This window comes from Prunus dulcis, chromosome 1 (genome assembly GCF_902201215.1).
Source record: "Prunus dulcis chromosome 1, ALMONDv2, whole genome shotgun sequence".
Taxonomy (NCBI): Eukaryota; Viridiplantae; Streptophyta; class Magnoliopsida; order Rosales; family Rosaceae; genus Prunus; species Prunus dulcis.
In genome coordinates, this window is record NC_047650.1 from 30,062,217 (window position 1) to 30,115,010 (window position 52,794).

Below are 52,794 nucleotides of genomic sequence, written 5' to 3' on the forward strand. Positions count from 1 at the left end.
TAAGACAAGGGCCGTTACTACTTACGTGAATAATGGCAGCCATTGCAAAAGGCTTGTTGTGTTTCCATTCATTGCAAAATGCTATTTGTGTTTCACATGAATAATGGACAATGTACACTGTGGTGTTTGGATCCCGTGATTAAAATAAAATAAAATAATTTAAAGGCAAATTATTCATTCAATTATTTATTTTATTTTTGCCGACAATGCAAATTTATTCTTCAAAATGACTTTTTTTAAAGGCTCTAAATGATTTTTTTCATCTAATAATCTCTTTTTTATTGAAAGATATGCTGCTGAGTTCTTTGTTTTTTTGATCTAAAACTATAGATAGTTGTTGAACCAAAAAAAAAAAGGAAACAACTAAATATCCGAAACGCAAGATTTACAATCAAAGTCAAACACTGTCGTTTAGATTTACAGAAAAAATGTGCGAGGTAACACATAAATGCACCTACAATCATGTTACAGGCCCAAAGCTATAACTGTCCAGAGATGACAGATCCGAAACCTACTTGCTAGAATGATAGCACTAAAAAGACTTGTCTGCCCTAGGCTAAAATAGGCACATAATTTACATAAAACCGAAGAAACCTAAGAGACTACACAAACAAGCCTAAAACTCCACTCTCCACAAGAAACTACCAGTGGGGCAATAAACTACCCTCTGGAAAATGGTGTGGGAGGGTTATCTTATGCCTGGTGATGCATTCTTCAATTTCGGTACTTTAAATCTGGATGAGAACAACTTTGGAGTCTCCGAAATCGTTATAACATCGTCTATTTTTCTCTTTGAGATGCTGCTCCCCTGCTCAACCAGAAACAAAAATATGATCCAATCAGCTTATAGACTCACAAGCACACAAAGATAAACAAGTATCTTTTGATTTTCTAATTATCCTGTGTGCATCTTAGCAAAATCAGAGCATGAACATGTCAGCAAATCCATCCGGTTAAAATTAATAGTACCTTTCTGGTGTCCTTTATGGGATCAGGAAGTTGTGCAGCAGATGAATCTTTCTTCACAGTTACATTGGTTCTATCCTTAGCACTATTGTTGCCTCTCAAGCTATAAGTTCTAGTTCCTGCCGTGCAATGGTTCAAGAGAGGAGTAGAGGAAGCACTTGTGGACTTTCTTAACAAATCCAATTCCGTTGAAAGTTTGGAAATTTCTTCCTTCAACTTATTTGAATCAGACTCCATCTTAGCAATTTTACTTATTAATATTGCAATCTTGCCATCCTTTTCCTTATTTGAGGATTGTAAGTGCTCCATATGAGCAAGAAAATTTTGTATCTTTGCCTCCGCCTGCTCAACTTCAGAATGCTTGCTCCTTAGTTTAGTGGTGTAATTTTCTTCCATAATCTTATACTGATTCCACACAAACTTCTTCTCTGCCAATAGTGCGGATACCTCCGAGCTCTTTTCTGAAGTGAGCTTATCGTACTGCTGATTTAACCTCCTGAGGTCATCTTCCAATTGTTTAGAACGCTGTTTCTCTTGCTTGCTTTTTTTGGGGGACTTTGTGTTGCTAATTCTTTTATCCCCATCTTCGCCTCCTCCCTATAAACAATTGGGAGCTTAGAACAACATCCAAACAGAAAATCACACAAAATTACAACAGGAAGCTGTGTATATACCTTTAAATCAGAGAATTTATTGTATAAGTCAAACCATCCTTTGAAACCTTCTAACTCACTGTCCGTGTATTCTGTAGATTAATAAAAGGTTAATAATAAGATTTACATTAAAAGGAGGAATTCATATCCACATACACCTGACCTAGTTAAAATCTACCACCTATGGCTGAAAATATGAGACAGCATTGCTAATTTAGTAGACTGCGTTATTTCCACGCAAAAACCACTGAAACCCAACATATCTGGGGTACTTTAACAGGCCTTGAAACCGAAAAGATTCATAGGGTGAAGGAAGATTAACTGAAATTATTAGGAAATCATACAAAAATGGAATTCTTGTTCTTTCAAAACGGAATTGTAAGGAAAGCATATAAAATCACAACAACAACAACAAAATGCTGATAAAGTGAGACCCTTTTTAGATATTAAAAAAAAAAAATACTCACCTAATTTGAGTTTGGTGAGATAACCCTCTCGTTGCTTCAATCCCAGGACCAACTCAAACTTGGCCGCCTGAAGGGAGCCCGCCAACTCTTGAAATTCCAAATCCCCCTTCATCTACACCAAAAATTACAAGAAAATCACAACAAATTGGAGCAAAACTCAAAACAACTTTTTCCAAAACCCTAATTCGAATTCATGGATAATTTGAAAAGAAAAAAAATTTGAGGAAGTTACCAGGGAGATTTGATCTTCCAAGAGACGAATATCATAGGTCCATCGCTCGTTTTGCGTTCGGACGCGATCTTCAAGGAGTTGTCGGTCTTTGGCCAGTGTCTCGAGCTGTGATTGTTGATCCCGTATCATCTGCACCAAACCGTTGAATGTGTTCTGCCAGTTTTGACGTTGAGAGGAGGCTCTCGAGCGCTCCTTAACAGCCATTTGTGAAAAAGAAATCACAGAAGAAGAAGAACAAGATTGAATCTTTCTTTCGGAGCAAAGTTTTGGAGAAGAAGACCGTTGAAGAGAGTAGTAGACTAGTAGAGTTACAAAGAGGGCTTTCAAGTATCAACGGTCGAATATCACTTCTCGTATCGTATTTTGAAAGCGAAGCGGTATATGAATTGGGAATGCAAAATGGGTTAGCCTAGATTGGGTTGGGTTCCTTTTAAAAGACCTGGGCCTTTAACGGTCAGATCATAATGGGCCCACCGTGGGCCTAAAATTCCTCACAGTCAATAAGGGTGTCTCTTAGAGCACTTCCACCTATTTGCTATAATAGTAAAGGGCAAGGGGAGTCAATGGCTGTTACTATTCATATAAATAGTGCCAGTCTTTACAAAGGCAAAGTGTGTTTCCACCCATTACTATGGCAAATGGCAATTACTATTCATTTTAAATTATTTTTATTTTTTTATAAATAAACGATTAATTTTGATAGGATTTTAGGGTGTTGGTGTGGGAAGTAAAGAATATGGCTAGGTATTTATATATAAATTTTTTTTTGAATTTTTTGGTTTTTTTTTTTTGAATTTTTATTATTATTTTAATTGGTTGTTGATGTCATTATGATGTCAGCATTACGTGACTTGCCCAGACAGCAGCATAGGCTAGATTTGCCTGTGGGCTTGCCGAGTTGGTGGGCCCCACACCTTGCCCAGGCTTGCCCTCGTTGGAGCCGTCACGTGGGCCCAGGCTCTCTCCTGCTCGGACTTCCCCTTGCCGCTAGAAGTGCTCTTATACGTACGTGCCCCTCTCTTTCTTGCCTTTTGTTTTTGTTTTTTGTGTTAATTCGTTTATTATTTTGTTTGTATATAATTTGTTCTTTTTTTATTTTCCAGGATGAATCACTTTGACATGTTCTCAAACTTGTTCAACCCTCCGGTTTTTGCAATTATTATATAAAATAAAACGGCTTGCTTTTGATTATTCTTACAATATAGTCTTTAACTCACACAGCACAGCAAAGCAAGTTGCTACATATTTGAATTAGAAAAGGAAGTCCATATAACTATTTATTTTCAGGCAACCATGCCATTTTCTCGTTGAAAATTGATGAGGTTCCATTAGTTAATATTATAAAAGGTGATGCGTGCGGGCCAAGACGAGCAATAGGGCAAAATTGTGACCATCTATATCTATTGTTATTGAAAGACTAGTCGATTCTTATCCATAGCGACATTAGAAACCATAATTTCTAATCATACATAAACAAAAGGAGCTTTTTATAATGTTATTACAAGACGCTTGCATTTCCAATTAATTTTGGAATAGAACCATTTTTACTTACAAATAGGAATTCATAATATCGTAAAGGTTCTTTAAGATTTATGATCTCTCAAAAATGACTTTAAATTATCCCAAAATGTTCTTTTTTCTTAGGCTACATTGATAAGCAAGGTTAACTCTCCAAAATTAACAAGAGATCACGATTTGTTTTAATTTAAAGCAAAAGAACACGCTCATGACAGATATCTTCAATTTTGTAATGTGTTCCTGGAAAATGTTTGCTTAAGCCTTAACCTTCCTTTTGGTATTATTACGTACGTCAATCAAAAGAGCCCCATAAAAAAAACTAAAAAGAAAATGAAGAAAAAACCTTTTGGAGTAGAGAAAAAGGAAAAACATTACATGCATAAAATCCATTGGTAGTACATAAAAACAAACAAAAGACAAAAAATGAGGGGAACATCCCAAGCCGCCAACGGATTTCCCGAGATCACCAACTTCCGTCCATATTTACTTCGCTGCTGCCAACTTATTATTCTTCCCCGAATTCCAGTTCACACCACCATATAAAATGCCATATTCCAGGCAGCAGGAGCACCCCATCTTCTTCCCACCGCCTGTTTCTCATCTTTCATGTCACCTCCTCCATATCTTTGCTAAGCTTTGAGGTCCCTGCAAGCCTCTTCCGGCTACGTTCTTTTGGTAAGCATACGTTATACTCAACGACTTTAAGAAAGAAAGAAGAAGAAAAAATACACATATGGGTTATATTTTCCCTAACTTTATGCTATAACTGTACTTTTTTTGTATTGCAAGCAAATGGTCTGCGATGTATAATATAAATTTGTTGTCAACTTGACCCTTCTTTAAAAACATTTATGGACCTCATATGTGATGAACTTACTGGTTAGTTTGATGGTTGATGAAAGTTTATTATAATTTTCTGTTGATCAATTTATGCAGAAGCTTGAACCTATATAACTTGTAACTCAAATTGGTGTTTCAGGATTGAGAATCTGAAGAGATGTCTCCGGTTCATGGGGATCATACTGGTCAAAATGGGAATGTAAGAAGTCTTGAGACGACGGTGGGCACCCTATTTGAAATCGGCGAAGACTCTGATGTGATGAGGTTACTTGACAGACCAAGGCAAGTGAACGTGGAAAGGAAGAGATCCTTTGATGAAAGGTCAATCAGCGAATTGTCCAACATAGGGTCTCCTTGTAGAAGGTCCTGTTTTCTGGGGAGCCCTAGACCAAGCAGCTACTATGAATCGCATCCCATGGTTGCCGATGCATGGGAAACCTTGAGGCGCTCTGTCGTTCACTTCCGCGGCCAGCCTGTTGGAACACTTGCCGCCGTCGATCATTCTGTCGAAGAACTTAACTATGATCAGGTAATTAATTAATTAAATCCCACATATCTCTTTCTTTCAATATAGAGATTTAAATTGACTTGTTAGTCTAAGTGGCATGACAGGTCTTTGTTAGGGATTTTGTGCCTAGTGCATTGGCCTTTTTGATGAATCGGGAGGATGAAATAGTGAAAAACTTTCTGTTGAAAACACTTCGCCTCCAATCATGGGAGAAAATAGTGGATCAGTTCAAGCTTGGAGAAGGGGTGATGCCAGCAAGTTTCAAAGTGCTCCATGACCCTGTAAGAAATTTCGAAACCATAACTGCGGATTTTGGTGAGAGTGCAATAGGGAGAGTAGCTCCAGTTGATTCTGGGTTTTGGTGGATCATCTTGCTTCGTGCTTACACAAAGTCTACAGGGGACACTTCACTCTCTGAAATGCCCGAATGCCAAAATGGCATTCGCCTTATCCTCAGCCTGTGTCTCTCAGAGGGCTTTGATACTTTCCCAACTCTGCTCTGTGCTGATGGATGCTGCATGATTGACCGGAGAATGGTTGGTTCACTTGCGCATTATCCAAACACCTTTCGTACATTAATGACTCATCTCATCCTTTAACTAATTACCACACAACTACAATTTACAGGGTGTATATGGGTACCCAATTGAAATACAAGCACTGTTCTTCATGGCTTTAAGATGTGCTCTGCTTCTGCTTAAGCAAGACAACGTTGGGAAGGAGTTCGTGGAGCGCATAACTGATCGCCTCCACGCTCTAAGTTATCACATGCGGAGCTATTTTTGGCTGGACCTGAAGCAGCTCAACGATATCTACCGCTACAAAACAGAGGAGTATTCTCACACTGCAGTGAACAAGTTCAACGTGATGCCCGATTCGCTTCCAGATTGGGTTTTCGATTTCATGCCGAGCCGCGGTGGCTACTTCATTGGGAACGTGAGCCCAGCAAGAATGGACTTTCGCTGGTTCTGCTTGGGCAACTGTGTGGCAATTTTATCGTCTTTGGCGACCCCAGAGCAAGCATCAGCGATCATGGATCTTATCGAGTCACGCTGGGAAGAGCTGGTTGGAGAAATGCCATTGAAAATTTGCTACCCAGCCATAGAAAGTCACGAATGGAAAATCGTCACTGGGTGCGACCCAAAGAATATCAGGTGGAGCTACCACAACGGGGGCTCTTGGCCAGGTGACCTCATGTTTAACTCTGCAAAAAAAAAAAAAAACATCTTGTTTAATTACTAATTAATTAGTTAATATGAATGATAAAATGAATTGGTTTTTGTGATGGGCGGGGGGGGTGTGGGGCGCAGTGCTTCTGTGGCTGTTGACGGCGGCGTGCATAAAGACGGGGCGACCCCAAATTGCTCGACGTGCGATTGAGCTTGCGGAAAGTCGGTTGTCGAAAGACAGCTGGCCAGAGTATTATGACGGGAAGCTGGGAAGGTACATGGGAAAGCAGGCACGTAAGTTTCAGACATGGTCCATTGCTGGGTACTTGGTGGCTAAGATGATGCTGGAAGACCCGTCTCATTTGGGCATGATTTCTCTGGAGGAAGACAAGCAAATGAAACCCCTTGTTAAAAGATCTGCTTCATGGTCGTCTTAATTCAATGCAGATGGCCTTCTCATTTTCTTGCTATGCATAATGCATCAATTGTTTGTTACAATATTTTAAGCCAACACTTCGGCATACTATTTTTGGAGAGACAGTGGAACTTTAATTAAGCATTTACAGAGCTTTGTACTCCTCTGTTTTTGCATATTCTCTTCTAAATTTTACCAATTAAACTTTTCGGAAAAGCAAGTCTCTTTGGCGTGTCATTCTGTTTGTTCAAACGTGATTTAACTTGCGAAATGTGCTTCATTTCTCCAATTTATGAAAATGGAAAATCGGTCAATTGATTCTGAAGATATCATCTACCATAGAAAATACGAGTGTATATTCTGTTAAGGTTGTTAGCAAATGGATACAATAGTTAGCAGTCTCATTTAGATTGGCTTATCTGGCTGTGTATAAAGGAAACGTCTCCAGTTCAGAAACAAAAATGCACTTTGGATGATACAATGTGCTCTCCTCCGTTCCTTTCATCGTGTTTTCTGCTTCTTCTTTTTTGTGTGTTTGGAAGAACTGCAAATGTTTGGAGTTCTTGATTTCCCTTACCCTTGCACTTTCTGCAAACCTGCACATATACAATTTTTAGTTTCTCATTCGGAATTTAAACTTCAACCTTCCTTTGAAAGCCAGAGTGCAGAAACCACCCGGTAACATGTTTGTCCAAAGTTTTAAAAGCTAAGAGCTCTATGTTAATGTATAAGCTTGTGCCCCTATCCCTGAGAAGGCATACTGTTTGTATTGTGTGGCTGGCTCAACCTTTAGATCTGCATTTGGGAAATAAAAAATCATCAGAAATGTCAAATTGTAACATTGTAGACTTAGATACCTTTAAATACATAATTGGCAGGCCGTATGTGTCCTCGAAGCACTTTACAGGAGCAAGATATCACAACTTCTACATACCGGATGGGTCACATTTTCGTTACCTGTCTTTGGAAGACCTTGCAATGTACGAAGGAGAGGAGGTTCTGGGGTTGATCAGCGATTGGCGCATAGCACGTGCAGCACGTGTCAAGATCACCATAGCAGATCCCTGAAGTGCAGTTTGGTCTTGGGACACTACACACAATGGGGAGGCTTTTCTAGAAAATGTTCGTTAATATAAACTTGTGAACGATATTGATATATTTTGATGTACGTGATGTATGTGTAGGCATATATTTTCCTGCGGCGAATCTGTACATGTATCATGTATGCTCTCAATCTGACTGTTGCCTTCTTTGTTGTGATTGTAGGCTTCCTGAGATTATATCTCGTGTTAGCCGTGAGTAGAAAAAGACTGGTTTATCACATTGGTTTTGTGAGAATCTGGATCGGACCAAAAGGTTCAGAACATACATTAATCATTAACGTCTATGAACAACGTTGGCTTCCGGTCTCAAGAGGCCTTGTTGCCTTGTTGCCGGCATCCTCTATTTGTAAGCAAATTTACAAGATTAGTAAAACCCTTGTTTTCAAGCAAAGAAAAAGGTAAAACCATTATTTTCTGCTTTTAAAAAAATTGGAGAATTCAAGACTTTGGAGCCCAATGGGTATCCTATTGAGCTCAGAACCCACCCAAAAAACAAAAAAAAGGACAGATAATCTTCTAAAAATATATTGATATGTTTTAACGTTGTATTGTGATTAATATCGAGTGTCAGAAAGAAAAAAGGACTGGTTTGGTTAGGGGTGGGTACGGTCCGAATTGGATCGGTTTCACCTCAAAATCACAGCCAAACCAATTACAATATGACTGTTTAGTTCGGTTTAGTTTGGATAAAAATTATAAAGGAAATCAAACCAAATCAAACCAATTTAAGACAATTTGATTCGATTTGGTTTTTCCAGTTTGGGTCTCAGCCCAATTCTCTTTCTTTTTGCATTTTTTCAACATTGTTAGCCCAACTATAACTAACAAATTCATAACTTGCTTCATACATAATTCATTTTCTGGAGTGTGAAACCATCCTAAAGCTCAAAATGTCATAAAACTTTATATTTCACTAACTAATATAGCTCAATTCAAATAGTCTTATATAGTTATTAACTAATTAGAGTATTGCACATGTAAAATAAAATATAAATAAATAAATATACACATAAATGGTCCTGTTTGGTTTAGACCAGTTTACAAAAGCTCAAAACCAAACCAAACCAAACCATACACAATTCGGTTCGATTTTTAAACCATTTGACTTCTTCTTAGTTAAAACCAAACCAAACCGATAATTTGATTTGATTCAACCGGTTTCGTTAGTTCGGCCAGATTGATGCCCACCCTAGGTTTGGTTTATCATCTTTCAAATTTATTTATTTGTCTCTATTTTTCATCTTTCAATTTTTGTAAGCAAATTTAGAAGCTCAAATAAAAGTTACCATTATTTTTAGGCAAAGAAAAAGGTAAACTCACAATCCTGTTTTTCGTTTTACCTTTTATATATATTCTCTCACCTTCTTTTATCTCTGTCATTTCTCATCTCCATCCTTCCCACCCAGCTAATCGTTAAAAATAAACGTTTTCCTTCATTTATTATCTTCAACTACAGATCATAGGTCCTCTCATGTCGTTTCATGGCCGAGAAGGAAGCCCAGAACGTTGTCTTACTGCTGGGGCACAAATTCATCTCGTCGAGTAAAATTCGGTATGCCTAAATCGTGTCGTTTTGGTTTCTGAAACGCGAGTTTACGCGTCGTTCCTTAAGGATACTCCAATGACAACGAGGTGGAAAGAGGAAAAGGCCGAAAGTCCCCAAACTCTGAAGTCAAATGCATTCTCATTTCAAAGTCCCAAGCAAAACAAAATGAGCCCTCTCCCAGTTCAGGAGGATGTTGCCCTCCAAATTGCTTCGTTCCTGCAGGTGAGCTGAAGGTGCTTAATCATTTCATATTATTTCCGATCATTATTTCTTCAACCTACGAATATTGATTTTATGTATTTATTCAATTTCAATTTTGGAAACGAAGGTGCCGGACCTTTGTTCGTTGGCCAGTTGTTCCCGGTTATGGAGGGAGCTGTGTGGGTCGGATTGCATATGGGAGTCTCTGGTACGAGACAGATGGCCCTCTCTTGAATTGTCCGATGGGTCTTCTTCTTCCTCTGCAATAAAAAAACCCATGTCCATGGTATTCTCCCTCTGTTTACACTTTTTTTTTTTTCCCTTTAGCTTTTGATAACTCAGTTCTTGTTCACCGTTTACTTTCCTATTTCTAATATGTTCAATTGTTATACCAGAATTTTGTTTAATTTCTCAATCAATCAAACAGATTATTTAATTACTTAAAATTTTGATCTCGTGGTGCCATTCCTAATGATATATCCAATGATTTCGTAGAAAGGAAGACGATAGGTTTTCAATTTTCCATCATGTTTGTTTGTAGTTTTATGAGTATCAACTAACAACATGTTTGCTTAGTTATTGGTTAGTCAATTTATGTTGTTATATTCTTATGTGGAAATTAATAATGGGATAGGGATGGAGGTGCTTTTACATGGAGTTGCACAATGAGAAGGCGGCTCGTGCTACCTCGGTGGTTCAGTTTGTGGAAACATGCTCATCATCTGCATCCCTTGAGGTTGGGGAGTATCAGAAGGCAATGCAAGATTTGCACGCACTGCAATTTGGATATCAGGATGTACAAATGTTTCTTTTCAAACCAGAGCTTACTGTGCTGGTTAACCTACTTGGTTTGCACTACTGCATTAATTGGCTTGGAGTGCCGGTATATACTTTTATCACACTGTCTACTGATCAACTTTCTGTAGGAATCTATGTTTCAAAGTTGTTTATTTTTCTGCGAATTGCATCAATACTCTGTTGTTGGCCATATATTGAGTACTCTGTTATAACCTTAGAGGAATTGCACCGTCTTCTCTCACTCTTTTAGCCAACAATTTAGACCATCTGTTTGTTCAAACATGGCTAAACTTACAAAATGTGCTATAGCATGTGCTACATTTGAAAAGGGTTATATTGTTCTAATCTGAAGAACAAAGGCTAGTATAATCAAATACCAGTCTGAATGTCATTTAGACTGTAAAGGTTGTTAAGGAAAAAGAAAAAGAAAAAAGAAATATGACAGTTAGCGGTTACAAACTCAGCTATCTTAGCTTGTGTGGCTGTGTATAAATTATAAGGGAACCTTTTGAGGTCAGTTCAAAATTACTTCTAATGATACAATTCGTTCTGTAATTCTCTCTCTCTTTTCCTTTCAACGAGTTTTCTGTGTATTTCCATGTTTGGCTGAACTGCAGTGGCATTGAGTTACTGATTTCCCTTAGCCGAATTATACAATCGCATACCCTGAACGTATTGAGATATTTATGGTTCTTTAGTTTCTGTCAAAGAAAACACAGAGAATTTAATCTTTAAACCTTCCATTGAAAGCCATAGAACAGAGAACATTTGGAAGCTAGAAATTCTGTGTTTGTTTTGTTTTTCATCTACAATAGTGCGGCTATGGTACTGGTGAGGGATGATATATATATATGCATTCCATTGCTGGCATAACGTTTAGGTAGCCGTATGGCAAATAAATAAGAATCCCATATCTGCTAATAATTTGATTTTAGATACTTATAGTAGTTAAAATACAAAATTGGCAGGCCAACTGTGTCCTGAAAGCACTCGAGAGTAGGAAGATATCTGAGCGGCAAGTTTGTGTTAAATGGTGGAAGCTTGGGATATGGTCCCACGGCTTCAGAATGCGTGATGAATTACTTTCTCGTCGGTTCACTCTGATAGATGTTGGTTTGGCCAAACAAGAGGAGGTTCTTGCGGTGCTTTATCGAGGTGCCATTCATGAGGTCTTACGAGTTCAGATCTGTGTTGCTGATCCCTCAAGCCCATCTTGGTCGTGCCAAAGCGCACACAGAAGGGGTTAGTGGATCGGGCTGGGAACAATGACTTGACATTTATATATTTACTTGTACATGTTGTGTGTATAAGTTAACTTTCTTAGTGTAATCGGTGTGTGTATAATATATTGTAACTTTGACATCGGCATATCTGTATATTATTCGATGTATATGCTGTGAATGTACAATTGTATGTAGAGTGAACTCTCTAGATTAAGCTGTGGATGCTTGATGTATATGAAAGTTTCTTCTTAGCTTGACTTGCCAAAAGCTATCTTCATTATTTTGTTTCCGCCTTCTGGATTTTTAATACAAACGATAGTGTAAGGAGTTGGGGGGCATTGGCACTTTCATAATCAAATGACATAACCCATGTTTGCAAGTGGTTTTAATAAGTTATCAGTCGGATTCTAGTTTTTATATTTATTTGTCCTTTGGGGCAACCCAAGCAGGCAGGCAGCAGAAAGCCAAGGGCACTCCGTGTTGTTTGGGGATAGAAGGGGACTCGTGAGATGCTACTTTTGCTCTCTACTTTCTGTCCCATGAAATATTACAAACCACAGGCTGCTCATGTAATTGAAAACTACAGGTGCAGACAGCAACAACATACGGTAGGAGGAGGTGGAGGGGGAAGAGGACTATCACAGAACGACGTGGACTATCACAGAACGACGTGGCATGTCTCTGTCTCTCTTAACTCTTGGGCGTCTACTGTGTACAGCTGCACCGCACTTTGCATGGACTACATCTCACTACTCCTCCTCCTTCTGATTCATACCAAAACGAAACCAATCTCCCAACCCAACCAAATATATGTCCTCACTATTTTCTTGCTTGGATTTTTCCTTTTTGTTCAAAACCAAAAAGAGAGTATATTTTGTCGACCAAATAATATCCTCACTCTCTTTTTAGTATTGGTTTTTAACAAAAAAGCCAAAAAAGGAAAAAACCAAACAAGAAAATATCTTTTCTCTGTGTGTGTGTGTGTCTCTCTCTCTCTCTCTCTCTCACGGTCCTTCCTAGTCCTCCTGGATGCGGGCAGAGAGGGACACGACTGCCTTACTTATTTTATCTTAAGCGCTGGAACTAAGTCTCTCTAAGCCCCCTTGCAATTATTTAAACCAGTAAGTGAAAAGAAGGATTTAGAGTCGCTTGCGAAATGATTGGATGACACTAAAGAATTTTCCGTCAAACCAAATCAGCTGCTCCATTATTTGCTTTCTTAGTAAAAGACTGTCATAAGTTCACTGATCAAAACCCCAAAAATGAAAGCTTGTCAATCATCGACTAAGTCCAAAACTCATCAATCAAATAATTATATTTGGCGCGTCTTCTTCCCAATTGGTTCTAATTCTAATCTTAAGCCAACGTCGACTAAAATTAGGCCAGTCGTACATAGGCTCCTAGTGCCAATCCCAATCCCATCAAATTGTCATTCATTTTGGCGTTTGTAAAGTATGAGCAGACTACAGCTGTAGCCTATGGGTTTTGAAAAGTACCCACTCTTACTTACCCTTATTATTAGTTGGCTCTCCTCTCCCGTTTCCCGCTGGTGTGTCTCATCTGATTCATTTCATAGATAGATAAGCTTCTACTTCTACCAAAAATCCCCACCGTCTTTTTCTTTCTTTTTCTCCAAGTGCACGTGCAGGCAGTAGGGTCAGCTATGCACGTGCGGGGCTTTGGTTTGCTGCTTAGCAAATACAATGCAATCACACAGTCCTCCTCTCCTAATTAACAAGTTTAGCTAGCAAGCTGCAAGGGATTTGTAGTGCAAGTTAATAACCCTACACTCTGAGGTCATGTGTTTGAATTCTTTTTCCTTACGATGGCTGGCTTGTATCAGAAAAAATAATAATTATAATTAATTAAGAAGCTAGCTAGGGTTCCCTAGAGAACCAAACCCTATTTACAATATATATATATATATATATAGGATGACGAATGATTGGGTCCAAAGCCACCGGCCGATAATCCACTACTAATTATAACCACTTGTTTAAATATAATTTAGTGGCCCTCCCTCCCCTCGTTTGGTAGTCCCACAGAGTTTTGGGTAGCATGGGGAAATCCATCCAGGATCCAGCCATATAATACTATTAAGATAGCAAACATACTAGTTTATGACAAAGAAACATGCATTTGACCCTTATCGCATAAACAGCTGATGGAATTGAAGCTTAATTAAGGTTTTTGGTCTTTTGATTTTGAAAGATGTGTCTCAGTTTTCTGGCCGACACAAAACAAAAGAAAAAGCCATCTGTTTATTTTAACTTCCACAATTAATCGCAGCCACTTGATCTGTAAAGCAAGCAATGTAGATAGCTAGCTGTCCACTCAAGATTTTTGTTTTTTTTCTCGTGTTTGAAATGAGTACTATTCTAATGGATATTCGTTTACTCAAAGACTTGGTTAATTTAGAAATGAAAGTTAGAAATGATTACTTTTGCTTGTCAATGTTCTGATAAGTATCAAACTACGTAGCAAGTTGTTTTCCAGCAGCTTGAGCAGAGTCAAATTAAACCCTACTCTATAAACCTTCTAATAGACTCACTAGCTATTATTTGGGCTTAGGTCTTGTTGCGTTGATGCTGAGCTCAGTTTGTTGGTTCTCATTTCTAGGCTGTGTATTTGTGCTCCCTTTCCTTGTGGGTTTCTAATCAACACCAGTTCCAAACAAAACAAAAAAGTAGCTTCACTCTAGCTACCTAGCTATATGGGTTTATCTAATTATGCTCCTTCGTTTCACACGACGACAAAAGAAAAGAAGAGAAGATGAAAACAAGTGAATGGGGTAGCTAAAGGCTAAAGACTAAAGACTAATAACGCCACTTGCAAAATAATCCCCACAACAAAAAAAGCAATAGAAAAAAAAAAGAAGATAAAGAAGATAGCTTTACTCATTTCAGACGATTCCTCAAGCTTTACATCTATTTTTGTTACATTGCATGCATTTGTTTATAAATTTTAATAACATATACCACATTCCACGAGAATGTCCCGTCCTGGCATGCACCTACTCTCCTTTTCTATCACTCTCACAGACCCACGGCCAGCTGGCAAACTATTGGGCTATAAATAGGAGATGCCATTCTTACGCACAACTCAAGTTAACTTACTAAATAGATATCTGTATTAATCAAGGTTTTCTGAATTAGGTTTGAGAGCAAGCAAGCAATTAAATCTCTTTAATTAGAAGCCATGGCCATCTCAGTCTCAATCTCCTCCAGGATTGTGATTCTTGTTTCAGTACTCGTCGTTTGCCTTGTTGTTTTCAATCCTGTTGACGCTGATGAGACGGTAAGGAAGATTCTTTCATTTTGATACAATTATATATTTATATATGTAGCTAAAGTTGATTTATATACTTGCAATAGCAGGCAAACAAAATTGCAGCACAGAGTTCTCTACTTGATAAATTAGGTACATATTAATTACATTATATTTGTCTGTTTTATATTATACTTGTTTGATTGACGGCAATTTTAATATGAATAATATTATGTAATATATAGACTGTGGTGGAGCGTGCGCTGCTCGATGTCGTTTGTCTTCAAGGCCTCGGCTGTGCAAGAGGGCATGCGGGACTTGCTGCCAGCGCTGCAGCTGTGTTCCTCCGGGTACTGCCGGGAATCAGGAGGTCTGCCCCTGCTACGCCGCCCTCACCACCCACGGCGGCAAACGCAAGTGTCCTTGAATTCCAACTTCAAACTTCAACCAACCTTCATCTGCCGGTGGTGTTCAGTTCAGAACTCAGATAAATAAATAAAGTTATGTTTTTAATTAAATAAAACAAAGGATGTCACTTGGTTTGTATGATTAAGGCTACACGAAAATGTACTTATTGTAATTTTGTTTATTGCGTGTTTGGTTGGGAGTGTCTTTTTTTCTTCCTCTTTTGTTTTGGTTTCAATGAAAATATTTTGTTTTCGTGTTCAATTCTAATCCATGGGCCAGTAAAAGAGAGAGAAAAGATGATATCATAATATTTTGACTCTTGTTGATTTTACCTGTCTCTGTCGTTTCTTCTCCTCTTCTTGCCTGAATAAATGGGTCATAGACTCATGGGACATTGACCAAAAAAAAAAAAACTCATGGGACACATTGATGACGTCGAAGTTCAAAGTGATTGAGACCCCACCGCCACTTACAGAAAAGCATGGGCTTTTGTTTTGCAATTATCATAGATATTGTTGAGAGGGAGAAGGCCAACATAAACATAGCCCATTTTGTTAAACAGGATGAGGCCTTTCCTAAAACTTTTAAGCGATACTGCCAATGCCAAACCCAAATCCAATTCGAATGGATCACAAATAACGCGACCGAAACGTCTGAACCGGAGGTAGATGATGCAACGCGCATAACTTTCAGGTTCAGTCACTCGTGATACAAATATACAATTAATGCTTGCATCCCAGCCAGATTACCGCTTCAGTTTATCTAGTCTGTCGGTCATGACTCATATGCATGCATGGACATTGGACAAGTGTGTTGATAAATTATTTGAGGCCAAAACAAATAGGGTTTAAGTACATTACAAAAGGGCCTTGATTTGCAAATTCGTAATTTGAGTTTTTAAATTTTTATAACATTTTGGTACGTAGTGTGTAATAAACCTCCATTCCTTGTTATAGTTTAGACCATCGCTTATTTTCAAAAGAAATAACATCAACAAACCAGCATGGCATACAAGCAAAGTGATTTGGTTCCAGGCTTCAGCCAACTAGGTCCTTGCTAGCTAAATGCTATTTAAATTTTGAGACTAACTATAAAAAAAATGTTTGAGACTATTACCAAAAGTAAGTAAATTTCCAAAATAATGTAGTTGTTCTCAGAGTCATATCCTCGTTGGAGCACTTTTGTCATTCTGGTCCGGTGTGTGTCACTCATACTCATGAGGTTTCATAATTAATGACCTCCTCATGAACTTGGCTATAAATATACCACACCTATTTTTCTCTTTAAACACCACCAACTCTCTCTCGTAGCCCCAACCCAACCCAACCCAAAGATTACTTACACTCTCCTCCTCCATGGCCAAGAAGATGATGTTGAAGGTTGTAATTCTCGTTTCTCTTCTCATTCTCCGACTCGCTGATTCTCAAGAAACGGTAAACCACTTTAATCCAATTAATTTATTTATGTATCAATTTGAAACTGCTTTTGATGACTAACAGCGTAACGTGTTTTCAGGTGACCGCACCTCCTGTTGAAAGCCCTCATCGTCCTCCAAAAATAGGTATGAGATTCAGACTAACAAAACTCAACTTATTTTTATATAAAAAAGAATTACGATACTAATATTGTATGGTGTTACATACAGAGTGTGATGGAGAATGTAATCGAAGGTGCGAATTATCGTCAAGGCCGAATTTATGCAAGAGGGCATGCGGGACGTGCTGCGAGAGATGCAATTGCGTTCCACCAGGCACTTCTGGTCACTATGAAACCTGCCCTTGTTACGCCAATATGACCACCCACAGGGGCCTACACAAATGCCCTTAATTAAATCTTAAGACACCCACAGGGGCCAGCAAGCAACACACATTTCTTGTTCTTGATATATGTTTATGTTTTGGATCATGGTGATTTATAAAATAATATAAGCTTGATTCTAGTTGGATCAACAAGAAGTAGATTTTATTTTATTTTAGTAAATTTATTTATCTGAGTTATGAAAAGTCCAGTAACAGTATTGGGCTTTCTTAATGCAAGGCCCACGGGCCCATTCCTAGGATAACAAGTTGGGCTGTGTGTTTTCAAGAAGAGATTGTAAGGCCCAATAGTCCAGTTTAGTACTGTATATTGTATTGGAACTGCAAAATCCAACATATTTACCAGTGCAAGTTAATGCGCACACGACATACATGCAAGGCATGATTGAAAACTCTGTCAGTCTGTCAACCATGAAATGACACCGTTTCACTCTGTTTTGGTAATTTCACTGGAAATAACAACGAGTCAGTCACGCAACAAACGTGAGTCTCTTCGAACTTCCAGAGAATCAAATTATTATAGGAAGGAATTAGGATCCCTCCCAATTAATCGCCGAGTTCCTACTCCCTGCTCCCTCCCTCCGTTCCCTTCCGCGTGACTCGAAAAGTAGCTTTTGTCTACAAGAGAACTTGTTGCACTTGCACATCGCAGATTTTAGTGCCACCCAGTCAGAGACTCAGAGAGAGACAGAAATTTCGTCCCAAAAAAAAAACTCCCCCAACGTCCACCACGCTCCCTTAGAGGCGTGTATACAACACCCTCCCAACACGCACGCATAGCAGCAGCTGCTTGTCTGTCTCTGCCTGTAAACATCGTTTTTCCTCCATAGCCCATTTAGGCATGGATGTATAATGCGTGTACCGGTGAAAGTAACGTAGACAATACGTACTTGTACAGTACTACAGTACATATTGTTGGGCGAGAAATAAATGAGAATTTGTGGGTGTGGGGGAGGGTAGGAATGGGGCGGTACAGAATAAAATCATGATTTACTGCAGGTTTTGAGAAAGAAAGAGAGCACAATCTTAATCCTTTCGTACGGACGGACAAGTTGTCATGTTGCCACGAGGTATTGTAATAACCGTTGGATGTTGAAGAAATCAGATTTCGGTTACTTTTGGATTCGGATTGGATTTGGAGCCCAGAGGTGAAGGAAGAAGGCCCACAAAAGTCTAGTCCAGCGACGGAAAGAGAAAGCCATCGGAGGGCCAGGCGTGGCGGAGGTTTAAGGAGGACATGACAGATCATCGTGACTCGTGAGTGAGTGAGAGCAGCTGGGGTGGGGTTTGTCTGATGTGGATGCCACGCTGGATAAACTTTGTCTCCTTCTGATGCAGCTTCGGATGGCGAGTGATCTAACGGCTGTGAGGAGGACCGCACACTCATATAGAGTGTGTATAAACCGTCGATGGTGCAGTGACGTGAGAAGGGGGGAAAAAAAAGAGTGCGACCGTGTCCGAGTCTGTGATGCATTGAATTGAAAGTCGATGTTTCGGAGAGCAACCAAAAAGCTTCGGTTTTTCCGTCTTTTGGGAGGAAGAAGAAGCATTTCTGCTTTCTAGTTTCTCCGTTTTGCTTTCTGCTTTCTGGTTTGCAGAGAGAGAGTTCTCGTATCTCTGATTAAGCTTTTATTCACTTTTCCAAATTCAAGCGTCAATTTTTATATGATTTTTCTTGAAATTTTAGTTTTTGAAAGATTATGAATGAATGGATGAGTTTGGTTCATAATTAAGCGGGAGAGTGGAGGTCTGGAAGTTCTCTGGAAGTAGAAGAGAGAGAGAGAGAGAGAGAGAAGGGGAAAGATATAATTGTTTTGGTGGATAGAAATTATTATGTGGGTTTGGGTGAAGAAGAATTGGTTTATTATACGTAGAAACGAGCATTAATTGTTTTCCTTTAAATTTCAATAAATGCGATCTACACTTGACATTATTTCACTGATGCATCACACACACTGGCGAGCCTTTTACGTTTGTGACTTGTGACTGAGACTTTCGTCTACATTTCCCATTTCCCATTTTTCATTTGCATTTCTTTTCAATTTTCTCTCTCTCTCTCTCTCTCTCTCTCTCTCACAGACTGACAGACACAGACTGAGGGAGGTCGAAGAACCTGATTCTCTGGACACGAGGGACCGAATTACTTTTTATTGCTTTCATTATTTCATCTTTATTTTGCCTTTGATCGCTTTTGCTTTTGTCTTCTTCTTCTTCTTCGTCTTCTCTCTCTGTGAGTTTCTGAATGTCCTCTGTTTTTGCTTATTCGGTCGATCTGCTACCATAGCCCGAGTAGGTAGAGAGCTCGCTCTAAACTGTCACACTCGTCTCAAGAAAAACGGAGAGATATTTGGCACGCAAGCGACTAAATTGATTTTCTCTTTCTTTGGAAAAAAAAAACCCAAACCCAACTTTTTCGGTTTTCTTTCCGGCGACCTTTTCGTTTCGCTAAATAACTACACCCCAAAAACCAAAACCAAAAAAAAAAAAAAAAGGAGAAGAAAACTCTCTCTGTCTTTCTCTCTCTCTCTACACGTTGTTCTCGTTCACTTTGTTCAGCACCTTTGCCTCATTCTCTTTCTTTCTCATTCTGTGTGATTGAAGAGAGCTTGCTAGTAGCTCAGATTGCAGAAAGAAGGATCTGTTTGGGTTCAGCTTTTGGAGGCGTTTCTTTCTTGAGCTCCATTCTGAGCCGCCCAACAAGCCCTTCCTCATTTACAAAATTCCAGATGTTAGCAACACCATCGATCATTTACAAATGGACAAGCCTCGAGACGTGAGACGTGGAGCCACTCGCTTCAAACAACCTTCTGGACACAAGCTCTTCTCTTGTAAATCTTAATCTCACGCTTCATCTTTTTCATTTTCCAATTTTGTAATCCAGAATATTTCACCGTTTTCCCATTTTTGGAATTTTCTCACCAGAGAAAACAAAAACGCTTTTGGTACTTGTCGTTATCTGTGTACTCTTGTTTGGTTTATGATAAGAGCCTTGCAGTTGCAGTTGCAGATAATGCGTGTCCTCCTTTATAATTATCACCACTATTTTTTTTGAGTAGTTGCTTAATGTGCTTCTGAATTTCAAGGTTTGGCTGGTGTTGGTGCTGGTGCTGGTGGGGACTTTGTGCAGTCGGCAAAATCGAAGAAAGAGCGGCTCAGAAAATTGAGTGCTCTTGGTACAGCGAGTTCGAGCTTCCAAGACTGCGAAATGGGTTGTGATGTGTCTGACAGAGAAGATGAGCTTCCCAGTAAGAGATTTAAGCTTCCTAAAAAGGTTGGTTACTCTTTACCCAATCTTCGACCACACCGGGTCATGTTAATTTATGTATCTTCCCTGTTTCGTTTTTCAACATTTTTTTGCTTTTGTTTTTGATATTTGTTTCTAGTTTTTTGATGACTGCAATGGCGTTGATCATGCCTCTGTTCCGCGGAAGTTGCGATCAGGTTTGTGGGTTTTGAATTATGAACGGACATCTTTGTTTTTAAATTCAATGCTCATGTCTAAATTTTCCATTTTTGGGTTACTTAATTTTTATTTACTTAATTGGAATTGGAATTTCCTTTGTTTGGTGGGTCTTCTGGGAAGTTTTCGAGTTTGTTTTACTTTGTTTTAATTCTGGATTAGAAGTGAAGCAAAACTGAAGCTTTCGCTTTTTCTTTCTTTTTCGGGACGCAAGGTTCCGTCAGTTTTTTTCCTGACTTTTAATTCAATTTAATATGATGCTGCCACTTTGAGGATGCATTGATGCCTTTTGATTTTATTTATTATATTGGCTCTGAGGTTTTTTTTTTGGGTGAAAGTTGGCTCTGAGGTTTTGCCTCCTACTGTTCTGTAGTTTACTTTTCCAAAAGAGATACTTTAATAGCTTTCAATGATTTTGACGCAATTGGATTTTGGGGAAATTTTTTTTAAAAAAAATCTTGTTATATTCTATTGTATGAATATCTCGGGCTTTTTGAAATTGTTGTTACACTTGCAGCAATGAAGAAGCGCAATCGTGAATCTGCATCTCCATCTATACCAAATTCAAAGAAGCTGAACCATGCAATGAGTGGCATCGAATCCCGAAAAAGGGACGGTGTAAATAAACCCAAACCATACTTGGTAGTCATCTCTATCTTCTATTTCAACATCTTCTTTAGGTTTGCCTTTTCTGTTCAGAACTTTGATACATATACTTGAAATTACTTATGAAGAAACAAGGAGGCTCAGATAGATCCCTGAGAGAAACTGTTTCTGGGGATATCACAAAAGATGAGGAAGAAGTTGTGGAGACATTGTATGCTTTGGCCGGACTGTTCCCTAACAATGATGCAAATGATAACAGTAAATTAGACACTGAATCTTTAGATGCAAATCCTTCAGCTTTGCCAGAGTCCAAAGAGACTCCGACCCCTGCATTTGAAGGTGATCCATTATTCTCTGCTCGCAAATCTTCTTTTTCAAAAGTCTGCCATTGTGGTAGGCAGGCTGTTAATTTATGTGCTGGTACTGGATTCTGCAGTTGGAAATGATAAGTCGGGTTCAATTTGCCCCTTGAAAGCTACCGAGGCCTCCAGTCCATCTAGTGTAGAAAGATTAGCTAAAGAAACTGATCAAGTTGATTCTTTGAACAAATCCAGTACTCAAAGTGAACCTGAATTACCAAACAGTAGGAAATTCTGTATAACCTCAGATGATTCAGTCCCTCATGATCTAAACATTTCGTCAGTCTCAGCGATAGTTGAGGAGTGCAATGAAAAGCCTACTGCCAATGTTGTCAACTTTTCTGTTCCATCTGATCTAAGCCTTGATAGTCGGTGGGTAATTCTTCAACTTAATTCCAGCTTCTGTATTATTATTTTCTATTTCAGTGTGTTGTGTGCGTGTCTGTTTCTTTTTTAACCATTATCATTTTTTTAATCTTCCAGCAAGTTAAAGCAGCCTGTGCAAAAGGAGTCCTCAATTTTTGGGAGCAAACCAGAAACTGCACTGGAGCTGGTATGCATTAACTCAGTCTTAAGTCAAATATCTATTTTGTGAGCTAGCTTTATTTTAAGATTTGGTTACTCTTCAGGGCAAAACCATGGGGAGTCAAGTTGAAGTGCATAATATGGTCCAGGAGTCCAAGAAAAATGGTATAATTCATGCTTGTTCAGAAGACTTCTTCAATATTGGTTGGAACTTCACTTTCGTTGTGAAACGCTGTGTTCTCATATAACATTGCATGTCAATTTCTTGAAGATGACATGATCTTTGGTTCTTTGATTGAAAGGTCCAGTATTGTGGCCTGGCTTGTCTTCAAATGTCTCCCATGGTGCTAGGAATGATAGTCCATCATCATCGTCGCAGTAATTATCTTATTTTCTTATAATTTTAGACTTTTCTAGATAAGCTTTTGGATATTCCTCTGTATTTTTCCCATTCCTCACTGTTTGTAGCTATTCTATAGGTCCCCTGCTGCTAAAATTCCCGCCTGGCTGGATGCCGCCTTGTCTACTTCCAGAGCCTCAGTTCAAAATGTTTCTTCTTTTGGAAAGGTGAAGAGGACTATTAATTTGCTAACGGTGTCATTCTATGATAATCAGCATTTTTAACATCTTGATATGTGCTGCCATTTTCTTCACAAATGTCTATACCATGTGAATCTTCTGATTGAGGGTATGGTGGACTATCAACTTTACAGGTTACTAATGTTCTAAATGGTAGAAGGATGTGGAAGAAGTGCGCAGCTCATGTCTACATAAGTCATTTGATTCAGGCTTTAAAAAACTCTGAGAGCGAAGATAAGTTACAGCCTAATGAAATGAGACTACATGAAGGATCCAAACAAGTGGCTCTTCTTGGAGCTAATATTTATACTAAAGTTAAAAATGGGATTGTTTCGGCTAGTAGCATAGATATTTCTAGTGCTGAAAAAAGGCCAAATGAAGCTAAGAATGGTATTCTTGAGCAGAAGAAGCTCTATCAAGACCAGCCACAGTGTGCTATGGGATCTCGGGCATACCCTTCACCAAAGCAGGTAAAGCTTAATATTGTGTTTGCTATTGGTTTATCGCTGAAAATTTTCTAACTGGTTTCTCGTTTTTTGCAGAGTTTTGATTTCCTGTCATTGTCAGCTGGAGGTGGTGGTTTGGAAACTAATGATAGCTTTAGTAGAGCTAGAAATGGAATGGAGCCATCATCACAATCCCAAGTTCCTTATATCCATTCTCTCATGCAGCATCACACGCTCATTCCTTTATCTTTGCCCCAGTCTCACTTCAGCCCTTCTTCCTGCCCTAACAATCCTTCAGCGGCCCAGCAGGTTTTTCAGCTCTCCTTCAATTGTTCTTTTTTATATTTTATATATATTTTTTCAATTATGCTGTGAAGCTTTGGTCCTTTTGATAGAAACAGGATTCAATCCAGTACATCCAACAGATCCAATACATCCAACGGTTGGTTGGGAGTGCCATTTCTGAATCGATAGAGAGCTAGGAAAGTTATTATGGGCGATTTACCAATAATATTGCAAGCTTCCTTATGTGGCTTTGGCATTCCTGACCACCTTAAACTCTAACAAAGGAGCTTTTATTATTATAATAATAATGTTGGTCGTAAACATTGAATGCTAAGTACTAAAATTATGAAATAACACTAAATTGTAGGCCCAGCTGCAGCTACCTCCATATCATGTCAACCCATTTTGTGGTCCTCAAGCAAGTCCCACAGCTTTGACAAAGCAGCAACCTCAACAGCAACATTTACAGCTTCAACAGCAGCAGCAGCAGCAGCAAAGGCTTTGGGCAGCTCAGTTGGTGGCCCAGTACAGACCAGTGGGAACTACGGCACCTGCAGTTCACTTTCCAAGCTGGCAAAATGGAAGGCAGGAGACTATGCTGATTCCATGCGGCCAAGCTGTTATGTCTCCTTCCCCCTCAACGGTTGACCTAGTTGGTCCTAAGTATGCACCACTGTCTCAACAACAGCAGCAGCAGCTAATGGCTGTTACTTCATCTTTTCCTCCTGGTAGGGTAAAACGACAAGACCACCATCTACCTTCTGTGTATGAGGAGTCTGGAGGTGGATTCCGTGCTGGAAGTGCACTGCCACTGCAGTTACTCTGCAGCGAGCGCCTTTAATAAGTTCTATTGGAAAGTAGCTGGTTCATACATTATTTCATTCTTTCCTCTGCTCAGAAATGGGACTTGCTGCTTCACTTTGTCGTCGTGACTCAATAAGAGATGAACATGGTTTAAGGTATAACTGCCATAACTTGATCAGTTGGGGCATTCGATTTGTATGAAAAATGCCCTGGAGTATTGGGCCGCAGAGGTTTTGTAGTAATCTTTTCAGACATATTTCAAGTACATTGTTCATCTTTTACAAAGAAGATAATAGAAATGTTAATTTTCAACTCTGTCTGCTTTACAAGTACTCATTCTGTATATAGGAGGAAAGCAAAAGGAAAAGAAGAAAAAAGGGTAAAGAATTAGATCCAACATTATTCAATCAAAACTCTCAAACTCTTAAGTAGGGGTTTTCCATTTTATTCAATGAAAAAGTGAGTAAACGCTGTGCCCTTTCAAGGTTCGCAGATGAAAACAGAATAAAAAATGAAGATGAGACGCTTTTCTATTTTCTCTTTTTGGTTTCTGATTGAAGCCTTTTATCTTCTTTTTCAATTTGTCTTCTCTTGTACACTGGGATGGATCTAACAAAGCACTTATCCTAATGCTAAGTTGCCTACCATTCTTCTCATCGGCAACTGAAGAAAAAAAGAAAGTGGTATATATAGTTTTCTACTTTTTTAATAAGTGGGAGTTTGAACTAAGCTTGCGTCTAGAAAATGGCTTGGACTTCTGGACCATAGTCGGCAGAGATGTACCGAATCGAAACAAAGCCGACAATCAATTATTAATTGAAAGATTTGGTGGTACGCCCAAATTCGGTACAGTTTGGTATTTGGCTACATCTGACTTAATACTGAAGATTTTGGTATTTTTGGTGCTATTTGGTCTCTTACAAGGATTTTCCATAATGGCCCACTTGCTCTGAGGTCAAGTTATCCAAAGCAAACTTTGTTTTTAATCCTCTTTCCATATTGGGCGGCAACCGAGTATAAGATCCTTGCACTGTACAATCTTCTCCAGTCCTGCTGAGTTTTTTTTAAATGACATGATATTACTCAACCGGAACAGAACAGACAACTTTGTTCATGTGCACGCCTTTCATTATATGAATGTGTATTTCAAACACAAATGGCAAAATGAGGAAAAACCGGGGGTACAAAATCTTCTAGTTCAATTAACTTTTATTACACGAGATGAATTCACACAAGGAATATGGTAGGCTACAAGAATTGACTGAAACAATCAGCAGAAACACACAACCATATTGCATCCTTGAGACTTGTCACCGCAGACGAAATCTCACTCCAGTTTTTCCAGTTCTCCCATTCTTTCTATTATCGCCTGCAAGCACAACACACAAAAAAGGTCATGAAACTAGATTTCCTCTCACCAAATGCAGACCATAAAATAAATCAATGATTACATAACATAGGACCAAACACTACAAGCACCAAAGCAAGCTAGTGACGGTGAAATGAAAAGAGTGAAGATTTGGTTTCCCAGAGTCAAATGGGGAAAGAACAAGATGAATAGACAAGGTTACCCATAGTCCATCCATATGCTACAACTTCGCCATTTATATGTGACACCATGAAAAGGCACATAGACTTTGTTTCATACAATCCAGATACATGATTAAAGATAAATCAGAAATAAGATAAAAAGTAGGACAAATTCACTTTAGGGAAAGGTCACCCAGGCAAAAATGGAAAACATAAAACCAAGGACTCTCTTGCCTGTCACATCCAAAACAACAAAGACACGCAAAAAGCAGCAACAACAGAGGAAAAGCTACAATGGAAACCATAGTTCTCACCTTCTTGCTTGTTTCTTGGAGCTCTCCAGCAAGAATGAATTCATCAAGTATCAGATAGACCTTCCATAAATGGAAATGAAAATAAGTAATCAGTAAGATAACAAACAAAAAATATATTACAACGATCATAAACAAAACACATTCTCTCCCCCCCCCCAAAAAAAAGGGAGTGGATAAGAAATTTGTTGTAAATAAAGATACACAATTATATACGCTTTTCAATTTTCTTTTTGGAGAGGCTGATCTGAAGTACTGGCATGTACCAGGCAGAATGACTTTGTTAAAGCCTAACACTAACTGACAACAAGAAATTCTAAGTATGGTATAATGTACAAGGAGAACACAGAAGAATGCTAGCATGCATTCAAAGAAATTAGATTAACATTCAAAAACCACTCTTTATCTTTTTGGTTTAGATTGGACAAAATCAACGGCTTTTAATACCATACGTCTGCTTCATTCTGCCATACATATAGACTCTCTTCTTCCACTCTTTTCACTACATGATCCCAATAAATGGCCACCACTATCGAAGGTAAGTTCAGCAAATGATTTAGTGTGGGTTGAATGCTACCCTAACCCAGTAACTAAACATGAACGCAATAATCATATAAGAGGAGTTCGGGTAGTACATTAAAGAAAAGTGAGAAATAAGCAAACGGACCTTGTGAAAGTTAAAGACCAAATCAAGCTCGCAAACGTTGCTGAAAAAATGATCCAAAATCTCCACGAATAGATGAATGCATTCTAAATATGCCAATTCATTATCTGTTATATCAACACACAGTGAGAAAAACAACCCCGCATATCTCCTGTAGATCACCTTGTGCGTACGGAACTGGAAGCAATGTTACAATAATCAGCTCACAATCAAATATTACCCATAAAAAACCAATACAACTTACAAGTTCTGTAAATTCAAGATTTTGGAGGAATAAAACCTGTAAACAAATAAATATTCAAAGCAAAAGAAAATATAACCTCAACGAAATTTGTGAACTTGGGATCTCTGTTGACCACCAAACGATGAACCTGCAGAACCATCGAATTCAAAAACCCTTGAATACTTTACGCGCAAAATAAAATAATAAAAAAATTACAAAGAAAATAGAAAGCGGAATTATGTGGATCAGACCTCATATTCGACCTTGTGCTTCTCAGAATCCTCGAGAGGAACGTAGTACTTAGCTAAACGGGTCTTTCCCTGCCGGTTCTGTAACAATATGAATCGGATCTGCCAAATGGAAGATTTAAGATCATGCTCAGATATTGAAAAAATCAAATACTAATCAACCAAAATGAAAACTGATAATTATGTGAGTACCATTGTTGAAGCAAAATTCAAAGTGAAACTAACAACAGCAGAAACCCAAAACTTCGGCACGAAAACTGAGAATTTTTTTTTTTTGGGGGGTTTTACTTTGCGATGTCGTTTCGCAGTTCCAGTGGGTCGCGGCGCGGGTAAAAAAGCCCAAGAGAAAGGCGAGAGAGGGAGAGCCAGCTAGTTTTACTAGCGTGTTATGAATGATGTAGACAAAAACGGTGTGCTTGGTGAAGGAGACTTGTCTCCGTTGACGGATTGGTCAACGGAAATATCTAACGGCTAATTTGAACTCTTCACACATGGATACGACAACAGTTGCACACGTTTAGCAATTTTGCCACATATGCAAATTTTCAGTTTTGGGCCATATCATTTCAATTTCATAATTTTAGTCATGTAGCTTAGTTTGGGTTGCAATTATCTTCTCTAATATTTTTTTTAAATAATGTGATATAAACAGTTTTATTAAATTGACAACATATTTTTAGCTTCGTTCGTTGCTAAATTAGGAGATGAAATATAAGCATAAATTGACATTCAATCAAAGATGGCTGGACTGAGTTTCCAGAATGTTGGAAACTTCTTGTTCCTGTCATGTTCATTTGAACAGCGTCTGGAAATTACGCTTCAACCAGCAAGACAGACAGCAGACGGTTCAAAACTATTGAGCTTGTGGATGGTACCAAATTAAGCATTTTAAACTTAAAAGTTTAGTGACTAGTAATATTTACTTATGAGCCACAAAGTACTTCATAATATTTCGTACAGATGAACTGAATGAACAAAATTGCACCATATAGATGGATGGTGCATTATGAACTCAAAGTTGTACAATCTACTTCCGAATTACAATTCTGAATCGAATCCAAAATTCATCACTGTCTTGTTGACTCACTTTCTTATTCGCCAAAACAATGCCAAGTTCAACCAAATTGCAAATTAATTACAACCCTTTTTAATCAGGGGCTAATTACATGGTACTACTATATTACCTTGTTGGCAGCAAGAGTGCTGTCCTGCCCTACGAACCATTCTCATTATGCATACTGGGAATTTGCAGCAGCCAAGAGAGCAGCCCCTATGCCAGACCCATCTTTTGAATGTTCTATGACCACATTCTTTGAAATCTCTGTCCCAAGAAGCTCTGTCACTGCCTCTTGCAAATATCTTCTGTATTGAGGATAGTTTTCATACAACCCTCCATCCATTGCCACCACTGTCCTCTTGCCAAAGATGAGACCTTTTGAATCCTCCTCCATCTTTTTAAGTATCCCTACTATTCCTGCACCAGCTAAGCGCCCACCTCGCTTTACGATGGTGTCACATACATGCACCACAATCTTTCTTGCACTGAGATTTGACTCAACCTGATCCCAGCATTGGGCAAATGAGAAAATATTGATTAGGAAAAGACATTGAAAACTGAAACTAGCTTTAAATTGTACACAATACTTGCTTAGGCATGCATCAAGATGGTATGTATGAACAATTTAGAACAAACATCGGAAGTTTACCCCTGATACATTGTATAGGATTGATCCAACATCTTGAAGGTCATCAGATATATCTTGCTGCATAGCACATATATCTGGGGTCCTATAAAAATCAATTCCAAACACACTTCAGCATAATTCTAATTCTGAACTCCTAGTGTTACCAGACTCAGCAAACAACGGAAGTTTATCTAACCTGAGTGCAAAAGGTGTTGATAGTTTTTCTGGGACAGATTCACCAAACAAAGCATCTGCTTCAGCCATCTTCACTAACACTCTTCGTACAATTTCACCCAGATACATTCCAGAAATTGTTTTCTCAAAGATCTGCATATGTAATATGAGGGACAAGTAATAACTATGTAGTCTTTTGTTAGTTGTTACCAGCATGCTAAAGAAAAGTGCTGATATTCAGTTACTAAAAAAAAAAATATATATATATATATATATATATATATAGTTTACCTGCTCACCAGGATTGATACTAGCAGCATCCATTTCTCTATCAAATTCAGTCAAAGGAAGACCATCTGAGAATGCTCCCCACTCAGTGTTAATAATCTGAGCCAAAGGTAATTTTGGGCAAATTGAGAAATAAAATTAAGCTATGTCCATAAAGAAGAGAGAAATGAGTTTGGGGCCTCTCTCACACACCGTTCTGCCAGAAGAAGAAACCTGACCCTGTAGTTTCGGGATAGCATCTGCCCGTTCAACATAGCAAGCATTGGTTCCAGTACCCAATATAACAGCAACCATGACATCATCATCCCAATATCTTGCTCCAGCTAATGTTCCAACCGCATCATTAACCTAGTACGCATGGATTTATGTCAGATTGGTAGCTAATTCATTAAACCTTTTGAAAAAGGATGCTAGCATCAGATGAGCATACCAGGGCAGACACCCGCATATCAAGTCCCCGCCTTTCCATAGCCTCATTCAAACAAGCAACCACATCTTTCCCTGCCTGTAAAAGTTTGAATATCTTAATATGATTATGTCTGCCAAGTTGGCAAGTTGTTACGAGTGTTAAGAAGCTATGATCAGAAAATGACAGAGGAAAAGGTTTAAAGCCATTAACATAAACCCAAAAAGCATAACCCAATCCAATGAAGAGCTCTGGAAAAATGAAAACAGAAATGCAGAAAAGGAAAGTACGAACCGTTCCAGAAACAGAAAAACCCTTTGTCCACTTAATTAGTATGCCAGAGTCAATGGAGGTCTGCTTCACAGGAAATGAAAATGTGAATCCAATCTCCCTTTTTGTACCGGTTGGAAGGTGGAATTTATTACCCTCTTTTTGTGCAAATTTTGCCAGCCCAGAAGCAATGAAATCAAACAGTTGCTGCAGTGTGAACAACCAAAACTGGTTTTAACTCATGTATGCATTATCCTGAATATAAAATGTGACAAACTAACATTTAATATTGTTGTAGCAAATTAGTTAGTGATAAAACAAGCAGACCTCTGAGGTGCCAAACATAAGCTCTTTAGGAATCGAAACTTGGTCGAATTCGGTGGCAATCACACGCTCTTGTTTGCCGCCTAGTTGTACCCTCAGTACCCTGAAGTTTGTGCCTCCAAGATCCAGTGCATAAAACAACCCCTCCTCATTCCTTCCAATTCCAAAACATATTGAAATTACATCAAACACTAAACTCATGATCATTGAGAGACAGAACAAAATACTCTGTTTCCTTGCATAGCAAAGTAAAAACCTTTCACAACTCACAATCATGACATCAAAACAAAACTAGTAGAAAATGGAATGTACTAGCCATTAATTTTAGAAAATAAATTATAAAAAATAAAAATAAAAAGCAAACAGTCAAGGTATAATTTTGACGGCGTCGTATGAAGTGTGAATAGTACCCGCTTGGGAGGCTGTCAACATAGCTGAGTATCATCTTGAGGTCACTCCCACCATCCACGGCAAGCCCGGCTCGCATGTCGGCGGCCATGGCGTCTGCCACGTGGCACAGGAGGGGCAAAGGAGTGGCAGAGTCGTTGTGTAGCTTGGTCAACAGCGGAGTGACAGAAACGGCAGCAGATCGGACGGCCATCCTAAAGCGAGGCATGGACATGGCCGTACTAGGTGATCGGCGCCTGAGGTAGAAAGGTCCAACGGCTGGGGGCGTGGCAGCAACTGACATGTTGTAGTAAGGCAAGATCTATGAAAAAGAAAGAAGAGGGAAAATAGTGAACAAGGCGCAGAGAGGGAGCATAGTGGTACTATTGTTGGTCTTTATTTCTGTCGATGGCAACCAACTGGCAAGGTTCCCAACTGTGTTTTGTTTAGGTTGTATTTTATAATAAAAAGTCGAAAATGCTCAGAAAGAAAGCAAGACGACGTGGTTTTGGGTAGCTGACATGAAAGAGAGTTAACAAGCTAACAGGAATTAAACTGTTCGTTACCTTCCCGTTGTTTTGTTATTTTTGCTATTTTATTGTTTTTTGATTGGGTACAAAGCTGAGGGTTTGGACAAAGGTTGGGATTGGGCGGACAATACGATGGGGTTTGTAGATGGGACACAACCGCGAAGATTTGTGCTTTTGGTGGTGGGGTTGTAGCTCGAACTATGTTGTTGTTTTTCCAGTCGTTTTAAAGTATATCCATAATAGTTTCCAAATAAAAACAAGTAATAATATTCATATGCTTGGAGCGCCAGCAGCAGCAGCAATCTTTGTAAAATACGATGATAAATTAAGCTGGGTTCAGGGCTGGGCTAGGTTATTAAGATGTTTTGTTGTTGTTAATGTGATAATGATTGATGAAGATGGATAATTCTTATCCTTAATCCTTTTTAATGATTCTAGTTTCAAAATTTTGAGACTTCCATCAACTTTTTAAGTCATGGCCATCCTATCCTACCATAGTTGGATTGGCATTTTCTGTATTGATTACTTTGGGAACTTGATAGAAACGGTATGCCATACATACCATAGCTCTTTCTGTCCCACAAGCCCCTTGACACATACTCATGCATGTGCTAATTGGTTTTTTTTTTTTTTTTTTCTAGAATTAAGAAAAAATAATATTGTAAGTTATGTTTCATAAAAGTATGACTTATTATCTGATTTTATTTTTAATTTTACTTTTTTTAATATGAAAAAAAATATAAATTTACCATATTATCATCATTTAATTAATAATTTCAATTCTTAATATTTAAATTAACCAATAATATTTTTTTAATATTTTAAATATTTCACTGTTCTCTACCTTTCACTTTTTATATATATATATATATATATATATATATATATATATATATACACACACAACATAGTGGTTGCTCTCTCTCTCTCTCTCTCTCTCCCTCTACATGGATAAATGTGTAGTTGGTAGGCCCACCAGTCATGTGCGTTATAGTCTGATTTTGTGAGTTTCGGCCCAGCCCAAGTTTGACGCCAGTTTGTGGGCTGGATTTGAGTCTTGGTTAGATTTGACCATAAGCAAGAGTGCAGGAGAAGACCCATAATTATGAAAAAAGGTAATTGGAATTGGTTGGTGTTGGGTATTGGCAAAGAGTCCCTCTCTTTTGCCCCAGTCCACGAGAAGAAACCAAATAAAATACAAGAGAAGCGAAGAAGTGACCAACTGCTGCCACCCACCGCCTTCCTTTCACTTTCACAATCACATCCACAGTATTAACAGAATTCTAGTGAAGTGGACGCGAAGAAACGAAGCTCCCCCCTGTCCCCCCTGCCCCATCTATAACCGCCCTCTCTCTCTCTCTCTGTCTCACTTGTAAAGAAGTGTAACCAGCCAGCCACCCCATCTCTCTCTCTCTCTCTCTCTCTCTCTCTCTCTGTGTTTTCAAGACTAAGTAAATTGGGCATTCTGGTTGGGGCCTTTGATTGATTCTAGTAGTAGCTAGCAAGCAGTATAATATTTGTGAAAGTTTTATTAAGGAAGGAAGATGGAGAATAATAATGAAACAGCAGCAGCAGCAGGAGTGCAAGTGCAAGGTGTGAGGAGGATTAAGAGGGCGGAGATTGATACAAGGCAACCATTCCGATCTGTCAAAGAAGCTGTTTCATTGTTCGGTGAAAAGTTTCTTGCAGGGGAGCTCTATGCCACCCAGCTCAAACAGGTACTCATCATCATCATATTCATAATTACCTTAATCACTACTTACTTAATTACTACTTGGGTTGGGATTAAAGGTTACATCTCTTAACTTTAATCTTCCCATCTACACAAAATGAAAATTTAGTTTGATCTTCTCATATATGCTTTGCTTGTGGCTGAGTACAAATTAAGTTGCCCCTGTTTATGTGACTGAGTACAAATTAAGTTGCCCCTGTTTATGTGACTGAGCTGTGGTTATGCTGTTAAATATTTAAAATAAAGAATGTTAAATCATCACTAGGCTTAATTCCTTAATGGTCGGCTTTATTAGGGAGGGAATCTGGAGATAATCTTCTTGGCTTTCAAATGAAGAGATGCTATAGAAAAATAAAGAAATGTTAATTTTGGCTTTGTTGGGAGGAGAGGAGAGGAGAGGAGGGGTCACAAGCAAGCAAGCAAGCATCCAGAATATAATTGTACTAAATAATTGATTTTCTTGTATTCTTGAAAGATGCAGAATGGAGCACATGAAAATGGGCATCGGCATGGCCCTGCATCCAGAATTGGAAGCGTGACAGCGGAGCTAGAGGAGACAAAACAAAGCCTCCAAAAAGCCAGAGAAGAAAGCGAGCTCATGGAAAATTGCCTTTCATCTCTAAAACAGGAGCTTGAACGGACAAAGCGAGAGCTCCATCAGTTGAAGGAAAGGGAATATGAGAAACAGTTTGTAGAAGCGGAGATCATCGAAGACGTTAGGAATATAGTTGAAGACTCAGACTCAACCAAATTTGAAATGAAAACACAAACATCTGATGATGAAGAAGGAAGCTTTGAGTTTCAAAACAAAAGATATGTGACATTTGCAAATCCACCTTCCCTTGCGCAAGTAAAGATCGCACAAGGTTTAGGTGTTGATGAAAAATTGCAAAGACACCCTTCTCTTTCTCTCAAGAAGAAGAAAAACAAGCCTTTCATTCCTCTATTAGCTGGGATGTTTTCCAAGAAGAAAGGAGGCCCACAAGTAGCCTATCCTTGATCCTTGATGACTTATCATCAGCCCTGCTGCATTTCTACATCACACATACATACATCTTCATCTTGCTTCCAATCCAATAATACTGCCGCTTGCATGCCAACTCTTTTTTTCCCCTCCCCCTTTGTGTAATTGTATTTTGTATGTCTCACTTCTATCTTATATATGTATGCAAGTCTTGCCATTGCCAGTAAATTAGTTTGCTCGGGATAATAAGAAATTGTAACACTTGAAGAAGAGAGTCTTTGAATGAAGTACCCAATAAATTAGTGTGCCTGATCTCATTAAGGCTTAAGCCGTTGTTCTTGTTTCTTTTTTTTCTTTTATTAATTTAATTGAGGGTAGATGTTTTACATTGGGCCTTAATGCAATGAGTATTGATAATAATGGGCCATTTAAATATAGTCCAACATCATTCGACAACAAATGCAACAATCCAGTAACACTAACGTTGACAACAAATATAAGGCCTCATAAAACGTAAATTGTGATAAGAGAGAGTTCTAAGTGCCAAATTTCAAGTTAATTTGCTTTTCATGAAAGCTTGTTCAAAATTCGACCCAGCTTCAGAGAAAAATAAGTAAATAAATCATTCAAACAGAAGGAATGCATGCATTCACAAATAAATAAATAGTCATATCGAAGGATGTTTCAATTTTCTCAACAATGTATATGTACATGATAAATAAGGCATAATGTAAGAGACAACAACAGCAAAACAGATAAAATAGTTTGAACAGGAGGATCGAGACCAACAGGGAATGCATAGTTGCACCAAGTACATGCTTAATGTGCTTGAAGTTGAAACCAAAACAAGATCACGAATTAATAAGAAAAAAGACAGTGAGGCAAAACATAAGTACATAAGTACATGAGCATGTGCATGCGAAAAGAAACATTTATATCAAAGTTCAAACCATAACGCTGGATTGTGGATCAAAATCCAACATGTCCTCTTGGGTAGACGACGAGGACTTATTAAAGAACTCGATGCAGTCAGCGATGGCCTCGTTATAATGCGAATGAGATGAATAATAGGAACTGCATGAAGTCTTTGGGGGCTCAAAGAACCTGTCACAGCTGGTGCTGTTCCTTTGCCTGGGGGTGCTGCTCGTGGCTCCTGAGGAAGATGAAGAAGACGCGGTAGCTGATCGAGATGGGATAGAAAATAAGAGTCTCATTATTATCTTCCGGAAGCGGTTGAAGAGTTTCATGGCAGACAAGTTCAATTTGGGAGGTTGATGATGATGAGGATCAAATTGGTGGTGGTGATGGAATTGTTGATGATCACCTACTTGTATAATAAAGGAGGAGCTGTGGTCTCTCTCTCTTGGCTGCATTGTATTCTCTGTTTTCGTCCTCTCCGGGAAATGGAATGCTATCATGGGTGTGTGTGTGTCGTCTATCTTATAAATTTAAAATAGGGGAAGGGTGTGATTTTCCAGGGCATGACTTTTATTCTATTTGGGAGACTAATTAAAACTCTCAAGGATGTTGGCATTTGTCCATGTGCTCAAATCATTTGCATGGCCTTCACTTATCCTCACCCAAAAAAAAGGCTTTCTTAGTTAGTTGAAGAACATTTTCCATATCTAACTTGTTCATGATTCTTTACAAAAGTCATTAATTGGGTTCAACACAAAGTATTAGGGTAGTAATTAAGTGAGTAATTGTGAAGTTAATTTTGGAGTTGGATTAAAGATCCAATTATATATGATGGTACGTAAGTGGATGCTTAATTGGTTTGGTTGTACTTAACTTATATCCAAAGCCTAAGATAGAGCTAGCTAATGTGAAATTATGAGAAACCCCCAAAATGATTATTTGACCCATGGGGATGGAGATTGGTCATTAGTCAGAGAAATGCCAAAAATTACCATTCATTTTTCTGGCAGCCTTAGGTACCCTGCTTGGCTGAGGAAAAGCTTAACCTAATGATTGCCCTTTGCATTAGTCAATTCAACACAACCAAAACTGAAGATGCGAATCAATAAGTTCATATCGAGGTGGTCCATACATACCCTATCATCAACTCAAGTATTTCTCTACAAATTAATATAATGTAACTCACTCTCGCCCGTTAAATTTATAACATCGCATCTCAACAGTAGCAACACAAAATGGTCCTGGAAAACTTGAAAGAAGCCAAGTCATTTGTTTATGGTAAAACAAAAATGGGTACTAGAAAAATATGATGAGCTTGTGAAGAGATTTAGACGATCTTAATTATTTATTTATATTAATATCAAAAGTGGAGGGTCAGTCAGGCATGTTCTAATGATTTTTGTAGGACATCATAATTGTGTCTTGGTACTTTCTTCCTTAAAGTAAAGAAAATGTATTAATCATGAGGTAAGCACCTGTCTCAACAACTTATTAACCAGACTACACTAGACTAGGTGAAGTCATCCCATCCCATGTTTAACAAAAATCAGTTCCAAATTCTCTGTCATAATTGTGCTCTTCATTGTTAAAGAAAACAAATTGCAAGATGGAAATGTTTTCTTCTTTTTTGGGCCCAGCCTCGTCATAAATAAGTCATTTCTTTATTGACCACCTTAATTGCTTATGATGTGATTCTCCTTTTTTTCTTCTTTATTGGATGTTCATTCATACCTTGTAACCAAATCATCATATTCTGTGATTTCTTGTTCATGAACACAACCTTTTTCTTCTTTTTTTTTCTTCTTCTTCTGGGACTCATAATAATACCTTCAACCTCTGATGGATTGATGGAATTTCTGAATCTCTATTTTATTTTTAAGGTTAATTTCAATTTAATGCTCTGAATTCTCACTCTTAAGGCATGTTTGTTTATAAACTCTTAAATTTAACAATCATGTATGTACCTTAATTTTTTAATTTTTTTGCAATATAATTATGATGTTAACGTCATTGTCAGAATTTACGTTAATTGCCTATGTGACATACATGTGTTCCGCCTATTCACCTCTTTCAATGTCAATTGAAGCGTATTTTTGGACAATTGGTGAGGGAATGGCCTTTGGGCCTGACCCAATCAAAGGATCAAAATTAATTATGCGATCCAGTCGATGTGGCACGGAAGAAGTTAAGTTAATGACTTGACAGGTTCGGCCCCAATCAATGGGCTCACATTGACAAAGGAAACCTACTTACGTCTCACGTGGACTTCATCATCAGTGAGTGGTTTTTTGGTCGTACATCGATGGACATGGAGTGTAATGGCTGGCTAGTATAAAAGACAAATAACCAGTTGGGGTGTGTGCGTGTCTAAGTGTCTTGTCTATAATTCGAAAGTTACGTTAAACTAATTATAAGTAGAAGTGCAGAGCGACCTCCACTTGTCAATGCATGCTTTGCTAGCCTAACTAGCTACTGTTTAATTTAATTTAATTTATCAATTTAGCTACCAGACAGAGAGAGCGCCCGCCCCAAGCTAGGATTCTTGTTTGTGTAATAAGCCTCAATAAGATTCTTGTTAGTAAGTTTAAGTAAGATTAGTTGCGCTGTCAAATCTAGCAGGAGCCTTAATTAGAATTTTACACTAGAGCATGGGCCAATGGCTGACCTGCACTACGCTTCTATTAGCATGTTTTTACGTGCAAGATTGTCAGTAATCTCAACGGGGATTATGTATTAAACATGATTTTTGGAAAACCTAGCTGCTTCTTCCTTTCCTTCTCTACTTATTTACACTATCTTCCATAACTAGTGCAATAATCCATCACTACGCTGAATCCCTGATGCAATAAATTAAACTGTTAGGGTTTTTTTCACAGTATTCTGACACTAGAAACAATGACGCATGTGCACGCAATTATATATCATCTGTCAACTTGGTGAGTTTTTTTTTTCTTTTTTTCGGGTTCTAAGGTCATAATGTACTCGCAGTAATTCGGAGATTATCTCACGTGGCCCCTGTTAATCTTGGCTTAGTGGGGGCACAAATCTGTGCTTATAGAGATAGATAACCGCCTAAGAATCTAACTAGTTTATTGTTTTACTTTCTAGCTGCTGAATTATTATGAAGAAAAATGACAAACAAATTGTATGAAAGAGGAAATCTCTCTACGTACGCATGCCTCTGATCTGCAGCTAGCTAGGCTAGCTTGCCTAAATATTGGTTGTGGGGCTTGTGGCACTGGCTTTGATATGCTTGAATATCACCTCTCATCAAAACATGACTTAAGGAGACCCACCATGAATGATGAAGTAAAGAGTTATAAGTTTAGACAGTGAAAGGCGTCCATTGAAGATGATGACAGATCAATGCCTACCTCTTAAAACTTGCAGTTGCTTTGTCTCTTACTCTACTTCTACTGGATACATATATATACCGTCTTCATCGGTCACATGAATGTTCATTGTTTTCATCACTGGTCTGAAAGAAGATTAAAAAGAAGAAGACAGACAGCTTCCGGACACTCATTTTTAATTAAATTATAGCTTGCCCAAATGATAAAACAGTTTAATATTAATTTAACAAAAACACTTGCAGTCGAGTAGTTGAACTAAACCCATTAAACAAACATAGAAGAAACAAAAAATAAAAAAGTAGGCCTCACTAGCATTACCATGTGAAAATGATAGAGAATATCATCTATATACACCAACACATAAATCAACCCGAAAATTAGACAAGTCAGTTAACATAATGAAGAGGAACGCCAAATAGGGTTTAAAAACGACGACGTTAATCACGACTCTAGAGCCTTGTAAATGACCACGAAGCATGGGAGGATGGCCCTCGGATTATAAACCACCAGCTCCTCGAGATTTGAATATATTCCGACGAATCCGGCTACAGAATCGTAGGAGCCAGGAGCCGACAAGGACGACAACGCATCCTCCTCCGTCGGCGCATCGTCCGCAATGCGCCTAACCCTGCCAGCAATGACACGGCACACCAACATGGCCCTACGCCCGTCCGTACAGCTCAAGGAGTCGTGGGCCCTACCGCTGCTGGCAGTGGTCCGCACTCCCTTGCCCCCTTCCCCTCCTGCTTTGCCTTGGAAGCCATGCCTGATGATCGTGCACACTCCGCAGCCAGGTACGGAGCCGCACAAGCTGGACGAGCCACGTGCGCCGAGCGTGCACGATATGCTGGCGCAGTGGAAACGCAACAGCTCGTTCCCGTCCGCTGCGCACCTGGGGTTCTTTCGTGTGGTGCCCAGCGCACGGTTCTTCACGGCATCCCGGCAGTCCTCGAACCGTTGGATCGTGCGCTGAGTGTTGTGAACCTTTAGTATCCGTTCGATCTTGCAGATGGGAATGTCTTTCTTCTGCCAGCTTGATTTGAATATTATCTCCACAATGTTTCGGCCGGAATCTTCAACTCCCAGCTCCGATACTGCGCGAATACAAAATTAAGATATTATTACTTTTTAATCCACCTTTATTTTCTTATAAATTATAATGGAATCTTTGTTTAATTAAAACTAATTTATAGAATTTGTAAAACACCCAATTAATGAAAATATAGGTAGCGTCAGGATGGTTGAGTTTTAACGTCAGAAAAGTGGGGCAGTCTTTCTTCTCGAATTAAGACAGGCCACCTTACATATCAGAGTGTCATTTATTCGGTCATGCATGGACAGCTGTAGGTTTGTACTCATCAAGTTGACTGCCTTTATGAGGTGCAATCAATCGTTGGTAAATTTACAAATCTTTCAATTGTTTTTATTTCAAAATTGTTGGAGCTAAGTATTCTGACCTATAAAAAGATTGTAAGCTATAAACTCTATTGAAAACGTTTTAGGGCTTGTTTAATAATTATTTTAATTTTAGTGTTTTTTTTTTTTTTTCCTGGTGTTAGAGTATGGAGAAAAATGAAAGTAAAAATGAGAGTGAGGATGAAATTGAGGGTTGGGATGAGATCATGAGAGGGATGAGTGACAAAAGTGAAAACAAAATCTTGAAAGTGAAAATAATTTCAAATATATTTCAGTTTTTAGTTTTTGTTTTCATTTTTGTTACACCTTCCTCTCATCCTCTCCTCTCATCTTCCCTTTCATTCTCACTTTCGTTCTCCCTCTTTTTCCTTTATACTATAGCGCAAAAAAATAAAAAATAAAAAATAAAAAATAAAAACTAAAAACTAAAAACTAAACAGCCCTTAGCTATTAACAAAAATGTCCAATAGTATAATAGAAATTTGGTAATGAAGAAACAGTAAAAGAAATATAAAGAAAATTCAGCATCATGAAATGAATAATAAAAAGATTATTATTAAGAGGTAGCATAGCATATATATTAATTAGCATGTATGGTATACAGTAGTTACCAGCATGGCGAATTGCTTGGTGATGTTCCAAACTATCCATCTTGGGGAAGATCTCTCCGCACTGAGAGCAAACACAAACACTAGACCTCGGAATTGGGTACCTGAACATTTATAAATTTACTTCTCCATATTAATTTCTAGATATATAAATTGGGTACCTGAAATGTAACGAGCATATTATATGTTGGAGATAAATTAAATTAAAAATGTATACCTGCTAGGGTCAACGATCATGTGGCACTCATAACAGCCAGAGAGTTTCCTGAATTGCATTCCTCTGGAGGAGGAGGAGGAGGCGGACGTAGTATTATAAGCAGCACCAGTCCCAGTAGCGTTGGATCTAGAGGAGGAAGACCGAGTTGATGACCGAGTCACATGTTTCCGACCCAGTAACCCAGTTTCCTGACCCAGCGAGCTACTCTCAGGCGAGTTGTCGGCTCTGTGAACGACTCTGGTGTTGCCATGAACGACATCTCTGAAGCTGCAAATGGAGCTGCAAGAAGACCCCAGTTTCGAGTACCCGGCAGCAGCTGCGCCTGCGCCACCATTGACGATGTTATGATTCTTTGAGGGGTCATGAACTCTTGACCCTTCGATCTGTTTACAGGTGAGGAGGTTCTTGATCTGGTCCCATGAGGATGAGGATGAGGATGGTGGGTTTTGTTGCTTTTTGGAGCTCGACGACTGCTTTTGCCTGCGTTTTGATGGTGGTGGTGCTTTCTTCTTGTTCTTGGGCTCCGTGGCCTCAGGTACAAAAGTAAGCAGAGCCATAAAAAAAGCAGATCACCAACAGAAACTAAAGCAGAGATATAATAGAATTGAAGAAGAAGCTCTCTGTCTCTGCTGCTCTTTTCATAAAAATAAATAAATATTTGAAGTTTGAGATGGTTTTGTTTGTGTAGTGGAGAGAGATGGATTCGAGATGTGGGTAAATAACTAATAATAAGCAAAGGCAAAGCGGGAGGTCGTCCAGTGAGGTGGGTCTACTTCATTATTTTATTGCTTTTTTGGGTAATAAATTAATGCTTTTTTATTTTGTTTTGGGTTAGCAAGCATAGCTACTGTGTTTGTCTTATGTACAAGTTTGATTTGAGTCATATATAGAAGAGGGTTGACCTTTCGATTGACTGGGTTGAATCACAGAGCAGGTACATATGGATTGAACGGTTGATTGAGTGGTGTGTGATGTGAATGGGGTGGTCCACAAGATGCAGGGGAAGGATAAAATAACACGTAACATGTTGTGTGCGAGTGCGATTTGGTTAGACTGCTTGTCGTGGCTGTGGAGATGATATGTGCTTGTATTGTATGCTGCTGCTGATGCGTGCGTTATTGGAGCTATTCTCTTGTGCTTTCTTGGGCCTTTGTTTATTCTCCTTCTTGAGTGAACAAGTTCCTTTTGCACTGAAAAGTCAGATAGTCCTGCAATTGAAAGTTGAAAGAGAAAGAAAAAAGAAGAAGAAACATGTCAAGAATTTTCTACTGCATGGGTAGAAAATCGGGGAAGCAAGCATCAAAAAGGAAAAGGGCATTGCATGAATCATGATTCATGATAGAGGGGCAGTGGAAATACTGTCCCTAAAGCTGCGGTGAATATTTCCGTTAATAAGTGTGCAAAATGATGATGGAATCGAAAAGGAAAAGTGCATAAGCCAAAGAGAGAGGCAGAGAAAGAATAGGAAGCGTCCAATTTTTATTCCACCATCAATGTTTCCCACTGTCATGCATATGTAACATGAATGAATATATGAATATGACTCATATGAAAATAACAATAATCATTGTATTATCTAAATTCTTTGATTCATTGAAACACACCAAGAAAATTGCAATGCAAAGTGGGCTGGCTGCTGTGTCTCTAGAATCATTGATATGTGTGTGCCAGCCAGCCAGCTTAGCTTACTGGCCTTAGAAAGAAAGAACCCTGTGTCACTAGACTAGTCAATATCATCAATACAAGCTGATTCATTTCATTCGTGTCGCATGCAGCTCGTCCTCTACTCCTGCCTACTTTACCAATTAAGATTCCTATCTATCTATCTATCTATCTCTTATATATATATATATATATATATATATATATATATATATATATGATGAAGATGATAAATAATGATACACATCTTTATATTATATGGATTATCAATTCTCACATGCATTGCAATTTGCATATATCTATCTACCACATGGAAAGATTGATTCATTTCTAAGTCTCATCAATCATAAGTCATATTCACATTGCAAACCCTCATTTTGTAATTCACTATATATGTCAAATAATTAATTAATTAATTAGTAGAAAATTTGGGAGTGGTTGGTTTTGGTTAAGTTGGAAGTGAGATTGGTTTTGGCCAACCAACCAACCACTGCCTTAAGATAGATAAGCAGTGGAAGGAAGCGGTGTCTCATCTCCATGTCGGTTCTCAAGTTCCAACTCACTCAGCTCAGGGCTGCATCTGCATCATCCAATTAATCCATCATGGTATGGAAATTGGAATCCAACTCTCTCTAACTCCACAAACATTAAACAATTAACACATTATTAAAAGTACCAGCATCGTTGGAGCTACCTATGAGTACGTACATTGTTCACTTCTTTCAAACTAAGAGCACATTAATATTGCGGGCGTTCAGCAGAAAAACAAAATGAAGAGATAATATTGCTAGCCTTCGCCAATAAGGTATTAGCTCAGTTGATTTAACTTTTTGGTCTCAAATTCTGTAGGCAGAAGTTTGAAACCCCCAAGCATCCAAGAATGTTCGTGTAAACCCTCTCCCCAAAACCCAAAAAAACATAATTGAGGTATTTGTTATTCAAGGACAGAAACTTGGGCATGGTTGATGAAGCCCTCTCTCCTCCTCCTCCTCCTTCATCTTCTTAGTTGTTACATATCGCATATCCAGACTACAAGAGATTAATTGGAGGACAAGACAAGAGATTCTGATTATTACAAAGAAAATGCTCATCGGGCTCATCGGCTCTGTCAACGCCTCTTTTACAAGGAGAGAGTGCGATCACGGACTCTTTTAGATGGACTCACACAACACTTCTCCGATATGAAGGAATTTTTTTGACCTGACCAGACCAGACCATTTCAAATCAAGGATTTAAAAAAATTACTGGGGGATTTTAAGAAATTAGGAGATTACTTTTATATTAAAAAAAAAAATACAAACAAAACTTAAAATGGGGAAATCAAAATACTTGGTTGGTTGGTACAAATAAAAATCTCCCAAGTCAGGACCCGGGTACAAACGAAGGACCGTAATCTAACATAACGAGTTTGCATCATCATAATTCATGTGGTAAAATATCTCAATCCAAAGGACCGTAAGTATAACCATATAATCATAATCCAATTCAATCATACACCAGACAAGACAATAAAATATCTATTATCCTCATCTTTTCAGATTTTTCGTTTGGCACTTCACCAAACAAACATGGCAGGAGAGTGGTACCTCCTCTGTGCAGTTAGAAAAGGTGGTTCATCAAATCCTGCCCATCAATCAAACCCGTCATGTGCAAATATGAAGCAAACTTCTTTTTAATTCAGAGTTAAAACACCCATGCATTTCTGGTGTGAAAACTAAAAATCATAATGGCAGAGACAAAAGTTACATAAACCCTGGAAGCACAAAAGTTAATCAAAAAGAAAGAAAAAATTGATACTATGAGAGACCATTGTACATTTAGATTCCGTCGCCCTGAGACAAATTTTAACAAAATTGGGATAAGTGCAAGCACACATAGGGCATAATGTACTCAACTAGCAACAATATGGAAGGGCCTGGAAACTCTCATTCACGGAAACTCACTGGTAAACAGACATCACCTCTTCAACTCTCATTCACGGAAACTCACTGGTAAACAAACATCACCTCTTCACAGACAAAGGACCTCCCATCATTTGTCAGCATGTCATGACTCAGCCGGGATTCCATTATTAGATCACATTGAAGCCCTCTAAATTTTGCCAAAACTGCAAAGTAGAACACCAGTAAATATCAAAGATGCCAAAACAAACATGGAATAAACATAGTAACGAATGAAGCATACCTTCGTGGTTATATCAATCATCCAAGTAATAATAGGATCCAGCAGCTTTTTGTTCCCTATCCTTCGTTGACTCCAATTTGTTGATTCTTGGGCGGTAGTTAGTGGGGTCACGTCGAAATGTGATATCAAGATGCTGCATGCAGCATTCCAAAAATCAATGAAAATTACTTGTGGAGAGAGAGCAGTTCCAATAACATGCTATTTAGGTTTCCAACAGCTTATCCCTTTTAAGACTCATTTTCAGAGTGGTGGTACAAATAACACCAGTTAGCAGCAATAAGTTGTGATTATGCACAAAGAATGACCAATTTCAAAATTATATTCCTATTATCACACACTACTCTCCCTCTTCATAGTAGGACGCCAAAATAATTGACTGAAAAGAAGAAGTTGCAACACTTACAGATAAGAATAGATTCATCCCAGTCAATAATGACTGTGGAGAATTTGCAACACAATCAATTGATGGCTTCCCCTCATAGACAATAACTCTATCTGCCAAGTAGGTAGCCATAATAAAGTCATGTTCAACCACGAATGCAGTTTTCTTAGCATGTAGGATAAACCTCTTTATGACTTTTGAAGCAACAATACGCTGCTCAGAATCAAGATAGGCACTTGGTTCATCTATAAGATAGATATCTGCAGGCTGCATTAAGAAAAATAAAATGTATCAGTTAAAGCTGATCCGCATGCACTTTCACCAGTTAGAACAACACAAAACTACAAGTAATCACCTTCCTGGCGTCAAATGATAAAAAAGAAAAACGGAAACCAAATGCAGGGACCAAAACAGATGCATGGAAAAACTCAAACATGCGGTCATGATATAGTTCGAGGACTGAAAAACTCAAACAAAATGGCAGATACTTGCTTTTAGTCGGGGACAATGGCAATCCCCCAATACTTACGTTAGAGAAAAAAGAAAAGAGAACACCCTTTAACCCATTCCCAACTTCCAAACACAGTCAATTCCAGCCTTCTCAGATGAATCCAAGGCATCAAATACAAGAGGTGGGTACCGTAAAGTGTTGAAAGGGATCCAACCCAAGAAACAAAGGGCCACTTTATTTATTCACATCAATAACCCAACATCTCCCTTCCTACTATACTTGCAAGGCTGAAAATAAGGAAAAGCCAACACTACTGATTTTTCTACAACAGGAAATCAAAAAATAATGTTTCTGGAAAATTTCAGGCTTCTGAAATTCATAACCGAGACACATGAAAAAGCTCAACCAAGCATTTACCTTCCCGAGGCATAGGCATAATGCAACCCTTTGCAGCTCTCCACCAGAGAGATTCACAACTTCTTGATCCATCAATTGTTCAATAAGAAGAGGCTTCATCACATCTGACATGAACTGGGGATGGGTATATGAATCACGAATTCTTGAATGTAACAAGTGTCTGACAGTGGATTGAAATTTTGGACTGATTTTCTGGGGTTTGTAAGAAACATTGAATTCAGGTATCTCCACATTGGAATCTTCTACAATATCAGGTTTCAATAGACCAGCCTGCAAATTGGACAAGTGTATCCTAACTCAATGTCTCAAGCTGCAAAGTGATTATGACTGAATTTTAAAAAGAAAGAAATCAAAGGAATGAATACCAGCATACGGATAAATGTTGTCTTCCCTGTTCCATTCTCACCCAGCATAACAATAATTTGAGAATCCGTAAATTCTCCCTCAACAACACGAAGCCTAAAGTTTCCCTGAGTTTTAGTCATAGATGGGTATTTATATCGTGCATATGTCTCAATTTCCTCAGCACTTTCCTGTGGAGTCTCAGCAACCTAGTAAAGGGAAAAAAAAAAAGTGAATCACAAAGTACTGATAAGTCAAAAGAGCATTTCATGGACAAAATTTATAATCTTGCCTTAAAGGTCAGAGATTCATCCCGGAACCTAAGATTTTCTGTAGGAACAAATCCGGCCAAGAAGATGTTAATTCCTTCTCTAACTGAGAAAGGAAGAGTTACAACTCCATATGCACCCGGTTTCCCGTATAAACAGCAAATGAAGTCTGATAAGTAATCCAAGACACTAAGATCATGCTCCACAACAATTACATAGCTGAAAATACAAGGATATATAACTATTAGCTAAAGATGCAAGAAGACAATCAAGAAATCCAACACAAACGTGCAAATGAAAATTTGAAGGAAGTCAAATATAAAAAAATAGACCTATTAGGCCTGAGCAAAGATCGGACAACTTGGGCTGCTTTAAGCCTCTGTTTCACATCAAGATAACTTGAAGGTTCGTCAAACATATATATCTCTGCATTCTGTATGGCAACGACAGCAATGGCAAATCTTTGAAGCTCCCCACCTGATAAATCCCCTACATTACGATCTATAACCTGGTTCAGCTCAAGATCAGCACACAGTTCTTCCTTCATATCCCTTTCATCTTTCTGGTTGAGCACCTCCCCAACATTTCCTTGAACTGCTTTTGGAATGTGATCAACATACTGGGGCTTTATAATGGCCTGTTAAATGAAAAGAGAAATACAAAAATGCAATTAACAGGAAGACAAAAATATTACATAAAACAATATAAGTGTTAGACACAACCAATGATGGCCAAAAAATTGAAATGCATGCAACATTGTTTGTCTAGACTAAACCCTTTTATACTGCATTAAGCATTTTTTTCAAGTATCATACTTCTAGGCATTTCTGTCTTAAATTCATTATCATGAGATGCAAATAATATTTCCATTCACCAAATTGTTTATGTTCAACTATATCTTGACCATCCCATTAATGGCATTAAGATCACCCACCCAGTTATCTTGACCATCCCATTAATGGCATTAAGATCACCCACCCAGTACTGGAAGCAGCCTATGAACTATCTTGAATAGCAAGCACTAGGAGATATCACCACAACTTAGATCTGTAGTACTATAAAGTAGGCCACTGAGTTCATACATAATGAAATTCAAAGTCGTAGTTCTAAAATAAATATGTTTAACTTTTTCTTTCAACAACTCGAGGTATCTGGATCTTCAACCCGATTAACCAGAGTCAGAGACAACCCAAAATGATCTTTACAGACAACTAAAACACAAACCAAATAGAAAGCCCAAAAAAAAAAAAGATAAATAAACATAACTATCTAAGAAAAACATGCATTAAATGTCCAAAACGTTTGTCTAAAAAGCTAAACTCATGTCCAATTCCGTATGAAACATCATGAGCATCAAATTGAAAGGTACCTTCAAATTGTCTTCCAGGATACGGGTAAAATAATTCTGCAACTCAGATCCTCGAAAGTAGGTCAAAATTTCCTGCCAGTCTGGAGGATTCTGCCGAAAAAAGAGAGCAACATAACATAATCAAAGAATGCACCAAAACCAACTTGAAAAAAATGATATACTTATCAGAGAAGGGGGAAGTTTTGTAAGATATATTACATTGAAACGACCTAAATTTGGTTTCAACTTTCCAGCCAAAACTTTTAGGGCAGTTGACTTCCCAATGCCATTAGTTCCAACCAAACCAAGTACTTGCCCTGGCCTTGGGACTGGTAACCTGAAATTGTAAATTTCTGTTATCCCAAACCACACAAATGCTTAAATGATCACTTCCATATAATGTGATAAGGAACTAACCTGTGTAGTTTGAAAGTGTTAGGCCCATAACGATGTGTTGTATCTTTGTCTAAATCCTTTGGCAAGTTGATAATTTGGATTGCTTCAAATGGGCATTTCTGCATCATCAGATGGTATAGAGTCCAAAGAATGCCTTTAAAACATGACTAGTGTATAGAACAAGAAAAATGACAGTAACAACACTTTCTACAGACCTTAACACAGATACCACACCCAATGCACAATTCTTCTGAGATAAAAGCAATCTTGGATGCAGGGGTAACCTCGATACATAGTTTACCTGCAGATTAATCAGGCAAGATCGTATATTTGTATAAAGGTCAACCATTTAAATCAAGTCTGAGTCAAGACAAGATAATTCAAAAAGCAGCTCAGTTATATAGAAGTAAACATAGCGCTACAATAATGCATGACAAGAACTTGTCAATACAGAAATATTATATATATATATATATATATATCTCTGTGTGTGTGTGTGTGTGTGTGTGTGTGTGTGTGGAGCTGCCTCACTATATGCAGGAGCTCATGTCTGTATTTTGAGTAACCTTTCTTAGAATCTTTGTTTGGTTTTATATACGATGTAATCCCTTTGAATAGCTAGCTTCAAGCTCAATAAATTTTCTGGGTATTTCTCCTTGCAGGAGGCATTCTATTTCCTTTATTTCCTTATATTTACTTAACATGATCATCAAGACATACTCCCATCACAAGTAGCTTCCATAATGATTTGAAAAGGAATACTACATTTGGGGATAAATAACAGTTCACATGATAAACAACCAGCTGAGGAATCCAAGTAATCAGGATTTGTGCATCACACATATGCATAATAGCAATATCATATCTCAAGCAACAAGAAAAGATATGCTTGTTTTTGTGAAAACAAAAGAACCTTTATCTCGAGCAATTCAATTAATCCTGATTTTATCTTGTTTATGAATAGAAACACACACACACACGCACACACACACACACACACACATATACATATATTATCTTGTTTATGAATAGAAACACACACACACACACACACACACACACACACACACACACACACATATACATATATTATATACAAAATACAAGAAATAATGTAAAAAAGAAAGGGAATTATAATATACCAGTCTTGACGACAGGACAGCTCTTCTTGCATTCCTGGCGGCACTTCTTAGGCTTGCATCTGTCGGAGCTCACTATTGCTATACGGGTTAACCGATCTGCCATCTCCTAATCTTCTTCTATCCACAGTAAATCGACCGATCAAATTAAGCAAAGGATCAAATGCACACTGACATTACAAGAGATAAGAGACATATGCTTCTCTTACTTTGTCTATATTAGGTAATAGTACATGTAATCAGTAAACCATCAAATTACATATAACAAGAGATTAGAGACATCTGCTCTCTTTCTTTGTCTACATATAAACCCCCAATTACAAATATGCAGACATTACTAAATTACATATAATCAGTAAATAGTAAATCATCATACCACTCATGAACACTCAATACAAACCAATTGCCAATAATAATTCCCAATTGAAAATAAACAGAAGTAGCAGCAGCGTAACCCTAATTGAATTTTTCACTCCAAATAATCACTGAACCCCAGATCGAATTTAAACCCCAATTAATCAGCTAAGCCCCAATTCAATTTTCTCAAAACCCTAATTTAAACCGAAATCCCAATTGAATTTCAAACTAAAGTCTAATTCATTTTTTAGTATAGCTAAACCCTAAATTAGGCTATGAATCCTTTGAATTTAACTTAGAATACATAAACTCCCTAATTAAAACCGAAGCCCCCAAAATAATTTTCTAAAAAACCCTAAGTTAAAATTCACAGAACAAACCCTAAAATTAGATAAAATTGGCAAGCACATACCGAATGTAGTTGGATGAAGCACTGGAAATTGACAACGCCGCAGCCCCAAGATTCGAAGGAGCTGACGCCAATGATCGGATGAGATAGAGGGAAGCGATGAGGCTGAGATTAGAGAGAGATTCGAGGACGCCGAGATTATGATATAGACTAGAAGAAGTGAGGCGGATGCGTGCGGCGGCCTGAGCGGCGATAGAGAGGAGAAATTTTGGGTGTGAGAGTAGAATAGAGAACCCTAATGAGTCTCAGAAAGCTCACTAGTTGGGTGCGGCCGGTTCTATTCCAAAAAGTATAGAACCAGTACTGATACAACGCCACGTGCAATTGAAAGTCTAAAGTTTTATTTGGTTGGCCCGGTCTTTCTTTTTTTATGGTCAATATTGGGCCGGTCTTTCAATTGAGAGTTTTATTTTGAAAGCAATTTCGCCTCCATTAACAATATTTTAGGGCCAAAGTACACCTTTTTTTTTCTTTTTTTTTTTTAAACAATTGATATTGAGTGAGGGAAACCGAACCTATAACCTTGGATGAAGGAAATAAAAATTGCATAGAATTCTTAAATGATGGAATTTATATCTCCAACATTTAAATTCTTAAAAATAAACAATTTCAGTATTTAGATTTATATATGTCAAATTTTGTAAATAACAGAAATTACAAGAAAAACATATTCATATGCTCAATAGAAATTGTGAAATGAGGCATTTTTTGGCGGAAATAACCTCAACAATTTTGATCCCCAATTTCTATGATTTTTTCCTCGCGTCATTTAATAATTTCCCTACTTAAGTTGCCAACCAATGGAAATATCAATTTTTCCTCTTCCATTCCTAACTTTTAACTAAATTGTAATAACCCAAAACAAAATATCTAAAAAGAAACAAAATATCTAAAAAGTATGATTAATATCTTCTAGCAAAAAGACGATTTTGCCCTCGCATATTTTAATAGGGAAAAAGTTAACTTTTTGATCGAGAAAGATTTTGGCAATTCCGCTTACGCCGTTGCGTAGAGCACGGCGAAACAAGTCCGTAGACACGGAGTAAACTCGAATCGGAGTTATAACGAAGAAAATACGATCAAAATAGCGCAAAGGGCAAAATGGTAATTTGAACAAAAAGTCAAATTTTTATTTCTTTTCTCTCTTCTCTCTCCTCATTTCTCTCTCCTCTCTCTCTCTCCTCTCGATTCGCTCCAGCAGCCGACCTCCAAGCACTCTCGACGTCACCCCGGCCGCCACATGTCGAGCCGATCTCCGAGACCGGTGCCAAACCGACCGCCACTCACCCGCCGTCCTTCCCCGACCCATCGCCGCCCTTGCCGTGGCCGGAGTTCGCCGGAATCCGCCATTTTCCGTCGTTTTCTAGTTCAAACTTTGAGCTCTTCGTTCTCCCACAATTCTCCACCAAATCGATCGAGTAAGGTATGGTTTCTCAGCTATTTTTCGTGTTCTAACTGATGGATGTATGGGTTTCGATCGATTTTGGCTCTAGAACACTCGATTTTCAACTTGAAAATCGGCCAAAACTTCAGCCGCCGTGATCAGCCATTTTCGGCCACTTTTTGGGATATGTCCAAGAACAAAAGTGACTCCAAATGGGGTGTTTTACCTGGGATAGGAGTTTGGAGTCTTAGTTTCGAGTTTTTCAGGTAACTCGTAATCGTTTTGGACACCCAATCTGCCCGCGCGTGTGGCGGCGCGTGGGTGAGGGTGATGAGGTAACTCTATGTAGTTTTGCGATCCTCGTGTCGTCACGAGCGCGTAGGATTTCGCGGATCTCGATTCGGAGTCCGTTTGAGCCCCGAACGGATTTTTCATATCGCGCGATCCTTGGGTGCAGTGTCGTCAAATCGTTGGATCGCACTCAATTTTGGATATGTCGGTCTACATGATTTCAGGATCGTGTAGGATTTGACGGATTGCGAATCGGAGTCCCGGCTACTCCGAAATCGCGAACCCTGGGGCTAGGGTTTGGATTTTAAGCGATAACGCGATTTTGGCTAATCCGACCGTCCGTTTCGGACCAAATTCGCAGAACATGGTTCTTTCTCCGTGAGAAACCTTTAGAGAATCCCAGATTGGCCATCGGAGATCGTGGACCCCACTGGGCCCCTGATCGGCCAGTCTGTCGGTTTATCGCTTAGTAAAACTTCGGTCTTTCAAGACCGTTCTAATTGTCTGAAAAACTAAAGTGGGCTTAGAAGTGACTTTTAAATAAGTATACGCATTTCTAGGAGCCGGGGCAGGGTGTTTAATTTAATTCTTTTATTGAGCAGTTTATTAATTTAATTTTTATGGGTAATCAGGCACCAGAGGCCCGACAGAACCACAAGAGGGACCTTCAAGAGGTCCAGCTAGCTCGGACTAGCAGTGAGTGGACTTTCTTTCATAAAGGCTTTTATATAAATAAGTTATATAGATGATTTCAATAAATAAGATTTCATAAGTGATTTTATATAAATAAGTTTTTATAAATGAGTTTATCTGAATAAATTTCAGTATCTGATCTTGAATAAGTGTTATTACATGTTTTCCGGGCATGAAATGTAGCGTAAAACATCCTTATTTTTATATTACTCAGTTGAGCAGTAGACTTGAGATTTGTGATACAGAAATGGCAGCTTACCTCAGATTTATCAGATTACATAGAGTTATCAGGTTTTTCTAAAATAGTTGTTTAGAACCACCATGTACCCGCCTTTTTATTTGGTGATTACCCTTAGACGGACCGATGTCTACGGACATCCAGTCTGTTTACAGTTCAGTCAGTGCACTTGACTTTGCCTCACGAGTTTCGGGGACGCTCGGACCGTGAGTGCCAGGATTTGCGGCTCGGCGGACTTGTGTCCCCGAGACCTGCCAGGATTGCGGATCAGGCTGACTATGGTCCCCTGTATCTTGCCAGAGCGGCTCGAGTCGACTTGGTGTCATCGAGACCTGCCGGCGGATCAGGCTGACCCTAGTCCCCTGTATTCTGCCAGTTTGCTGCTCAGA

General features: G+C 38.5%; 12 protein-coding genes and 1 long non-coding RNA gene across 18 annotated transcripts; 6 read left to right on the plus strand and 7 right to left on the minus strand.

Annotated features, from left to right (window-relative positions):
- Positions 1–368: 368 nt before the first annotated feature.
- LOC117614199 lies at positions 369–2,695 on the minus strand. The gene is made up of 5 exons (XM_034342924.1): positions 2,319–2,695; positions 2,087–2,198; positions 1,641–1,711; positions 970–1,563; positions 369–808 (listed from the first exon to the last, which is right to left on the minus strand). The coding sequence occupies exons 1-5, from the start codon at positions 2,520–2,522 to the stop codon at positions 689–691; spliced, it is 1,101 nt and encodes a 366-aa protein (XP_034198815.1). The 5' UTR covers positions 2,523–2,695; the 3' UTR covers positions 369–688.
- Positions 2,696–4,415: 1,720 nt separating this feature from the next.
- Positions 4,416–6,987, plus strand: LOC117623193 (probable alkaline/neutral invertase B). The gene is made up of 5 exons (XM_034354082.1): positions 4,416–4,511; positions 4,816–5,205; positions 5,289–5,720; positions 5,812–6,370; positions 6,495–6,987. Exons 2-5 carry the CDS (start codon positions 4,834–4,836, stop codon positions 6,788–6,790), a joined length of 1,659 nt encoding a protein of 552 aa, XP_034209973.1. The 5' UTR covers positions 4,416–4,511; positions 4,816–4,833; the 3' UTR covers positions 6,791–6,987.
- Positions 6,988–7,102: 115 nt separating this feature from the next.
- On the minus strand, positions 7,103–8,169 carry LOC117623222. The gene is made up of 2 exons (XR_004585097.1): positions 7,726–8,169; positions 7,103–7,563 (listed from the first exon to the last, which is right to left on the minus strand). It is a non-coding gene; the product is annotated as an uncharacterized LOC117623222 (long non-coding RNA).
- Positions 8,170–9,256: 1,087 nt separating this feature from the next.
- LOC117623202 lies at positions 9,257–11,922 on the plus strand. The gene is made up of 4 exons (XM_034354094.1): positions 9,257–9,639; positions 9,746–9,904; positions 10,253–10,501; positions 11,385–11,922. The coding sequence occupies exons 1-4, from the start codon at positions 9,493–9,495 to the stop codon at positions 11,661–11,663; spliced, it is 834 nt and encodes a 277-aa protein (XP_034209985.1). The 5' UTR covers positions 9,257–9,492; the 3' UTR covers positions 11,664–11,922.
- A 2,798-nt stretch (positions 11,923–14,720) lies between these two features.
- On the plus strand, positions 14,721–15,624 carry LOC117623208 (snakin-2-like). 2 transcript variants are annotated; one of them, XM_034354107.1, is made up of 3 exons: positions 14,721–14,936; positions 15,014–15,059; positions 15,152–15,624. In XM_034354107.1, the coding sequence occupies exons 1-3, from the start codon at positions 14,838–14,840 to the stop codon at positions 15,331–15,333; spliced, it is 327 nt and encodes a 108-aa protein (XP_034209998.1). In that variant the 5' UTR covers positions 14,721–14,837; the 3' UTR covers positions 15,334–15,624. The 2 variants fall into 2 exon arrangements, with proteins under 2 accessions (XP_034209998.1, XP_034210004.1); XM_034354113.1 differs by having other exon boundaries at positions 14,725–14,936; positions 15,017–15,059.
- An 870-nt stretch (positions 15,625–16,494) lies between these two features.
- Positions 16,495–17,376, plus strand: LOC117615327 (gibberellin-regulated protein 11-like). The gene is made up of 3 exons (XM_034344394.1): positions 16,495–16,747; positions 16,830–16,875; positions 16,960–17,376. The coding sequence occupies exons 1-3, from the start codon at positions 16,670–16,672 to the stop codon at positions 17,139–17,141; spliced, it is 306 nt and encodes a 101-aa protein (XP_034200285.1). The 5' UTR covers positions 16,495–16,669; the 3' UTR covers positions 17,142–17,376.
- Positions 17,377–18,174: 798 nt separating this feature from the next.
- Positions 18,175–24,510, plus strand: LOC117635236. The gene is made up of 13 exons (XM_034369591.1): positions 18,175–19,959; positions 20,215–20,402; positions 20,515–20,572; positions 21,109–21,233; positions 21,326–21,536; positions 21,634–21,928; positions 22,040–22,109; positions 22,186–22,246; positions 22,384–22,459; positions 22,561–22,648; positions 22,795–23,130; positions 23,203–23,415; positions 23,759–24,510. The coding sequence occupies exons 1-13, from the start codon at positions 19,887–19,889 to the stop codon at positions 24,230–24,232; spliced, it is 2,268 nt and encodes a 755-aa protein (XP_034225482.1). The 5' UTR covers positions 18,175–19,886; the 3' UTR covers positions 24,233–24,510.
- Positions 24,511–25,289: 779 nt separating this feature from the next.
- LOC117635929 (AP-2 complex subunit sigma) lies at positions 25,290–27,548 on the minus strand. The gene is made up of 6 exons (XM_034370324.1): positions 27,364–27,548; positions 27,175–27,273; positions 27,021–27,071; positions 26,704–26,877; positions 26,040–26,099; positions 25,290–25,564 (listed from the first exon to the last, which is right to left on the minus strand). The coding sequence occupies exons 1-6, from the start codon at positions 27,364–27,366 to the stop codon at positions 25,523–25,525; spliced, it is 429 nt and encodes a 142-aa protein (XP_034226215.1). The 5' UTR covers positions 27,367–27,548; the 3' UTR covers positions 25,290–25,522.
- Positions 27,549–28,072: 524 nt separating this feature from the next.
- On the minus strand, positions 28,073–31,429 carry LOC117615931 (hexokinase-2, chloroplastic). The gene is made up of 9 exons (XM_034345115.1): positions 30,729–31,429; positions 30,322–30,472; positions 30,019–30,201; positions 29,749–29,823; positions 29,511–29,666; positions 29,322–29,417; positions 29,053–29,183; positions 28,878–28,959; positions 28,073–28,730 (listed from the first exon to the last, which is right to left on the minus strand). The coding sequence occupies exons 1-9, from the start codon at positions 31,007–31,009 to the stop codon at positions 28,401–28,403; spliced, it is 1,485 nt and encodes a 494-aa protein (XP_034201006.1). The 5' UTR covers positions 31,010–31,429; the 3' UTR covers positions 28,073–28,400.
- Positions 31,430–32,515: 1,086 nt separating this feature from the next.
- LOC117614875 (WEB family protein At1g75720) lies at positions 32,516–34,259 on the plus strand. Of its 2 annotated transcripts, none has more exons than XM_034343798.1 (2): positions 32,516–32,953; positions 33,443–34,259. In XM_034343798.1, the coding sequence occupies exons 1-2, from the start codon at positions 32,780–32,782 to the stop codon at positions 33,965–33,967; spliced, it is 699 nt and encodes a 232-aa protein (XP_034199689.1). In that variant the 5' UTR covers positions 32,516–32,779; the 3' UTR covers positions 33,968–34,259. The 2 variants fall into 2 exon arrangements, with proteins under 2 accessions (XP_034199689.1, XP_034199690.1); XM_034343799.1 differs by having other exon boundaries at positions 33,449–34,259.
- A 503-nt stretch (positions 34,260–34,762) lies between these two features.
- On the minus strand, positions 34,763–35,375 carry LOC117621732. The gene has a single exon (XM_034352306.1). The coding sequence runs from the start codon at positions 35,347–35,349 to the stop codon at positions 34,876–34,878; it is 474 nt and encodes a 157-aa protein (XP_034208197.1). The 5' UTR covers positions 35,350–35,375; the 3' UTR covers positions 34,763–34,875.
- Positions 35,376–38,402: 3,027 nt separating this feature from the next.
- LOC117616485 lies at positions 38,403–41,162 on the minus strand. The gene is made up of 3 exons (XM_034345816.1): positions 40,444–41,162; positions 40,230–40,330; positions 38,403–39,296 (listed from the first exon to the last, which is right to left on the minus strand). The coding sequence occupies exons 1-3, from the start codon at positions 40,998–41,000 to the stop codon at positions 38,644–38,646; spliced, it is 1,311 nt and encodes a 436-aa protein (XP_034201707.1). The 5' UTR covers positions 41,001–41,162; the 3' UTR covers positions 38,403–38,643.
- Positions 41,163–43,717: 2,555 nt separating this feature from the next.
- On the minus strand, positions 43,718–50,048 carry LOC117614845 (ABC transporter E family member 2). 4 transcript variants are annotated; one of them, XR_004583928.1, is made up of 14 exons: positions 49,803–50,042; positions 49,037–49,153; positions 48,110–48,195; positions 47,916–48,013; positions 47,718–47,835; positions 47,520–47,609; positions 46,483–46,787; positions 46,174–46,369; positions 45,905–46,090; positions 45,540–45,809; positions 44,693–44,938; positions 44,290–44,422; positions 44,112–44,212; positions 43,718–43,937 (listed from the first exon to the last, which is right to left on the minus strand). XR_004583928.1 is itself a non-coding variant. In XM_034343759.1 (13 exons), exons 2-12 carry the CDS (start codon positions 49,137–49,139, stop codon positions 44,303–44,305), a joined length of 1,818 nt encoding a protein of 605 aa, XP_034199650.1. In that variant the 5' UTR covers positions 49,140–49,150; positions 49,803–50,048; the 3' UTR covers positions 43,718–44,212; positions 44,290–44,302. The 4 variants fall into 4 exon arrangements, 2 of the variants coding, with proteins under 2 accessions (XP_034199650.1, XP_034199649.1); XR_004583927.1 differs by having other exon boundaries at positions 43,718–44,065; XM_034343759.1 differs by having other exon boundaries at positions 43,718–44,212; positions 49,037–49,150; positions 49,803–50,048.
- Between the last annotated feature and the right edge of the window lie 2,746 nt (positions 50,049–52,794).

Coding starts and splice junctions, on each gene's coding strand:
- LOC117614845 (XM_034343759.1), bottom strand. CDS start 49,139: ATGGCAGATCGGTTAACCCGTATAGCAATAGTGAGCTCCGACAGATGC. Junction 47,610..47,717: donor CAAATTTAGGTCGTTTCAAT/GTAATATATCTT, acceptor TTTTTTCGGCAG/AATCCTCCAGACTGGCAGGA. Junction 44,423..44,692: donor GGATGAATCTATTCTTATCT/GTAAGTGTTGCA, acceptor TGCTGCATGCAG/CATCTTGATATCACATTTCG.
- LOC117615327 (XM_034344394.1), top strand. CDS start 16,670: ATGGCCAAGAAGATGATGTTGAAGGTTGTAATTCTCGTTTCTCTTCTC. Junction 16,748..16,829: donor TCGCTGATTCTCAAGAAACG/GTAAACCACTTT, acceptor ACGTGTTTTCAG/GTGACCGCACCTCCTGTTGA. Junction 16,876..16,959: donor TCATCGTCCTCCAAAAATAG/GTATGAGATTCA, acceptor TGTTACATACAG/AGTGTGATGGAGAATGTAAT.
- LOC117615931 (XM_034345115.1), bottom strand. CDS start 31,009: ATGTCAGTTGCTGCCACGCCCCCAGCCGTTGGACCTTTCTACCTCAGG. Junction 29,667..29,748: donor ATATGCGGGTGTCTGCCCTG/GTATGCTCATCT, acceptor CATGCGTACTAG/GTTAATGATGCGGTTGGAAC. Junction 29,418..29,510: donor TTTCTTCTTCTGGCAGAACG/GTGTGTGAGAGA, acceptor CCTTTGGCTCAG/ATTATTAACACTGAGTGGGG.
- LOC117623202 (XM_034354094.1), top strand. CDS start 9,493: ATGACAACGAGGTGGAAAGAGGAAAAGGCCGAAAGTCCCCAAACTCTG. Junction 9,905..10,252: donor TAAAAAAACCCATGTCCATG/GTATTCTCCCTC, acceptor ATAATGGGATAG/GGATGGAGGTGCTTTTACAT. Junction 10,502..11,384: donor TTAATTGGCTTGGAGTGCCG/GTATATACTTTT, acceptor CAAAATTGGCAG/GCCAACTGTGTCCTGAAAGC.
- LOC117621732 (XM_034352306.1), bottom strand. CDS start 35,349: ATGATAGCATTCCATTTCCCGGAGAGGACGAAAACAGAGAATACAATG.
- LOC117635929 (XM_034370324.1), bottom strand. Junction 26,100..26,703: donor TGGTCTTTAACTTTCACAAG/GTCCGTTTGCTT, acceptor CATTTATGGAAG/GTCTATCTGATACTTGATGA. Junction 25,565..26,039: donor TCCAAGAAACAAGCAAGAAG/GTGAGAACTATG, acceptor TTGTGCTTGCAG/GCGATAATAGAAAGAATGGG.
- LOC117635236 (XM_034369591.1), top strand. CDS start 19,887: ATGGACAAGCCTCGAGACGTGAGACGTGGAGCCACTCGCTTCAAACAA. Junction 21,929..22,039: donor GATCTAAGCCTTGATAGTCG/GTGGGTAATTCT, acceptor TTAATCTTCCAG/CAAGTTAAAGCAGCCTGTGC. Junction 23,131..23,202: donor CATACCCTTCACCAAAGCAG/GTAAAGCTTAAT, acceptor CGTTTTTTGCAG/AGTTTTGATTTCCTGTCATT.
- LOC117614199 (XM_034342924.1), bottom strand. CDS start 2,522: ATGGCTGTTAAGGAGCGCTCGAGAGCCTCCTCTCAACGTCAAAACTGG. Junction 1,712..2,086: donor TCTCACCAAACTCAAATTAG/GTGAGTATTTTT, acceptor ATTAATCTACAG/AATACACGGACAGTGAGTTA. Junction 809..969: donor CCATAAAGGACACCAGAAAG/GTACTATTAATT, acceptor CTGGTTGAGCAG/GGGAGCAGCATCTCAAAGAG.
- LOC117623193 (XM_034354082.1), top strand. CDS start 4,834: ATGTCTCCGGTTCATGGGGATCATACTGGTCAAAATGGGAATGTAAGA. Junction 5,206..5,288: donor AAGAACTTAACTATGATCAG/GTAATTAATTAA, acceptor GTGGCATGACAG/GTCTTTGTTAGGGATTTTGT. Junction 5,721..5,811: donor GCATGATTGACCGGAGAATG/GTTGGTTCACTT, acceptor TACAATTTACAG/GGTGTATATGGGTACCCAAT.
- LOC117623208 (XM_034354107.1), top strand. CDS start 14,838: ATGGCCATCTCAGTCTCAATCTCCTCCAGGATTGTGATTCTTGTTTCA. Junction 14,937..15,013: donor CTGTTGACGCTGATGAGACG/GTAAGGAAGATT, acceptor TACTTGCAATAG/CAGGCAAACAAAATTGCAGC. Junction 15,060..15,151: donor TTCTCTACTTGATAAATTAG/GTACATATTAAT, acceptor TGTAATATATAG/ACTGTGGTGGAGCGTGCGCT.
- LOC117614875 (XM_034343798.1), top strand. CDS start 32,780: ATGGAGAATAATAATGAAACAGCAGCAGCAGCAGGAGTGCAAGTGCAA. Junction 32,954..33,442: donor ATGCCACCCAGCTCAAACAG/GTACTCATCATC, acceptor TATTCTTGAAAG/ATGCAGAATGGAGCACATGA.
- LOC117616485 (XM_034345816.1), bottom strand. CDS start 41,000: ATGGCTCTGCTTACTTTTGTACCTGAGGCCACGGAGCCCAAGAACAAG. Junction 40,331..40,443: donor ATGATCGTTGACCCTAGCAG/GTATACATTTTT, acceptor ATAAATGTTCAG/GTACCCAATTCCGAGGTCTA. Junction 39,297..40,229: donor CCAAGCAATTCGCCATGCTG/GTAACTACTGTA, acceptor GTATTCGCGCAG/TATCGGAGCTGGGAGTTGAA.